At 37.4% G+C, this 64,312-nt stretch overlaps 3 protein-coding genes across 23 annotated transcripts in view; 1 reads left to right on the forward strand and 2 right to left on the reverse strand.

The window, feature by feature from the left end:
• The window catches only part of mapre2 (microtubule-associated protein, RP/EB family, member 2), an 11,999-nt gene extending 10,622 nt beyond the window's left edge, over positions 1-1,377 (reverse strand). Inside the window, exon 1 of the mRNA XM_007548681.2 lies at positions 1,292-1,377. The gene's annotated coding sequence lies outside the window, so the exon portion shown is untranslated. The remainder of the gene's footprint in view (positions 1-1,291) is intronic.
• Positions 1,378-3,086: 1,709 nt separating this feature from the next.
• On the reverse strand, positions 3,087-28,490 carry dtna (dystrobrevin, alpha). 20 transcript variants are annotated; one of them, XM_016669750.1, is made up of 24 exons: positions 28,232-28,490; positions 21,925-21,992; positions 20,746-20,826; positions 20,441-20,654; positions 20,193-20,278; positions 19,559-19,719; positions 18,897-19,002; positions 18,254-18,420; positions 17,970-18,094; positions 17,133-17,141; positions 16,757-16,840; positions 16,481-16,549; positions 12,925-13,020; positions 11,137-11,218; positions 10,735-10,829; positions 9,547-9,660; positions 9,277-9,373; positions 8,177-8,203; positions 6,651-6,810; positions 6,480-6,569; positions 6,311-6,407; positions 6,068-6,185; positions 5,950-5,988; positions 3,087-5,591 (listed from the first exon to the last, which is right to left on the reverse strand). In XM_016669750.1, the coding sequence occupies exons 2-23, from the start codon at positions 21,989-21,991 to the stop codon at positions 5,971-5,973; spliced, it is 2,163 nt and encodes a 720-aa protein (XP_016525236.1). In that variant the 5' UTR covers position 21,992; positions 28,232-28,490; the 3' UTR covers positions 3,087-5,591; positions 5,950-5,970. The 20 variants fall into 20 exon arrangements, with proteins under 20 accessions (XP_016525236.1, XP_016525233.1, XP_016525235.1 ...); XM_016669747.1 differs by having other exon boundaries at positions 6,311-6,410; positions 28,232-28,489; XM_016669749.1 differs by lacking the exon at positions 28,232-28,490 and adding an exon at positions 28,078-28,208 and having other exon boundaries at positions 6,311-6,410.
• Positions 28,491-29,872: 1,382 nt separating this feature from the next.
• ccdc178 (coiled-coil domain containing 178) lies at positions 29,873-54,210 on the forward strand. 2 transcript variants are annotated; one of them, XM_016669649.1, is made up of 20 exons: positions 29,873-30,225; positions 30,388-30,511; positions 33,972-34,108; positions 34,223-34,281; positions 34,364-34,443; positions 34,620-34,820; positions 34,945-35,165; positions 36,497-36,639; positions 38,071-38,224; positions 38,322-38,417; positions 39,092-39,228; positions 39,356-39,539; positions 39,638-39,700; positions 39,862-39,990; positions 41,226-41,339; positions 41,472-41,617; positions 41,800-41,959; positions 44,683-44,832; positions 48,417-48,551; positions 53,535-54,210. In XM_016669649.1, the coding sequence occupies exons 2-20, from the start codon at positions 30,454-30,456 to the stop codon at positions 53,661-53,663; spliced, it is 2,496 nt and encodes an 831-aa protein (XP_016525135.1). In that variant the 5' UTR covers positions 29,873-30,225; positions 30,388-30,453; the 3' UTR covers positions 53,664-54,210. The 2 variants fall into 2 exon arrangements, with proteins under 2 accessions (XP_016525135.1, XP_016525136.1); XM_016669650.1 differs by lacking the exons at positions 36,497-36,639; positions 38,071-38,224; positions 38,322-38,417.
• The last annotated feature ends 10,102 nt before the right edge of the window (positions 54,211-64,312 follow it).

Here is a 64,312-nt window from a genome sequence, read left to right on the forward strand (position 1 = left end):
ACCAAACCCTGCTTTAAATCTCTCTACATCTTGATTTCTGGCTTCTCTGGTGTGTTATTTAATTTTCATTGTGATGTTTGTCTTCTAATGTGAAGTAACTACAATAACCTATAAAGCCTTTGCAGAGCAGCTCTATATCCTGTTTAAATTGCACACAGTTGGACTCATTTTAATTAATAGGTCATTTCTGAAACTAATTTGCAACACTGGCTTTCTTTCAGATGTGTCAGATTAAAGAGGGCCGAAAACTACAGTCTAAAAAACTACTTTTCATTCCATTTCATTTGTTATGTTCTACTTTGTGGCGGTCCATCACATGAAATCTCAATGAAAGTCGCTGCAGTTTGTGGCTGAAACTTAACTAAGTGTGAAAAGCTTCAAAGGACATAAATACTTCTGCAAGCAACGCAATATAGTTCTCCAGAAGCTCAGATAGCAAACAATGCTAAGAGCCTGGCTAATGCTTTTCTGTTTATGTTGCAAGCTGTCAATTTAGATTTAGATCGTAACAGATTGGTGGTTCTCAGTTCAAGGCTGATGCTTTACAGTAACCATTAGGGTTGTATGTTATGCTGATGCAATCAATCATCACTGAGATCTGTATTGCATGAGCTAACTTCAGTCTGAGCTTTATCTTACACAGTAAAATCATAGGCAAATATGCCTCCTACTCGGAGTGGATTTGAGTGTAAGGCACTCTTCAAGCAACAGAGTAGGAGGGGGGTGCAGATGTGTTGGCTAGTGAGTTAACACTGTAGACACATCTGGGGAATTTAAAAAAAATCAAAGTAAAGCTAAGGAGGATTCCAAAACTTCTCAAACCCGTTAAATCTCCCCATTTCTGCTAATAACATACATTCCGCTATTGTTATTTATCAAGGGAAAAGCAGGATAACCCTGCTAATTTGCAGATTTTAAAGCAAACGTGTCACCGAACAGCTAAAGTCAGTCTGTTGAATGAAGCTAACTCAATTTACTGAAACAAAATAGCGATGTATGGAAAAGCCAAAACAATTCAAGTGGAAGAGCGATGGTTTACACTTACGCCAAAGATAATTTCAAGAGATAGCGGGACATTTTGTCCAACTAACAACCAAGTTACTGTATGCTAATGTTGCCTTCACTGTCAAACCAGTGACAGTCGACATATGCTCTGACCCTCTCTAACATCACCACAAGCATCAGCTACTACCGCGTATAACCACGTTGCGGATACAAAAAATCCGTCTCACTTTGCGAATCAAAACGAACCACAGATTTGAAAAAATTCAACATAGCAAATCTTACTCACCTCTTAACTCCGATCCACAGATTACAATGTGTTAAAAAAGAAAGCAGTTTTCCGGCTGAGCAGCCCCACCCTCAAACGCTCGTAAAACGAAGAACGTAGAACTGGAAACTGATTGGATAGTGCTTCATCGGCGTCACAGCTGATTGGTCCGTAGATAACATCTGTTGTTAAAACGGCCAATGGCGTCCTCATGCGTTGGTCATTCACAACGTACGGCATGTCCGTCTTCTCGCTTTCTCACATATTGAAAAATATTTTTATATAAATATTTTCTAAAAAGAAAACAGTTTACAAAAAACACTTTAAAATAAATACTTTTTAATTTATAAAGCAAAGCAAAGGTCTAACCTAATTAAAGAAAGCGTTAAACAACGACCGATAAATAATGTTCTAAGTTATGACTTAAATATTATGAAGAATTTTAATTAGATTTTTTTTTCAAATGCGTAATATTTAAAAATGTTTAAATTAACAAAGTTTGATTATTTGTTCAAAGCCAAATATGAACGCAACACCTTCATATAAAACTACTAAAAGACAATCTGCGAGGACACATCACAAACAAAATAAATAAAATTAGAAGTATATCTAGCTAATAGAAAGTTATATCTAAATTATATTATTATTATTATTATTATTATTATTATTATTACATCACATAATAGCAATAGATTTTATATTATTCAGAGAAGAAATATGAAGCGTTCAGTAAAGTTATCTAAAAAATTATTAATATCCATTTGAGGAAAAGTGGCCGGATCATGAAGGTAATTTAATCAAAGAAATATGCACAAAACATATATTTTTAAAAGTATATCTGCGAGTTTAGACCTTACCATGACCAGTGAAAAACACTGAAATAGGTCCCAACCAGGTTTGGTGTTTTTATTTATCATTTTTATTATTGCATTTTTTTTTATTAACTTTTGATGATTGAAATTGAAATCTTGGTCATGAAAAATAAACTTTATAAAAAAAGTGCAACTGCTTTTCTACAGTGCAGGGCCCAGTGTAGTGCATTATAACTCTATTTTAAGGAAATCATTGCAACGCATAAAAGTTATACTTTGAGTTAAAAAGAGAGAGAAAAATACTGTAAAAGAATCGGCCATTGAAACAACTGCACTTCTCCTATGTCAGCATTGGATGGCAGTATTGCACTTGAACGTGGAAAGGAACTGTTATGCCTGATTTACAACTGGCAAAGTGGAGACTACGTGGAAAGGTTAAACAATGATCACACAATGAGAAAGATAATGAAGTAATAGGGATAAGTATTTGTTGAGGGCAAAAAAAATATATATATAAACTGTATTCACTTCTGTAAAAGCTGCAAATGGGAAATATGATAAGGCCAAAAATGTTAATTGTACATTTTATTACTGCCCAAGTCATGAAGATAACAACTCGGTATATTCACAGAGCTATGAGATTCTGTTTCAGATGACTGCATTTATGTTTCCTCACATGGTGAGTCTTGGTGATGAATTATAGACAATAGGCTGAGGGTAGCCAACGGTGCATTTATGACAGATAATAAATGTGCAGAGTCAAACCGAGCCAATTGAAGTGTGCCATTCTGAAATGGAAAAGAAGAAAGGAGAGTTCATAGGCAAAAATTTTGATATTGTGTCAACACTTTATTATGCATCACCACCATGCAAAAATCACTGCTATGAACTTGCTTGAAAGTTAAAAGAAAAAAGAAAAAAAATCAAGCTAGCTATATTTCACACATTTATGGTTTTAAATGGGCTTGCCATTTTTCCTAAGGTGGCAGGGCAAAGTTTTTTTTACATGCACACTCACAAAGACTGTGTTGGTGTGCAAGCCACGTGGAGGTTTGTGGGAGTAATGACATTGACTCAGAGAGAGGGAGTAATCTATGATTAGTACTTGGTTAAATTTGTTGACCTAATAGTGCTGCATTAATTTGTCTGCCTCTTGTAGTATCTCCATCTACAGTGCAATTCTCTGTGAAAACACTAACTTTTCTAAGATTTTTTTACAAACTGGTTTGGATTGCTTCATTGATTTGTGCTGGTACAACTGACACCTTTAAGTGTTTGTTTTGACAAGGTACTATGTCAGCTTGAGAGCTGTGCAAGTGCAGCTCTCAGTCAGCTGACTGAGCTTTCTAAAGCTTCCGAAACCCAACTAATACCAACCATAAGACCTTAAATCTCTAGCAAGTTGAAGGGGAGAAAATGTGGATGAAGGACAGCAGACGATTTGGTAAACAAATGGCTTGGGATTTTTCAGATCCCATGCTGGGAACTGTTATCCCTTTGAAGTTAACCTGAAAATCAATCAACACATGAACAATGTAAAAAATATTAGGTCTCCAGGACTCTAACCTGGCTGAAAATAGATTCCATTTTTTTACAGAGTTCAAATTATTTCGAACAGTATAGTAAAATAAAGACTCTATAGAGCGGCAGGCGTAAAGCAAGAATGACTACACTACTAAAAGGAATGTGCAGTCCTGGACACATGACTTGCGTTATTAGACAGGTTTCTGTCTTGATCAAATACACAAAGTTAATTTGTGTTATCTTGGAAGCTTCCTGTGAGATAATCATCTGTGTTTGTTACCAAACTGCAAACACAATAAAATTTCAACCACATCTGAACTATGTTCAACCTTCCAACAGTAGCTGGTTTTTAAGCTTTCACTCATTTAAATTCTGGTTTGTACGTCACTAAAAATAATTTGAGTTTATAGTGAATAAAGTACAATTCAATTTCCTTGGCTGCAAAAGAAAACTTAACATAAATATTTGATTCGATTCTAACCAGTTTGAAGATACTTAAGGGCACCCAAAGAATTCTCTTGTAATTTCCATTTCTACCATTTGAACAAGTGTTTGCCATTTGCTAAAAAAAACTTTAACTGTGACCTTGTGCTCTGGTAATTTCGCACTGATAATAATCTGGGTCTGGATTGACAACAGATAATGAATACAAGGTAAAGCACATCATGCCCCATATGTTGCTGTGGGATCTATTATGTTGTAAGTATCCAAGTCCCTGGAGTACAATCCTAAACTCTTTGAAATACCAGGACAGTTCGAATAAAACTTTGCTAGCTTTTGCTAAATGGGTCACCATTGGGTCTTCCGGTAGTGAGACGATCCAAAACACAAGGCTAAGTCCACACAGAAATGGTTCACCAGAACCAAACTCAACCTTGTTCAAACGTCCATCTCCTTACAAGACCTCATTCTTTCAGAGAAACGGTTGGTAAGAAAAACAGAGGAGTGAAAGATAAGGCCACAGATGCTCGATAAATGAGACATTGTGCAAAGAGGAATGGTAATAGATGCATTAGAGGCCAAAATTATGTAACAAGTGATTTTGTTCAAAACGATTACTTCCTAACTTGGAATTTCTTTTCCATAGAATAAATATATCCAAATTAACAATCTGTTGTTGTTTTATTTTCAATTGTTTTAATGTGAGAATATATATATATATTTTAAATAAAATCCAGATTTATTAGAATACATGTTAACATCTTCACCAGCGATTAAATGTAAAGGGGACTGTATTTGCAGAACCACACTGGGGTTTCTTTGAGGTTAAGCTCAACCAGCATCAGTGTAGTTATGCTTTGGCATATAGGCTAGATGCTGCATTGTCAAGTACTGTAGAAGAACTGCAATGGGAGGTCAAACAAGACAGCTAAGGCAGTGTGCATCATTGTTACTGATTCACCATCTAAAACATTTACATAATCCACCTGTTTAAAAAAAAAAAAAAAAACTAAACACACAAAAAGAACAGAAATAAATTTACAAGTAGCAACAGTAAGAAATGTATGAAATAGTGCTAAATTTGTTCACATGTCTCGACCAGAATAATAGATAAAAAATATTTCAGATGTTAGCAGTTTATACCATTATGCACTCTTGTGTTATGACTTAAAAATCAGGTGAGAAATTTACATGTAGGCTTGGCTCTTTGTGTCCAAAAACATGAGATTTTGAAAGAAAGAGGTTCACCACCTTGTACTTACAGTGTACGGTTTCTAAACAACTAAAGAAGAAAACTAAACAAAAGTTTGGAAATAACCGTGTTTTTATGGCACCTGTGGTGTAATAGAAAGCTCAGCAGTTAATCTCTTCACACCAGCTCACAGTATTACCTTAAATATGTGCTTGGATAAAAAATATATCTTTACATAAATGTAGCATTTCTATGGTTGGATTTAGCGCAGATTTAATTCTTCATGTCTTCAATGCTGCATGTCTTCAGCCCAGTGTTGCTTCTTCCAGTGTCTTCTACTATTGTTGCTTACCTGTAGAGAAATGAAAACATGTCGCAAAAGCATGTTGATGGTGTTTAAGATAACTTAGATGCATCTAAATAGAAAGTATTCCTAATCTCTTGGAGGAAATGGTTGCTATGCAACAAGAGTAGTGGAAAAATCAGAATTTTTTTTTTTTTTTTCTCCCACTTCTGTCTTCTGTGGTCCTCAGACGGAAACAAAATTTAAGCTTAGTATATAAAAACATGGCCACTTTCAAATGTACCACTCACTGCAGTGGAAACGGTCCTTTTTTGGGTAGAAAGATTAAACATTCTTTTAAGTTCCAGACCTCTGACAACATAAAGTTTAGCACTTCAATCTGATGAAGTCTTTCCACACAACTTACCAGTCATCTGGGCTTCCCCAATCACTGCTCCATTGTCACCTGGACAACCGAAAAACAAAGAGCCGGTTAAAACAAACTTAGCAATCCAAAGCCAAAATTATCTAAAGCCTGAACTTACCAAGCACGTTTTGTCCGTCTCTTGTCTGTGCTTTACCAGCTCCTCCAACTTGAGCTCCTCCTCTAGTTGCTGGTCAAGACTGTTTTCAAAACTTTCTTCTTCTGCAGCTCTAGCAGGTCTGATACAAGAGCAACAAAAAATAAGTCTCACCTTGAGCAACTTCAACAATGAACAATGAACTCATGCATGGACACTTGATATAAAGATTCTTCAGCCGGTATAGCTACTGTATCTGATAAATACCTTGGTTTATAAGTGAAGTAAAAATCTGAGGAAGTTGGAGCCATTAGGTCACACTGTCCAAAGTCGGAATCCAAGAGGCTCTCTGTCTCACTACCACCTTCTGTGGAACGAAGCAGATTTTAAAAACTGCTGTTTGGAAATCAATCGTTTCTATCCCATTTACTTCTACCTGAATTAAGCTCCTTCACAAGTGATGACATAGTGTTGGTTATGGAGTCGGCAGCAATGAGAAGGTCGTTCCTCAAATTTCTCCTTGGACCTTTAAAAAAAATTCCAAAATTGTTTTAAAAGTGACAGCACAGAGCATTCAAGGGACAAAATGAAGGCTGTGCCGTGTTACCCTGAGCGAAGGCCTCCTGAACATCCCCTCCCACGCCCATGAGTGAGTCCTGAGGTGTGTGAGTCGGAGTGGTGCCAGCAGAGTCCGAGTGGATCGGCGTGGGGATCGGCCGGCTGATGGTGTGGCTGGGAGAAGAGCGTGGAGAGCCGGGACCCTGAGTCTGCAGAGCATACAGGGTGTTTCAAAGCTGTGGCACGGAGCTTAAAGAAAACTGGTTTAATCGCAACATAGTCACAGGAAGACCTTTAATAATAATAATAATAAAAAAAAAAGCAACACAAAGTATTGTTCAACAATTCTCCTTGTGGTTTTATTCATTTAAGGTTTTTGAAAAGCAAGAACCAAAGCAAATATCACACATGCAAGATATGTGAAGCAGTAAAGATGCATTTACTATTAGGTCAGACCAAAAATATTTACATCTGATTATTTATTTATTTATTTATTTTTGCTAGGATTAGCACAAAACCATAATTGTGAAGTGGAAGGAGAATTATGAAGATTTTTTTTTTCTTTTGCAAAAAGCCTGAAAAGCGAGACATTCATATGAGATCACTCCATTTTTCTCTGATATGCTCATATAAATGTCAGTGCAAACAAGGTGCCTTCAAAGTTACCTAATCATTAAATAGAATCCACCTTTACATTATCCCATCTCAAGCAGCTGTACCACGAAGGCCACTGAAGTTTGTTAGAAAATATTATTGAACGAGCTGCATCATCAGTACCAAGGAACCAGCAGACAGGTGAGAAATAAAGTTTAGGAGAAATGAATAGCAGGGTTAGGTTATAAAACAATATGTCAAGCTCCCAGCATCTCAGAAAATGTGTTAATCCATTACTTGAAGGTGCTTACTCTGGAGGAGCTGCAGAGAAACCCCAGCTCAGATGGGAAAATATAATAGGTCATTTGTCAAGCCATCCACAAATGTAGAAAAAAAAACAAACAAAACAAAAAAAACTTAAAAAGTAGTTTGTAAAGTATTCCACAATGCATATAGGGGGTCACAGCAAACCTATGGAAGAAAGTGCCCTGGTCATGAGTACAAAGTTGAACACTTTAGCTTACATGCATTAAGCAAAGTGGTGAAAAACTAACACCCTGAGCACCATCATCCCATGTGCGTAACTGCGGGAACGCTGTAGCAGCTACAGTAGAACCATTTACATATGAAAGGTATTCCTGTGTTAGAATGGCTCAATCAGAGATCTGACTCAAATGCGTTTGAGAGTTTGTGGCAAGAGTCAACGTTCATGTTCACAGATGCTCTTCAAAGTACGGGCTCTCTGGGGATTTACTTTATAGGGTTTTTTTTTCCCCCCTTCTGCTTTACAAATTGGTCTATCACATAGCATCAACTTAAATACACTGAAGTTAGCAACATAAAAAGATAAAAACCTTTTATGCCTAGACTCAGATAAATTACGGAACTACTTTGCGTGAAGCAAAACTAAACCAATCAAAACATCAGGGCAGAAATGTATCCATCACATACAGGCATCCAGGCAATACTTTTTCCACTTACACTTGCTTGTTTTCGTTCTTCTTCTAGCTAAAAAAAAAAGAAGAAAGAAACAACAATAATTGAAAGTTTATAAAACACTAATTAGATCTTAAAAAAATAATTTGATCTGTTTTTCCACAAAGTTGTGGCCAGCATGTGGCTTCCTCATGCAAGTTTAATGAATTAACATTGATCCGTTAAGGCTAATTAGATTGATATCCTCTCCACTGAAGCCAGAGCAGGGAGCGGTTTATGTGGGCTCCTTGAAGAGCTCCAGCACTCTTGCGGGAAGAAACCAAACCACGGATTGTTAGAACGAAGGTTGTTATATATTGTCATGCAAAGTTTGACGGTTTGTAACACGCAACTCATTATCAAATGTTACGCTTTCGAGAAAATTCTGTCTTGGTGCAGAGAGTTAACATAATATGGCTCAATGTGAGCATATGAATTGTATTTGTTGAAGGTATCTGTTGGAGATTTTTTTTTTTTTTTACATCACATTGATTTTTTGGGATGCTGGAAGTTCAACTAATATCCAAAGTTTGGGGAAATTGTAATAAAAGGCAACATGATCATTCGTGACAGTTCTCAAAACCTACTTCACTAGAGTAAATAAATAAATAAAGCTAACACCCACACACACACAATATCAGCATCTAGATTCAATCTGCAATAAACTTTACTGTGAAATTACAATAGGTATTTCCGCAGTGGTCAGGCTTTAACAAATACAAATACAAATGTGAAAAACAAATACTGTGATGGTACAAAAAAAAAAAAGAAAAACAATAACTGGCCCATACTTGTACAGTGCTTTAGCTTGTCCAGAGGACTCCAAAGCACTTTACACTACATTCAGTCATTCACAAATACATTTTGGATGGGAGAGCCTATATATTCTGGGAATATTTCTTTTTTTCTTAAAAGGTTGTCCATGCTTTTCCAGACATGGAAGATCCTCTTACCACAACTTGCACAGGAACTCAGCACTTGAGTTAAAAAAAAGACACAGGATACAGTTTGTACTCCTCCAGTGAACACAAAGTCACCTAAACTGCATTCTGTTTTTGGCCACACTGCAGTGCTCTCAAATAGATGACAGGCAACATCTGTAGTACCTTGAGAAGCATCATTAGCTGCTCCAGCTGCACCATGAGCTCCCTGCGACTCTCCTGCAGAGTAGACATTCTTTGTTCGAGCTCATCTTTGCGTTGCCTAACAAAAGACACGAGTTGTGAGAAAACATGATGTTCGATCAATAGGAGTGAAAAGACGACATCTGCAGATGCCGACGCATCCTCTTAATTTACATTCTGTACATGGTTTCTTTAGCGTCCTCAGCAGAACTGTGCCTCTCTTGCAAGCGCTGGTTTGACTGAAAAAGTTACCTGAGAAGTCGCAGCTCAGCGAGCAGGGTGGGGTTCTGTTGGCCCCTGTCTGGTGGCGGCTGGGAAGCCTCCTCATGCTGAAGACGCAGCCTCTGGATTTCCTGCAGGATTTCTCTGCGGTCGGCACAAACGCAACGCTTTTTTATTTTCTGTTCTGAAGGAGCACAATGTGCATTTTGTCTCTGTGCTGAACACTTTTTAAAAGCTCTACAATGTGACTGAACAAGTGTGTTTTACTTTTCATCACTAGGGGGCAGCAGAAACATTTGGTAACAATGTAATCTTTTAGCTGTTTGGAGATATCCAAAAGCTGCACAGAGCTGCTTAACAATGTTCATATTCTACTTGCTTTGGATCTGGATGCAGGGGAGGTTGATCAAGAAAGTTTTTCTTTTTTTTTCGCCAGATGAAAGATTTAGTTATGTCTGTAAATATTTTAAACACAGACTAAAACAGCAACATTCCAGGTTTATGACCTGCAAACACCATCTAACATCATCACAAAGATTGGCTAAGAATAAAGTGTTCCAGACAGCCTTGTTGGCCAAGTATTAGTCTCCTAAATATACAGCAGCAGAAAATGTTTCATTATTTATACCTGACCTTTTTCCCATATTCTCGTTTAAAAGCATCACACAGCTCATATACGTCATTCATTTGTAATGTGAAAACCCTATACATATTGTAAGTGATTAGCTTAATATAGCATAAAAATCATTTCCATTGTTTTTCAAAGAGGATACATAATAATAATAATAAAAAAAACCCCACTCAACCTTTAAGTTAAAACAGCAATCTATGTTGATCTGCAGCAGCTGAAGCAATATGGATGTGTAAATGTGACAATGTCCTTCTGACAGAATGTTTTTTTTTATTAGAAACAAAGAAAAACAAAAAAATAATAATTTTGCTATAAAGATCATCTATGCAAAAAGCATAAGTGAATTCCATGGAAGTCGACATGAAAGGTTGAAATTGCTCAAATTTATTACAAACAATAACATTCTTCGATGAAAGAGAAGGAGATTATTATCTAAGGAGAAAAATAATTTAAGGGTACTGAAGGTACTGTATGTACCACAGGGAAATATATATATATATATATATATATATATACACACATACACATCATTCAAATGATGTTTTGTAAGTATACTGACCAATTTGATAAACACAGTCATTTCTAACCTGTTTTTGCTCTCCAACTCTGCAATGAGCTGCCTCTGTTGTTTGTTGGCATCCAGAGAGTAGGGGAGGTCTATGGGGACCCTCTGCTGTTGAACCTGCAGGTCAAATCAAGCAAGAGACGCCACAGGAGGCACCTTTTACACGGGTGATGTCATCTTTTGACTCATGTCATATTTTAGACAAGACTGTAAAGCGTTAAGTCATCAGCAATACATCAAATCTACTCCGGTTTACTATAAAACGACCACCATGTCAGAAGAAAAGACTGAAAAACGGAGTAGCAGTGTACGTTAGCCCCTTTGAGTCATCAAGGCTATTTTTTTTTTTTTTTTGCGCCAGACAACATTTAAACAAGCTCTAATATTTGCGTGCAATAAACATCATATGTACGGTATATCTCACCACAGCATCAGCAGCCAGTCTAGCAGCATAGCGAGCAATGAGACTGTGCTCCTCATCTTGATGGTTACTGCTTTCCAGTAAACTGCTCAAGAGGAAAATAGAGAATCACAACATGACACAATTAATACTGCGGAGCTCTGCGCAGAAAAACGTGCAGAAGAAACAGGGAAGAGGATTGCTTTGCTTTACAGAGTCTGATTAGCTTGTTAGGCCAGCTCCACACAGTCCACAAAATGATTTTAGGGCATTCAAAAGACATGAAAAAGTAAGCATTTGAAGTATTATTTGAAAGTGCAGATGAGAACAAAGATTGCTTTGTGTTAGAAATTCCCCAGAGCAGAAAATGTGGTTTAACATTCACACGTACACATAGAAATACTTACGTACTTGCAGAAGTATTAATAGTTTTACGCATCTTGTCACGTTACAACCACAAACTGTAAAATGTGTTTCATTATATGAGGTAGTCGCTCATAACTGTTGAATGACGGGAAGAAAATGATACATGCTCTTCAGCATTATTTTCCAAATACAAATCTGAGAAGTGTGGAGCGCATTTATACTCATTCCCTCCAATATATTACTTTGTAAAACCACCTCTTGCTGCAATAACAGTTACAAATCTTTTAGAGTACATCTTTGCAGTTCAGAAATATTGCTTTTCTCCTGTTGAAGAGAAACATAATCGCAGTATGATCCTGCCACCAATATCTGCATGCTGTACTATAGAGTGATAAGTTTCATTATTAAAGAGAATTATGGATGTAGGAGAAAAAAGTAAATATTTCTCTAAGCAGCAATTTCCTTCCACATATTTGTGATACTCAAAAAGATTAAGTGGCAGATTTTAAATGTGATTTTTTTATAGTTTTCTTCCAGCAGCAGCTTTTGTTGCCCCTCTCCAACACAGGACGGGGGATTTGTAAATCTGGGCTAGCATTTGTCATGTCAACATATTCCTCCACCTAAGCTGTTTCTGCACTTCTTAACAGTTACCATGGGCCTCTTGAATGCTTCCTTGACTAATGTTCTGCTTGTGCAGCCTGCTGCTATAGCTAGAAGACAATGTCTTGGTAGCCTGCAGTTGTGCCACCTATCAAAACTCTACTTTATGTCTCCAAAACGTCAGTATGTTACATGCTGGGACATGTAACATATTTGGACTCCATACTTTCAGATTTTTATTTGAAAAATTAAAAATAAACAAATAAATAAATAAAAATTTGAAAATCATGGATGCTTACCCTGTCACTTCACAGGTGTGCCCTACTTTCTGTTAATTTATCACAACAGCTTTGTGTTTTATTTGACTAAATGTGCTATGGATTCTTTGGAAGGCACTGTACAGGCGCCATATATAAAACACTATGACACAAATAGGGCATCATACCAGAGAGAATATTTACAGTGTTATAATAAAAAACAGCGTGCACATAACTATTATTTAACAAATGCTTCAGTGACATGACGTTTTCCAGCCCAAACTCAAACTCACCAAAATTATTTACATGCTTTCTTGATCAATTGTCTTTCTTAGGCAATTGAATATGTAGTTAATTTAATGCGTTTTTTTTTTTTTTTTTTCTTTTTCCCTTTTCACAAACTTAATTCGGCAACAACTAATGAACCAGAAAGTTTGTTTGGCTCACTGATGACAGATAACAGAGATTTCAAACTGCTTGACATCATGCGTTGTTAGGAGTGTGACACGCTCAGAAGCACTTCAGGTTAAAAGCAAAGGCCGTGAGGTGAGAGGTCAGCAGAACAACACTTTGCCCACCGACTAACCATGATCTGGGGCTGTTTTGGAGCAGATTCACATAGAGGCCAATGAGAACATGCTCGTCAGCAAGTCTATCGGCAACGTCGAGGTTGTACTTTAACCTAGAACAGTGCAGGGTTTCACAAAACATAAAACATTATGTTACACAGGTGACAACAAGAGGGTGAGTGTGGGGAGGGGTGCAGAGTGGGGGGCTGGAGGAAACTTAGGCAGAAAAGCACACAACAAAGGAGGGGAGGAGAGTGGCTGAAAAACAACTATTCATGGATGACTAGAGATAAACAAGGCCATATTATATTTGGGAGAGCCACTCCTAATGGAGGCTAGGAGCACAATTAAAGACATGCCCGGTAACAGCAACAAAAAAAACGTCTAAAAGCTGAACTGCTATAGTCAAAAAAAATAAAAATAAAAACTAGACAATATATTGGTGAAATATGTCAAACATGCAGCCTTTTGATTTAGCTACTGAAGCTAACTGATTTTTTTTTTTAACAACTGCTTTATGAGCTACTACATGCAAGCTCCATTAGGTTGTCATTAGGAAGTTAGTCTTTTCAGATAACTATTGTTTTTAGTAAATATTTTCCTAAGCTCTTTTTCTATATTATTACTGTACAGTGATTAGAAATACATAATACAGGAGGTATTTGAAGCAAAAACCTGACTCTCTCCTCTAACCACCACGAAAAATCTCCTTGTTGGAAACTTTTACATTGGCCAAACAGCAGCTAATGTAACATCAGTAGAATCACACACACATGTCATGATGATCCCTAACTCTTAATGACTGCAAAAGTACTGTAGCTCAAAGTATCTCTTATGTAGATGATTTTATTTCAACAGCCAACATTAGAAATTCAAGAAAGTTTGTAAAATGCTCACATATGCATACATAGATAGGTACACTATGACCAACGCTTGGGGTAAAGGTCTTCAACATTACATTAGACTGAGCTAAAATAATATTTTCCCCTGATGATTTTTAGATTGTTAAACCACATAACAATGACCCTAAAGCCATGAAGTCAATGAGTTTTGGAAATGAATGCCTTCTGGTCTGTTCCAGCTTATAATACATCAGTGCGTGTGTCAGACCTTAACATCAGCTCCCAGACAGCAGTCTTTATCTAGAACAGCTTGAAACAGTCTCTTTAACAAAAACAAAAACCCAAGGATATATAAAAACAAGGTTCTATAACCTTTTCTTGTTAAGAAAATGTTGAACACTTTCCTCAATTGTACGACCCTAATGCTGATTCAGAAGAAAGGCAAACATGAGTCCAGACAGAACAAACCAGATACATCAAGCCAGGGTCGCAACTACATATTATTCAGGTGGATGCGAACACATAAATCGAGAGCAGCTGGTGGAGCTGAGGCTGACAATCTTTATTGTCAACCTTTATTCAGCTGACAATACTCTAAATCACGGGTCTTCAAATTCAGATCTCCAGGGCCTGTGTCCTGCAACTTTTAGATGCGTCTCTGTGTCAACACACCAGAGTCAAATAATGAGATCATTAACAGACTCTGGAGATAATTCAGCCATTTGACTCAGATGTGTTAGCCCAGGGACACATTTAAAAGTTGCAGAACACCAACACTTGAGACCTGGAGTTGAGAACCCCTACTCTAATTGTTCATCGTCAGGTCCCTTCAGAATTTCCTGTTAAGTAAATTAAGACATGTTTGTCTGTCTACGTTATATCGTCTGCATTAGGTATATAAAAAAACACTTGTCTTATTGGTTGTGTAATGTGATGTGGCTAAATGTTTCCCAAAGTCTGCATCTGGCTGCTTAATCAGCTTTTGATGTGTCCTGAAAGCCGTTATCTCCAGTAGGCATGTGTGCTGACTCAGACAAAGAACAGAAACATACAGAGAGAAAGGCAAAACCTGGAAGGAAAGCTTGGGCTTAACCTGAAAGGATTCAGTTCTATCCCATTGATCATTTGCTTCTGAATCAAATGAAAGGAAGCTCCAAGACATCCAAAAAGCATGGGCCACCAACTCCTTCAACAAGCCACCACAGACAGAACAGCCGTTCTGAGCAGAAAAGCCGATTTCTGTCCAGCGAAGAGGAAGATGGAGATTGAAACAAATAACGTCTTCTGAGCCAATATTTGAACCTAACTTTTCTTATTCCGTGTATACAATATTATACAATACTTTCCCTTCACATTTGGAAAACTCTTCCATTACAGTAGTATTTGTGGCTTTGCTTTTCTTTCTTTCTTTTTTTTTTTATTTTAAATCACTGATGAAAATGAGTGTTGGTATAATCAATTACGTTTAATGAATGAAGGCTTGTGTTATATTGAATGATGCGGTGCTGCCGCTTGTCCTAGTTGTTGCTGCACCCTATTGGTCAGCTGGCCAAAAGTAGGACATTTTTCCTCGTAGTAATAAAAACGACCAAACAGGCAGTCAGGAATTATTTATAGTTGGGGAAAACAGATAATCACGCATTTTAAGATCACTCAGTTTTAAAATTACAGTTGGCAAGCTGGTTGTCCTGCTGTTATAAACCTGAAGAAGTTAAGTAATTTATTAAATAGATACTTTAAACTTTTGCGCATTGTGAAATTATGTGATTTGGAAACCCTAATATTGCTTTGTTCTTTCACTTAATCGTCTGTTATTGTTTATCTTTAACTGGACCTAAACAAAATTGAAAATCAGTTTTACTTTAAGATAAAAAATAAAAATAAAAACTGGTCTTCATCTACAGAATGCCTTTAGTGGATGTTGAACATGTAATAGTAACATCATGTCTCAATATCCACAACATGTCACTCCTGTTAAGAGTTGAAACTCTGCCAAAGTACCAGAATTCCCTCACTGGGGAGTCACTGAACTCACTTCCTTTGGCTCAGTGTTAAGAAGCAAAGGCTTAAATTATAAGCAGCATTGTTAAAAGTCCTAGCTGGTTACTCGCTTTTACAAAATCAAGCAAATGCGCCAACTATCCTAATTTTTAAAATATTATTCATATTATTTGTCTTTCGTAAAGGTGTCTATAAGTTTGACTATTCTTCTTCTTCTCTCACACACAACAGGTGCAGTATCTTGGCGTTAACTATCAAAATGTCTGCACATTATAATCTATGCAGTCAAATGTTCTGCTCTGCTAATAGCCCAAGCAAAACAACACTTTACTCAACACTTTATCTTTGTGTTTTTTAGGGGTGAGCTATGGAAGGTAAAATAATCCCAGTCTTTTACATGCAGTTGCAGAGGAGCTCAAACGGTTTATAATTTAAAAATAAACTGTATTTTTTTTTTTTTTTTAATCTTTCAAAGCAACTGACAATGCAATTTGCAACGTCAACATATTAAGAGATAGTACTTAGTATTTCTTATTCCTGTGTGAATGTGCAGGGGGCTGATGGAAAATGATTTTCACGAAACACCCTCTTGAGAACAATTGAGTAAACCCCTCTGTGTTAAATGAACTGACGCCGTTTTGCTGACAGAGACGCTTTAGACTATGTCCTACATTTATGCTCTACATTAGTTTGCACATGCATCTGCAGCAGTAAGGCCTACGTCACTTACCCTTTCCCTTTTAACAGCTGTGGAGCAACCCCAAACCGAGACTTTTTTTGGCCAGCATCATTATTCTGGCTGTAAGGCAAGCCATTTACATTCAGCTTTAGGACCCACAACAAATAGAAATACACAAGTGTTTGCACACACAAACACACACAGTGTGGCAAATAAAGGAATGGACACAAAAGATTGTGTGGGTCACAGGGCCTTTAGGGAACGGGGCACACTGAAAAGATCTGTTGTAAAATCCAGGACAACCATTGTTGGCAGGATCATACTCACTTTTTGGTGGAGTAAGGGTTCCCTGATGTAGGCATGGAGTGGGACAGCGAGTAGTCGTTGGTTATATTTACTGGTCTTGGTGGCCTGCGTGAGAAATTAAAGTTATTTCTAATCCAGTCACAAGAAAGCAAACAGCAAACGATTGTTGGATCTTTAAAAGAATCCCGTTTTAAGTCTTGTAGATTTCCTTTTGACTATGTTTCTCTGATTTCCATTTCTATGCATGTACTGCGATATGACAACAAATATGGTTAGTTATGTGTCATGCATGAAAGGCATCAGCTGGCACAAGGTTGTGACTGTGAATGTCAGTAAATGATCTGACAGATAATGAGTGTGACGGGACAAAGTGAAAATGGAATTAACACAAACTCACCACGTGTCTCTAGTGTGAAGGAAGTAAAGAACAGAGAGAAGAACAATTTATTACAATCTGACCAGGTCAACAAAACAAGATTGAAGTTTTTGTCGTGGTTCAATACAGAAACGTTTGCGTTAAAGTTTTGACACCAGATTTTACATTATCTGGTAAGAATTGGAACCAGTTTGGTGACGAACACCGGATACCTGCCCCCAGCTTACAGCAGATTGAAACTGTTTGTCGAAGAAAATTTAATTTGAGGCATTGTACTTTGGACATAGTTTACATATAAATGAATAAATCCGGGTGGATTTTTCCCAAAATGTTGCGAAACACTTAATTTAATTGTGGGCAAAATGCATCAACTGACAGAGCAACTACTTGATCAGTAACACTACTATAGATGTGACCTTTGTCTGAAAGTTAAGAATTAGGAAGATACGAGCAAAACATGTAAAGGTAAATCAAAGAGCCTTGAATGCTTAGAATCGTTGTGTCTGTTTTCTACTTTTCAGAGGTTGCGCAACATTTTGATGAGAAAAATCTTAAGGTTTCTGACTGTGCTGAGGCCTTTTACTATCTGCCATTAGGTCGACTAATCAGATAAAAAGGTGGAAACAGTGTTACAGACTAGAACAATTAAACCGTATCGATCAAATGACCTTGGAGATTGTCTAGATTCATGATAGACTTTAAGGCACCTAAAGGATCATTATCAGTTAAGGGATAAAAATCAAACTGAAGTTAAAGACTGGGGAGCTCTCTGGCGTTGATCCAGTTTTAGAATTACTGTACAAGCGAATATTACTTAAAAAAAAACAAACAAAAAAAAAAACTAGGAATTGAACTTACACAACATGAGCGAGGTTGAGAGGTTTCTCTGGCATATCGGGGAACATGGGGTGCAGGGGCTCTCTGCTAGAGGCACAGCTCAGTGACTTACTGAGGACATGGGTTAACTTCTTAGCTGGGGATTTCTAGTAGAAAAACAGGTATCTTTTCAAAAAAACATGACATGAGCAGGGTGATATTGTCAAAAGAAGTGAAGCAGAACAAAAATAGCCTCACTGAATGGTTCAATGCAGACACACCTTCCTTAGCTAGCTCCTTCCCCTCCTCCCCTTTCCTTTCCTTACCCATGACGTATACTCCTTCATTTGGTGCTGGTTGCTATGGGAACCGCTGGCATGCCCCCTCCAGAAGCAGTCCTGACAGAGCTGGTAATTATGACATTGCTGGCAGCGGTAGCGGAAGCCCATCATACTCTCAGTATGGCAGTAGGAGCACTCGACCGGGTGAAACACTGCAGGGAGGAGAGGAGGAGCCAGACGCATGCACACACACGCACACAACCATGACAAAACACACAGACACACGCACACACAAAAATACAAAAAAAGATGAGACAATAATTGTGATATTTTGCACACCGCACAGAAAATAGGATTAATTTTTATTAATTTCAACAGAGATGCATGAAGACGCCGAGCGAGCTTTGTTGAATCCGTTCGGTTTAAGCAATTACACACATGGCACGGTGTGCATATGTGTGTGCCCATGACAAAGTGTCTCTACTGTTCACACGGAGGTTGCTTGTGATGATGACTCCATCGCAGATAAACACAAACATTCTTACTCATACAGTGCATGTAATGTCCCTGCAGTGTGTGCTTCACGGCGTGTTTGCTTGACTAATCATGCGACTGTGATGCAAAGCCGAACTTTAAATCTTCCTCAGGCCTGAGAGCTTCCCAGCTACGTTGCCGGAACGTTTCTTACCGTTCTCAACGTTGGCAAGCCGATGCATGAGAGGTAGCCACACCAAACACTGAGGGGGCGGGTCTGACATCAGCGTATCAAGGAATGTGTTGAGGGAGACCTTTTTCTGTTGACGTTCAGTGCAAAGGAGAGCAAAGGAATTATCTACAGCGTGTCAATGCTGACACAGCGCCTCGCAGGAGTATTCACAAGTAGTGAACTTTTCAAATTTCAAACATTGCAACTAAATGTCTTCCTGCAGGGGTTTAATGTGACGGACCAACATAGATTAGACCATAATTATGAAGTTCAACAAAAAGGATAAATGTCTATTTTTTATTCTCTTTTCCTATTAGAACTCTGACAGAGTTGTGTGCATTAGAATACATCCCTTTTTACTTTGATAGCACAAAATGAAATATAACACAAAACGCTAAACTGACAGGAGAACTATAATCAGAGAAGCAAACAAGAGGTCCATGGCTGATTACAAATGCATGCACCAAACTCCAGACAGTTCCTGTGTAAAAGTATTTGAAAGGCACATGCCAATTTCCTTCTTCTGATAAATTCTCCTCTAATCTGTTGGTTACATAAAATCGCAAATACACTGACAAAATGTGAAAACATTCAGTGGGTATGAATATGTTTGCAAGAAACAGTACATTAAGTGGTGAACGAACCCTTACCTGCTGAGTGAAGCATGCTCGTGCAGCTTGCTCAGTGTAGCCAAAAGAAGGTCCCTCAAACACGGCCATGGGCAATTTGAGAACCTCTCGCAGAAATTGGTCAAACTGCGAGTGCACCATTATTCCAGCAGAATCCGATATCTGCGAAAATATATCTGGAAACAATGAGGGGGAAACAGAATATTAATTAATTCAACTAATTGTCAGTTGCCGCTGCAGTTGGCTAATTACAGAATCATACAATACAATTATCCCACTTGGGTCTGTAAACAAATCAAAGTAAAGCAGTTATAATGATACACCCACCCCTCTCATTTTCTCTTACAAGCTGCAACTCCCACAGATTTTGTGCATTATGTAATAAAGCCTAAGACATGACAAAATGAATAATGACTTCTGTTGAACACACGGAGAAGGAAAGTAACGCAAAAACTGCACACTAAACAGACAGAGATGTGGAAAGTGCAACTAGAAAAAAACAAAATAAACAAACTTGTGTTAATAATTCTAAAACAGCACATTACTGACACCATGAACTCTTTATAAATTCATTATGTTAATTTATTACTGGAAAAATGGATGATTATAATATCATTTTTCACAATTACAAGTACTATGATTTTCTTACATCTTAATTTATCCAGAATTTTCCCTCCGCAGATCGAGGCAAGCGCCATCTTCACAACAAAGACAGATATCTTGCCATGGCCTTCCCTAAAATAAACATAAAATACAAAAATTGAATCATAATAATTTCGTCATATGAAGTGACAAAACAGAGTGAAATTTGGAGAACAGTTTCTGATGCACTTCCTTTGCTGAAGGAATTTGAAATTGGACTTTGACAGCTGGACTGTCACGTGACTTTTTACTCACGGGTCGTAGGCGGCCAGCAGGAAGTTGAGTAGCAGGCCGACGGACTGCTCCACGTTGATCTGGTGAGTGGTTGGCATTCGCTTGTTAAGTTGGAAGAACAAGGTGGAAAGTACCACTTCCAGACGAGCCACAGCCAGCTCACAATTGAGATCCATGGTGTTCAGACCATTTTCTCGGAAAGCCTCAATGACGTTCCAAATATCAACCAAATGCACTGGAAACAGAACCGTGAGGAAAGAGCCGTATTTGTTGGCAGCTAGCATGGGATAAGGTTAAATGTTAAATGTGTTCTACGTCAGACTCACGGTTGCATTTCTTCTGCACAAATCGGAGTTTGCAGGCTGTTCTGTATGTTGATAATCGTATTGAGTCCAAATCCTGTGCCCCTGAAAAGGAGATGGTTTTATTTTTACAATGAAATTATAACTGAACTCATAATTCAGTGAGTTGAAGCTTCTCTGTGTGTAAATCATAGTCAGACCTAAAGCTGCTTAGCAAACAGTTCAATTAATTGAACTGTTGCATTAGACAAAGATAAAAAAAAATCCTTTCAAGCTCACTTCAGTTAAAGTCCTGCAAGCTGCTATTCTGCTTTTTTCTGCACCACATTAACTAAACATGCAGTTGAAAACTGAAATCCAGTAGATGTGAGCAATATCAAGCATCAGGTCATAAACTTCCTCTCCTCACTTACAAACCCAGGTGGGATCTGTACATGTAGTTTAAGACAAGGAGGAGGAGTAAATTCTGGTTTGCATGGCATGCCTTTAGCTTTAGGTATATGTTAGCATATCTAAGCTAATATGTAATAATTTCCTAAAACTTTTTTAAGTTGTAGTATGTGTATTTAATAAAATTGTTGTCATGTAGTTTGAGAATTAGAAGAAGGAACAACCTGTGGTTTGTACACATTTAGCATGTTTTGTAAATTTGCTCCCAGTTTTTACTTTGGAATAGATAAACTAGTAATTTCATGTTCTGAGGAATATTAATGTGCAAAACATAAAATAATTAATATGTGTGTTATTGGGCTCATCTTACAAACACTTTTTCAAACAATGCAATAGCTTTTGTAAGGACCACTATTATAATGTAGACATGCTTGGCATCTTGTTAGCGTAGAAACGAGCTTTCAATGCCTCTATTGAGTGAAATGACCTGATTAGGTTGTACCAGAGCCCCAGTACACTGAAATGATGAGCAAGTATAATTAATGGATGCATGCGATGCTACAATGACCCTTTAAAAAATGTCAAAAACACATACCCTACAATAACGAGCTATTTCACTCGGTACACACCATAATTATCTACATTACAATTTCAGAATTGGATCAAGACTGGTTGACATCAGCAAACACTTTTGATCTTCGTGATATTTGCCTTACTCAAAACATACAAAGAAAAAAAAAATTGCAGTTTTTACGGTCAGAGCATAAAACAGTCCACCATCCATCACAATGAACTGTGGCCCTGAGCACTTACTCATCTCGACATACAGCTGCCTTCTGTCTGCCATGTTGTCACCCCTCCACCCGCAATCTTCAATCATTCTGCTCAAAGGAAGAGAAAGTAATGCCAGAGTCATTACACTTTCAGCTTTACAGCATATGACTAAACAGTTGAACACTGAATAACCGTGATAATTTATTCACCATGGCACCTGTCTATGGGCGGGATATATTAGGCAACAAGTGAATATTGTGTCCTCAAGGCTGACGTGTTAAAGGGTCTAAATGTGGGCAAGCATAAGGACTTAAAAAGGAGCAAGCATGGGCTAAATTGTGATAGCAGGCTGACCGAGTCATTGCGTCTTCAAAATTGCTACTTTTGTGAGGCGTTCAGAGCGTGCAGTGAACATTATTAGCTACAACTGATCAAAGGAAGAAACGGTCGTGAAAGGACAACAGACAACAGGGTCACGGCGGTCAATGCTCATTCGCGGCCTAAGGGAGTGAAGGCCTGAACATGTGATCTGATCAAACAGATTAACCCATGTAAATCAAACTGCTCAAATAGTTAATGATGCTTTAGAAAGGTAGGTGTCAGAATAAACAGTGCTCTGCAGTTTGTTGCATATGCGGGGCTGCACACTAGTCAGGGTGCCCATGTTGGTCAAAATGTTATTCCTGCTTGAGTGACTGAGGGATATTGTTGACTGAGAGATATTGTTATTCACAACAGCAGATTCAATACTTACTCACCAAATAATAAATAAGATGGTGGCAATTCACTGTCCAAAATGTCAAGTGGAGATACATGACATTAATCTTCTTTAATTTTAGACAAAGAAAAGTAGCGTTTTACTCTTAACCGTCTACTGGTGGATTTCGATACAGATTCAGCAAAACATTGTGAAAAGCCTGGGTCCTGTTTCTAAATGCTGTAATGCACAAGGTATTCTGAGACCTTTCTCTTATAACCAGCATTAGGTTGAGCTACAGTAGCTCATTTATTGGACAGTGCCACATGGCCAAGCCTTCAATCCCCACATGCATCAGTGAACTTTAGCCACCACCAAGACTGTCTGTTCGCCATTGTCTACTGACACTGCAGACTGGGGATTCTGCACTGTAGTTGCGTTTGTGAAGATACTCCGACCTAGTATTCATGCCAATACAACCTGACCTTTGTTAAATGGTTTCAAATTCTTACCTTTCCTTAATTTCTTGTTATTCTAACACATAAACTTCAAGAACAAAATATTCGCTTGCTGTCTAAAATGTACAACTTAACAGTTGCCATGAGAGGTCAGGTCATTGATATTTTGCTCATTAAGCTGTGCTTGATTAATGTTCTATCACAGAGTCGAATCAACTGAACTAAAAATCAGCACAGTAAGCAAATCTCCAAGATCTTCTGATATATACAGAAGATCCATATCTGGCAAGTTGCATATAACATCAATCCCAGACCTTTAGGAGTTTAGTTTAGTCTTTGACTCAACAGCAAGCTGGAGTGCCAACTCCTTATTGACTTGACAAGCATTAAAGCAATATAAAACTTTTTCAAGGGTATATACTGACAGATACATTATGTTTTTATTTTTCCTAAAGGCTCCACAGTCACTCTGTCTAATGCCTCCCTGAGCTTCTGCCCATATAGCTAATATCAAAACCCACCAGGTAAAAGCCCATAAAACACCATTTTCTAAAAGTTTTTTTTTTTTTTTTTTTTGCAATATTCATCTGTTAAAATTAACAGTTTTGGATGCTTAACTTTGGATGCGCTTAACTCTTTTTTTTTTTCTTTTTTTTTTTAATACAATTAAACTACACAAATGCTCTTGATGCATTGACTTTTTAGTTTTGCCAGGAGTTGTGGCATACATGGCAGGATAAAGTTGTTCCATTCAAAGGGGCTGAAATAGTTCGACAGCTCCATCTGCTCCACAGACCTACAGTAAGTAAACAGATCTTACAATCTGACCCTCACAAGCATTTTAAGGAAATCTGCTCCTGAAATAAGTCTCACAACAATGCCCATCAGAAATGATTAAAAGTTAGACAGGAACATGACTTTGAAACGGAGCAGAGCTGCAGAGAGAGTGCTCCCACCAAGGCTCATTGCACACTGTCCGAGGCAATCTAATACACCTAGTCATGTGGTTTGTTGCCATGGCAGCAAAGATCCCAGTTGCTCTGTACATAAACACACACGCATAACACCTCCCACAGCACACCAAAAAAAAAAAAAAAGTTTTGCAGAAAAAAGTTTTTAAACGTCTTTTGTATAAAATCGTTAGACAAGCTGAGAGCACAGTTGCTCTAGTAAGTTGAAGAAACACTTTTTTTTCTGCAAGACAATCTGTCAGCTTTGCTGCTTTAAATTTCTTTAACAGACTCGGGTAAGCTTAAATATTGTACTGTGAAGACTCACAGAAATCAGAAAATGGTTTCACCCATTAATAACTTTCAGTAAAAATAGCATTACTTCAAGGTGACGTGGTATTGAAGCAAAAGATTTAATCATGATCCAATGGCAATATGCAGACAATGGCAATACTGTTTTCAAAAATATTACAAGCTTTTAATACAATGACAGGATCGAATAAATAAAAAACATTCATTATGTAGTTTTAAGCTGCTTAATGTACAGAATACTACAACCTTTGATAATGTTGCCATTTATACATTACCAGGGGGGAGTATGGCAAACTATTGATGTGTTAGTTACAGTTACTCCAAGACGAACATTATCAGCCCTTGACACCACAGGAGGGTATGTCAGAAAACCATTAGCTAACTTGGAACAAATCATATGTTCATATCAAATACTCTAATTTAGCAAGGGCATTGTTTGGAGACATTACTCTTCCTTCTCCTATAAGGGGTGAGTGTAGTAGGCATTTTCTCAGGCTACCGACCAACATTGAGCAGCAACAGGTGGAGAATGAGCCATTTATTCTTAAGTTATGCTTGATAAAGCGAGAAACTCTGGTTACTTCAGTGCTGTATTAACCAGTGAACTGCACTGTACCAGTGAACTGTATTGAAAGGACTTTAAACAGCAGGAATGGTAAAATTGTTTTCTGTTTTCTTTTTTTTTCTTTGGATAAAATGGAGCTCTATGCAGGACTAAGTAGTTTAGACACATTTCTAAAAGTGTACTTCATAGCCCTGGTAAAATGCCATGTTTCTGTGATGTAAGCTAAATTATTTTGACACTTTCTACTGTCTGTAATGTGACATTTATCTTGTACAATCTTACAGATGAACATTAATATCCTTTCCCCCCCATCATATATTGAGCGCCAGTTATGGGACCTTCTGTCATTTGCTTTCAGCCTTGGAAATATCTGAGATAGATACAATCTATTGGTAGAGACGATATAAAAACCAGCACAGAAAATACAATTTGTTTATCAGTGAGAGGGAAGATAGCCAGCATAGCTTTCACAAGCCACTGTAGCCATTTTTCTTTATCTTTGCAAAGTGAGATTATTACAAAGCCAAGTCTTCCTCCTTCCAACAGTTGTCCATAATATGAGCAAGTGGCACAACAAAACCTTGACCATGTGGATGGGCCTAGCTGAAGATATCTGAATTTAGAAGCTGTAAGCATACAGCATGTGCCGTCTCTATCTTTAAATACAAATGAGAAGACCTCGCATTCTTGAACAGCTTTTCTGGCTCTCTAGTTGCACAGCCCAATCCTCATTCCTGGCATCTGCCCAGCAAACATTACTCTTTTGCCGTGGCACTGTCATTCTGTCACTATTTGAAAATAAGTGCCTTTAAAAATGAGTTGTCTCATGCCATTATGAAAGCAGGGATGGGCATATAGGGTTGCACTGCCAGGCAGTCTCAGGGGAATGACCTGTGCTATTTTTTAATGGTGTACAGTATTAGTGATGGGCAAATGTCAAGGCAACAACAAAAATAAAGACTTTTTTTTTTAATGTTTTTATGTTTTAATCTGTCTCTGCTGCCATTTAGTAAAACACTGCAGACAGGACCAATGAGTTGTGTCCTCTTTGGTGAACTTTGGAACCTCCAGCAATGGAGCATTTTTAAAAGACATTTATCATTGTATTTTGGTAAAAAATAAAATAAAAAAATAATAAAATAAACATCCTAAAAATAAGTTCTGAAACATAAATAAATTGCAACAGGCATTTCCATTGGCTTTCAAAGCAGATGACTAACCGAAATAGCAAAAAGATTCCTTTGAATAATGCGGTGTGGAACAGAAAACCCCACCATATATGGATCACACAGATTGGTGGCATAAGTCAAATGCATTTGTGACAGCTTAAAGGTTAACAATGATGCCACTGTGGCATCACTGTAACAGTGGCATCATTGTGGCAATGATGCCACTGTCACAGTGGCATCAGCATTTTGATATCTGTGCATGAAAATGCTGAGCATTTTTGATGCACAGATATTTTATGCAGGAAACATGGGTGAGCTGCATGGAAGTGTATAAGTATGGATCATAAACAATCATTGTTGAAACCACATTTTGAAACCACACTTCCATAGTTAAGCAACCAGAATCTCAGTACGTAGCTTTGGGACACGGACAGAGATGAATCTCTGATTACACAATGCCAGGAAAGATAGTAGAAGCAGGCAGTAAATAGCCAAACCACAAGGTGCCTGCAAAAGCACTGATGCCTTTAAGATTGTTGGTTAAGAGCATACATTTTATTGGTAACGAAAAACTTTCTTTTACAGATAATTAGCTGTAGCAGCATTTTTCTTCTCTCTGTGTATGTGAGCCAAATAAAAGAGAAATCACCTGACTGTAGATGCCTATTGAATATTTAAGCTTCCATTTAAACCAGCATTAACCTGAAGTTACATTTTAGTGCCCAGCAACATCTTGATCTGTGGAAACTAACTGCGGTGGGAGTTATGGTGATTTAATTAGGACGCTGCAGTTAAATGCTCATGAATAAAGCATAGACTGGTTATGTGGAGAAAGGTGAGAAATGCACAACCATGGCTAGATAAGACAAAAAAATAAATAAATAAATAAAAACTATGGAGACATACAACTCGAGCATAAATTCCAATGTCTACCTTAATGTTGCTCTAATTTTAGCATTTGAATTAAAATTTTTGTCACTAGAGACCAATACTAAGACTGTCTGGGCTCACCACAAAGCGCTTATAAATCTCTCTGTAAGATACCGGTTTGATAAGTCCCCAAAACACTGCACTTAGACAACATTTCTAAAGTCGTCATCATCCTCACTGGATACATTTGAGCATAGATCATCAGTATAGGAACTAAAATTTGAATTGAAGATCATCATTCTTTTGCCACTTTTAGCTACAGTCTCAACTAAAGTGTCCTCACTTCTTTCCTTTAGTTTTTTTTTAACATATATCTTGATTTTAGACAAGGAAATCAATACAAGCATTGTGAACTACAATTCTGGGCCAACTTGTAAAAAAAAATGATGCAAGGCCTTTGAACACAAACACTAAAGTTTCAATCCAGTCTGTCGGTCTCCAGACACTATGGCAGCTGTTACCACTGAGTGAGCAGAGTTATTTTTACATCACGAGACTGTAAACTATTCCAGCATCCAAATCCTACCCCCCTGACAGGAATAAAAAAGCTGCAATGGGGACTTAAGGTTAATTAGCTCTTGTGCTCTGGTGCTGTAGAAAAAGGCTGTTTAGCTGAAGATACAAGCTTTCTCTGCAGGCTGCGTACCAGGCAGTGATGGAGCCGTGATGGAGGTGTCGTCTCCCCATAATCACCATGGTTTCAGTTGCAAAAGGGCAAAAACTTTAGGACTCAGAGGGCAGATACAAATTTATGGCTGCTGAGGCTGTAATTCAGTTCACGAGAGTTTTTTGCTTGAATAAAAAGCAGAATGGTTAAACATGTGTATTCTTGCCCAGCTATGTGATATGATACATATTAATTTGCATTTCAATCACAAGCTTCAAAGGAGAGTCACTCCTGTGAATACACTGAGGCATGTTGTGTTTCGCTTTGTAAAATTACGACTAAAATCCATTACAAACAATACATGCAACATGTACCTGGACAGGGGGAATGGCAACAGGCACCTTAAAGAACATGCTCTACTCAAGCATCACCTGTCCCTGCTTTAGAGTAATCTGTGTGGTCTTGATGCTGACAGAAAAATGAACAAGTAAATAAAAATCTCACCTCTTTTGATCCGGTCAATCTCGTTTTTACTGCTCAAACTTGACAAACTAATTTCACCAAGAGTAACAAAGTAGGTTAAGGTCGCTTCTCTGTTTTGCAGCCTGCCTCCACCAGGAGAAGCAGCTGCAGCAGCGCACTTTGCACAGAGACTTACCAGAATTTATTTCGAGGCATGTCCTGCACCGTGACTGCCGTCCACCCGGGGAATCCGTCGCGCCCTGCGGAGTAATCACGACTTCTTTGGCGTGGGGTGCTGCATCACGGCGCAAAGTAGCCGTTGTTATCGCGCCGCTCTCCTGCAACGCTTGTGTTGTTGTGGAAATTTTCGTGCAGCAGCGCTCTGGCTGAGCTGAGCAGAACAAGGCAGCCTCCGGTATGACGTAATGCGGAATCTCTTCACATGCGCCAGTGTGGCGGCACAGGGGTTAAAGACTGATGCAAACACAGAAAATAAAATAAAATAAAAATAATAATAATCTAAAAAAAAAAAAAAAAAAAAAAAAAAAAAAAAAAAAACTGGCGACACAAGAGAAGAATTACACCATCGAACTGGATAGTTACACGAGTCCAGATGAAATGAGTTTACAGATTAAGCTTTTTGTCTTCAGTAGATGACGTAATTTAGACAAGTAGAACTGGGATATTGATTGAAGTCAATTAAGGGAAGTGTGAATATAAATGCAATTACAAAATGTTTTCTACTGAAAATATCCATGTTAAAATTAATAAACATTTAATTTCTCGCAAACAATGTGAACATTAAGGTTTTCTATTTAAATTCTATTTAAATTAAGCATTTTCCCATTGGGGATCAATAAAGTATATTATATTCTATTTCAGTTGTTCTGACACATTATTTTTTGACCTACAAAACAAGACTGAAATTTAGAAGTGAAAAAAAAATGCAGTCCTACCTCTTAAACTTTTTTACATTTTTTGAAACGACAGACAAATATTTTATTGGAATTAATTGTGCCCGATCAACACAACAGTGGGACGAGTATGATGGTGAAGCAAAACAGATACATGTTTTAGGATGGTTGGATTTTGCTCCATCCATCTCTACATCTAACTTTCCTCCCTGTCCCTACTAGAACAACATATCACCTCAGCATGATGCTGCTACCGTTTATTTCAAAAGTTGGAATGGGGGTGGGGGACGTTGCCATTGGGGGTTGATGGATGAGGGAATTGGGGGCTTGGAGAGACTATAGACTTGCTAATAAAGGAAACCATAAAAATAAAAAAATAAAGTCTTAGGTAACAAACTAACTAACTAACTAACTAACTAACTAACTAACTAACTAACTAACTAACTAACTAGAATTTTTTAAAAAAAACATGTTCTCTCATATCTTAAATAATACTATTAAATAACAGTACAGCTAGAAGTGTGGTTGGGGGAGGGGGAAAAAGGGTGAGGGGATATTGTACCAAGCAAATTTGTGTAGGGGTGGCCATTACACCCCCTCACCCCTCTCCCCATCCTCCGACCCGCCTTTGGTGGCGTCACTCATTTTTGTATACAACCCCATTGTGAAGGACCTAAAGAGCCACATGGGGGCTCTGGAGCCACAGGTTGTAGAGTCTACAATTCCTGCCATAAAGATACATGTGAAATGCATCAAAAACTGATATGCAATTAGGATCTTTAGTCAAGTTTGCATGTTATATTTCTATTTTAAACACACACATGCATTTATTGTTTTATTGTCTCCTTTTTCTGCGCATATTTTACCTTGTCAGCTATTAATATTCACAAAATACTCCTGTTCATCTCTTTGTAAAATACACCTGTGACGTTTCTCAACGGCTCTTGAACGCAACTTATCCCCAAACGAGCACATGCCCCGCCGTTGTTACTGGCAAACCGCTCAGAAGATTGACAGCAACTTGATTCATTCGGAGCAAACCTTGTTGCATGGAAACACGAAGCATTTCTAAACTTTTAAGCATACAGGTGAGCGACAATAACACAACAGGCAGAGGTGGCAGCCAAAAGTTTGGGTAAGTTGATAGCTAGCATTTTTCGCTTTCGCTTTCTCCCATGACAACGACCCCCCTCAGCTCATTAATTTCTCATTAGCTTGGTTAATTAAACGTCAAGTTAATGTTAGCTGACAGAGCGACATCCGGAGATGAGTGAAGGTATGTTTACCTCCCGTTTACCAACTTTGTTATAAAATGTAACCATGGGAGTTTAAACCCCTATGATTTATTGCGAAAGAAGATCAGTTTCGATGTATTTTAAGTTTTTTAAACTCCAATTACGCTAGTTTTGACGATAGAAATGCCTTTGCTTTCCCTCAGGACCTTTAAGGACGTCTCGATAGTTCGTTATTGTACAGCAAATATCCCACTTGGAAGAGTTGCGACATGCCAAAAGTTAAACCCCTCGCATTACCATCCAGGGAAGGACGAGCTAGTCAACAAGGTAATCAGGGATGTTGGCGCCTAGTAGGATAGAATAGAAATACTTTATTGTCCCACAGCGGGGTCATTCAGGTGTCACAGCAGCAAGTTTAGGTAAGTGGGTAAATGCCTATTCAGAGACAAAACATAAAAATAAGAATAAACGTGTACAGTAAGGGCAAAATTTAAATGTGAGAAAAATATACTGTGCAGTCAAAGAATATGCAGATAATCATTTGGAGAGAAAAATGCACAGAATGTGCACGTAATGGAAGTCCATAACAACAACAACAACAAATAAGCAAAACAAGCAAGAAAGAATGACACATGTACTGATTAAACCTAGGCTTAATTATTTGACACTGAGGATAAAACAATGATTTGTGGAACACATTTTTGAAAACAAAAAAAATCTAAATTATACTTGATAAAGTTAAATAGTCTCATTTTGTTTTGGTGAGTCCAACACTGTTTTGTACATTTGGATCTGGCCAGGATGACATTTATCACAGAACTACCACTGAGAAACGGGCATTAAGTTATTTATTTAGTTAATCTTTGGTTAAAAATATTTACTTGCAGTAGCATAATCTGACGATTATTTCTTTCATTTAGCTTTTTGCTTGAATACTTTCAATATCTTTAGAACATTGACAGGATGAAGATTATTGTTGTAATTAAAATATAGTTTTAAGAAATGCTCTTCATTTCTCCTCTATAGGTGTGATCTTGTGTTAACCAATAGCCTGTTAATTTCTTCACTGAATAAATCGTGTCAAAATAAAAGTTTATTTGTGTAGCGGAATTGTTGCTGCATAAAAGATTAATTAATTCAAGCCTTTTAGCACGTCTTTGTTATGGGTGCTTATAAGTGTGGTTGACTTTGTATTTCATTACACTGCCCACCATAACTGTGGGCTTAATCAGACACTAATAAGAATTAGATTTAACCATATCTATTTAGTGTGGGAAAACAACCAAACGGAGAAATAATCTGATTTGACTATTATAGCTATTCATAATTACTCCATAATGTAACTGAAACACCTTTGTTATTTATACTTTACATTTTTAAGCTGATCAAAATGTCTAAGAAACTTTGGTCAATAATTGATGTTTTCCTTTCCTGTTAATTTAAATTTATTCCAACACTCACTTTTCAAAATAGGAAAGACAAGAAAAAAAAATGCTTGTCAAATGAGGTAGCTGTGTGCTAATCTTTGTAAGTCTGGACATGACTGCAAGAAACTTTCTATTGGCCTTGTTTGTCACTAGAACTGAACAAGTGTGGGCGGTGACCCCAACGTGGCACTGTGTATATTAAGTCAGGATTTGACTATTAAAAACAATCTCCAAAGTGTCGTGTTAGATGACGGCATCAAAGACAGACTTCATGGAGGGCCGTGTCTCCATTTCAACATTTTTGAAAAAAGTTTTTTATACATGGGCACCAATAACTGTGTTAATAACTCTGTTAATTGCAGTTACCTGCAGTATCCATAAATAGAAGGTAACACAATATTTAGATAGTTGTTTCTTTTAAATGAACTATTATTTTTTTGTCCATTTGCAGTTTAAGGAGGTCTAAATAAACCTCCTTAAACTTGTTAGGGTCCCTGTGTGGTGCTGTTGGCTGTGGACAAAGATATTTTAAACGTATAACTAAATATATTACTGTAGTTTACCTCGTTTCAGTTTGGCTATCAGACTTAGAAGGAGTTTCTTTTTGTGTGCATTATAACCCTGCCAGCATGATTTAGAGCAAACCTTGCCACGTTCCTGGTCCACTTGGTTATTTCAGTGTTTATTTTTCACAAAAGCTATCCAGCAGGAAATGAGCTTTATTCTTGGTTTCCCTTTAACTCGTGCTACACTGTGTTTTGTCAGAAGCTACTCACAAATTAAACACTTGGTCAGTTAAATGATCGTCCTTGCTAAAAAGCTGTCAAGTATGAAATGGTGCTGATCTTACCTTTTTTTTCCCCCCCAAACACTATGAGCCCAGACACTTCTTGTGAGGTATCCTGTTGGCATGACAATGAACCTGTTTTTCTCCCTCATGCAACAATTACATCCCTATTAAACAATTACAAAATTTGAAATAAAATTTGACATACTCATGGTCATGGATCCACTCCACCTGAGCTTGAGGTATTTAAGCAAAGACGAATCTGTAAATGCATTCAGTCTGTGATTTAAAGTATTGTTTCAAGTGGCACCAAGTTCAACACTTTAAATTTGAAAACCATTTTGTATTTTTCTTTCCACTTGACAGTTATGCATTACTCTGTGTAGGTCTGATCCATAAACTTCCAATAAAATACATTAAGGTTTGAAGGTGCCATATGGTCGCATGTGGAAAGATTTGTATTATAAGTACTTTTGGAAGGCACTAGAATTTAAGTTTCTATAGAATTCAATGCTGCTGAAAAGTTTGTATTATTATGGAAATAATATGTAAACAATATTTTAAATACAGTGTTGTGTCCACTTTCATCTAACAGTCATAAATGTAACTTCGCAGATGCAATTAGACTTTTCTTGTAATTAACTTCCCAGAGAATCTGTAGTATGTTCGCTGAGGAGTTTGGCATCCTTCATCTTTGCATTTGTACTATAAATCGTTGCAACCAAACTTTCTCCTCTAAAAGAAGGCCAAGTATCACGAGAGATCCTTGTACCACACTTTGCGAACCATAGCAGTAGAGTAATTTTTGGTTCTGTGAAAAAATTCAGGGTTGTTGAGTTGATTTTCAAAGGAAGGAGGGATTGATGGAAACTTAATATCACAATACATACAATGGTCAAAATAACACTATATTTTGCCATTCTTGCAAAAACAGACATCAGCATCGATATCATTAAACCAACAAAGTAGTTAAAATGACAAAAAACAACTTTTCTGACCTATTTGAAATATTTATTTTAATTTTAAATTTGAAACGTACACAAAGAAAATCTTTTTCATCTGTGACAAATGGTTCAAAATAGCAACATGTTTAACAACATTTTTTAAGGCTCCTCTTTAAAGCATTGTGTACTTTTAAATTCAGGTTTGTGATCTCCAGTATCTGTGTCTTTCACCATTTTCCCACCAGATGGCGCCCTTTTACCATGAAGAAATAGGAAACGTGCCCTTGGGTTTGTCTTGAGACAGATTCTTTTTTTTTTCTTCCCTTTTTCAGTTTAAAGGCTGTACCACTGGAATCAGCTGGCGAATAGAAAAACAAAATATCTTTCACAGCCAAATACATTTCATTAATTACTTTGCACAGTATCATTATGACAATTGTGTGCGTGTTTGCTCCAACTAAGGCCTGCTTGTTTCTATTTTTATTTCCATTAAAAGATTATTGCTTGTAATAGCTGTGAGTTCTGCTGCTATGTAAAGATAAGTGCTTCTTATTTTGTAGTGACTATTTAAGGTGCACGAGAAACAGAACTGATGGAATTAAATATCCTTACGTTTTGTCTTTCATTAGATCAAGCAGACCTTCAGGTTGTCTGCACTGGTAGACGTCGGATTTGTGCTTTACTGAACACTCCCTCACCATGTGCCAGCACGGCTATTTGCCATATCCAAGACATGAGGAGTCGATTAAACAACTGGTTTCAGAAGGTAAAAAAATACTCCATGATAAAGTGTGTATCACGTTGAATTGAGAAAAAAAAAAATCATTATTATGATAAAATCAGTACAAAACACATTTTTTGCTGCTTTAATTTTTGCCAGCCTAGAATAAGTCAACCAGAGATTGATCCCGATAATCTCCAAAACATCGAAACTTTAAGGTGAATTATTTGCTTGTTTTTAATTAGCTTTTTTTTTTCCCCTACTGCATAAATTATTACATGGTTTTGATGGTTTTCACAGACTTCAGAGGCTCTCTTTCAAAGACTTAGATTCTGATCCTACAGGCTTGTATGTTGAAGGGATAGCGATTACTGCAAGAGGTAAAACAGGACACATGAATAACATTTCTGACTTACTTTCTTTCTGTAATGCTCCAATACATCTAAACCTAAGCACTATGCACTTGTGTTAAGTCGACTTGATCATTTCACAAAAGTTTTGCCAAATTTAAACTGGAGGAATGTGTCATCATCATAACTTTTTTCCCCACTGGAAGGTTATCAAAAATCACCTCTAAAGGAGAAAATAGAAGATGTCCTCTCTGAAGTCGTGAATCTGGTTGAGCGTTTGGAGGCTGATCGTCAGTTTGCAGAGGAAGCTCTGCAGAAAGAGAAGAGAAGACGAAAAGTCTTGGTGAACAAAATTGACGCTATTGCACTGTGGAAGCTAAACGAGCATCCCGCAATTATTCAGAGAGGTCAGTGATTGTGAGCTATCACATAATCTGAGATCTGTTCATCTCCTGCGAAGAAGTACTGTTCTGTTGCTCTCAAACCCAGTTAATACGCTTGCTATTCATCATTGGTTTTTGCCTCCACTAGAGCACGATGCTTGCAGTAGAGACATCGCTGAGTTGCAGTGGCAGCTTAAACGGGAAAATCAGAAAGTTGACGAGGTCCAGGAGAAACTGTTGCAGTCTGAACTGCTCAACCGGAAATTACAAGAAGATACTGAGTTTGCCAGAAACCAAATCCCCATTGTGAAAGAAAACAATGAGCGCCAGGAAGACTTTTTACGTTTGCTTGAAATTGCCCAAGCCGAGGTATGCCTCAGTTGAATGTATTTTAGCCTCTGTCCAGCTATTATCCATACATGTCTATTCTTGCAGGGCTGTGGGTGGGAGGGATTGTTATTTCAAACAAGTATCATAAAAAAAACAAAAAACTCTTGCTAGTATTTAACAGCTTCTTATTGAAGGGTTAACATTGTGGTAGGAAATGCCTCTATTTAGTGTCATGTAAAAGTAAATAGTGAATCTATTTGGGTTCTGATTGGGATATATTTTCTAATGGTATAACTTTTTTATAGACTCAAAGTTAAATCACGTGGGTTTTCTTAAAATTTCTTACTTAAACCATAAGTAAGAAATGGTTTAAGTAGAATGCAAGTCATTCGTGCATTCTAGTCTAATTCTACTGTCCAAGACACACTGGAGATAAAACTCAGGAGTTTTAGGTTTGCCTTCTGAGCCTTCAAAACTTTAGCAAACTGCAAACCTTTGCTTAAGCATACGATGTTTTTGCTCCAATTTGTCACATTACAGCTTCCTAATTGGAATTTTAGGTGATAAACCGCCTATCTGTTGCTTGCAGCTCCAAAGGGCCTTTAGGCCCCCCAAAGTGGCTCTTTATAACTTTTGCTAAAACATATAATTTAAGAAAATTATATTTTGTCTTTTCATGAAAGTTTTTCTTTGTTCTAAAACCTACAATTTTATATAAATTCTTAGTTCTTTATTTAAGCTATAAGGTATAAATAAGTTATTAGGGATGCACAGTTTATTGTTATTGCTGTCCTTTCTATTGGTAAAACCTGCCACTACTAATAACCAATGTTTCAATTCCATCTTGTTGCTATTTGTGTATTTGTACCTGGAAGGGAGTTGATAATGTGATATTTTATTGCACATGAGCAAGTGATAGTTATTTAGCTCAGGATTTGTTGGGTTTTTAACTGAAGCAAATAAGCAATGTTGTTTTTTTCACGATAGAGAAATTTTGTACATTATACAAGTACAGGCCATTTACCATTTCCCTTTACATTTATGTGGTATATTACATTGGTTTATCACTTAAAGCCCAATAAAATACAACAAAGCATGTGATTATGACATAACAAAATGTGAAAAGATACTTTGCAGGCACTGTAACTAGATCGTCATAAAAACATCTCCGCAAGAACAAATCTTGATATTTAAGTATCTAACAGGTAAAGTTTTACTCCTTTTTAAACAGTGACCTGGGGACCTTTTAAGATTGTGCCTTAGTTTCTGGATGGTACCAGAATAATGTCTTTTTTCATTATTATTTATATCATTAACTGCATAAAACTGTTTTGAAATAAACTTGGAAAACATCACACCGCCTTGTTTAGGCTGACAACGTTCAAGCAAGCACAAAAAAAGATCTCCTCCAGATTGAGATGGAGCTTGAAAAGGAGGAAACTGCAGCCACCAAAGAAAGGGTGGCACATCAGCAGAGACATGAGGAAATATTAGATGAGCTAGATGACAGATTGTGAGTATTTACATATATTTGAATATTTTTTTGAATAATGCAAAATTGTACACACAGATGACCCAAAAGCAGTTTCTACACTACAGTAGCAATTAGAAGTAACTAATTCCATTCTGATAAACATGCTCTTTTACAGGTCAGTTTAAAGAAAAAACAAAAAAAAACAAAACATGTAGATTATTACGTCTTTGCTTAAAAAAGCCATTGTATAAGAACTTTTATTGTTGGTTCAATTGAAAAAAAAATTAACATCATTAAAAACAGTTGGTTCAAATAGTGATATACTCATATTTATGATAATATATTTCAAGCTTTTTGGTGATTATGCCTCACAGCAAATGAAAACCCACTTTTTTGTATTCAGAAAATTAGAACATTGCACGAGACTAATAAAAAGTAATATAGAAACGGTAATAGAAATATTATGTTTTGGCCAATATATGGAAGACTACTGACTCGACCATGGTCCAGCAGACAGTGATTGGCACGCAAGGAGGGCAAACCACAAATTGGCATTCCCAAAGATGTTTGGTGTTCACAGAGTGTTTTAGCCAAGCATATTAAATGGAAAGTTGAGTGGAAGGAAAAAATCGTGATAGAGAAATATGCACAAGCAACAGGGATAATGTTAACCCTTAGAGGATTATGAAGCAAAGTCCAAAAAGAGTTTTGGGAAGATTCACAAGGTGCAGACTGTGGCTGGAGTCAGGGCTTCAAGAACTACACACAGATGTATTTGGTACATGGACCACAGCTTGTCCATTCTTTATGTCAAGTTGCTCTGAGGTCTATCCTCTTTTTAGATTAAATCTGACTTTACCTCTCAATTAGTGATCATGGTCCTATATTGAGTACATTAGGTGGGACAGTCCATGAACACACATCTCAGCAGGTCCACATTTTAGGATTAAAATGTTAGATTTTTTTTTTATTATTTGTCTATTATTAAGATTTTCTGGAAAAACTGAAGGTTAGTTTTAATGAGGTGAAAGTTTTAATTATAAAACTGACAGAAATATTTGCTGGGAATGTATCAATAATATTATGTATGAATCTATATAATACAAATATCACCTTTTGAATAGACTTTCTAATGATTTTTCTCATTAAATATAGCTGTTGTAGGAAGAAATACAGTTCTTACTACAACATAACATAGGCATTGACATCTTTTATTATTTGGATTTTTGTTTCCATAGTATAACACATGTTTAAAGTCAAAGGTAAAGATAGGATAATGGCAAAAATATTTCTAGTTGATTCATACCAGTTAATGTATGAATAAGATCTGAAAATGTATTGCAAAAAGCAAACTTTGAAAGTGATTAGAAATCAACTGTTTAATAATACTGTTGTCTACAAGGAGTGTTTTTTTTATATATCAAACAGTGCTTAGAATAACTACAAATTTAATATGTTTTTGTCTTGTAGGAAAGAATTAAATAGGTTGAAGGTGCTTAAGAAAAATATGCTTATTGGGATTGAGAAAACAAAAGAAGCTGTCATTTTTAAAGAAAAGAAGCAGACAGAGTTTCTTGACCGGCTCCCTGAAATTGCTAATGTTGAGAAAGTTGAAGAGGACAAAGTAACTACTAATTTCTTTCTCTTTCTTTCTATAAAATGTTTAACAATGTCAAAAAGCTGTTTCCCACCATTATGGTATGTGTGTTTATCTATCACAGATTTCACATCTCAATCTTGAACTTGAGAAAGAAGTAAAAAAAAATGAACAACTTAGAGAAAAACGAAATTCAATTCAAAGAGAGTCAGAAATAAAGGTAAGTATTGTTATTGTCTTATGGAAAAGAAAACATTAATTTACATTTGAAAAATCACAAGGGAGTATACGTACATATGAAACTTCTCATTAAAATCATGTTTTGCACATTGAAAGATGTGTTGTTTTTTTTAACTGTGTAAACCACATGTATTTTCCCTTGTGTAACACTAAAGGTCAGATGTAATATCCATGGAAATCATCTGTGACCCTTAAGATTATATGTGATTTCCATGTTTAACAAAAGCACTTCAAATGTGGAAATTATATTGTAAATTATAAGGACAGCAAAATGTGAAAAATGTCAATACATGAAATATTTTCCACAGGTTTTATATATGGAAATTGTATTGCATGGCAGGATGTGAAACACATGTAGGAAAACCTTCCACATGTATCTCACAATTCACTAAAAACTAGTTTTTCAGATGTGTTCCGTTTTTGGTAGTTATTTTCCCCTATATGTTTATTATTGTAATCCCATGAGGAACTTGTGGCCATATTTTTTTCATGTGAAAACACAGGTAAAATCTGTGTTTTGTTTGTTTGTTTGTTTTTTTCCCAGTAAGGGTACTTAATCCTCTATATGCCGGAACACACGGTAACTGTAAAACAATAATGTCCTCAATATATTTGTGATCCGTTTTTCTATACTATGTTGAATCTAAACCACAGATATCTACATGGGAAGCAGAACTTGTCATTACAAAGGCACATCTTTATTTAAGAAATGAAGCTCTTGAAGCCTTATTGAAAGAAAATAAGGAGTATGAACAGAAGATTGATGACTGCCAGACGAAAATTTGTAAGAGGTACAGCACCAAAGCCAAATTAGTGCTAAAATATGTATAGTTCCCTATTAAATTCTACCATGCACTACATGGTGAGTCACTTGTTTGTGTTCATACCATATGTATACTTTACTGTGTGCTTTGTTAGCGAAAAAGAAGTGAAGCAGCTGCATGAGGAGAGGAAGCAGATGCTCCAGAAAACCAATGACAATGACGAGCATTGGGAAAAGGCCAAGCAGGAATTGACCGAGGTTACAGAGCAGCATAGGATCATAAAGGCTGAACTGGACAAGCAGGAGAATCTCGTCATCAAGGAGGACCAGGAAGCCACGGTCAGAGAAACCATATGTCTATTTTCTATCTATAATTCCCAGGTAACGCCATTATTGTTTCTTCCAGTGATATTCAGTGTTCCTACTCTGCTTTGCAGATAATTATTGAGGGACTGAGAAAAGAACTTGCTCACCTCATGAGTACTGTAGAGAAGCTAAAGGTAAATTTGTGGGATTTCTTTGAATGTTTCAACATGATTGAATATATTTATTTACTTATGCTTAAAAACACTTAACGTTTTGTAAATGTTACATATACCTGTTGTATGTAAATTAAAAGTATAAGGCTAAACGGCTATTTTATAACTTCCTCTTCAATCAGGGGAAGCTTGCAGAAATCACTTTGGAATTAAAAAAATATGACGACTGTTCAGAACTCGCCAATCAAGGACTGCAGAAAGAATTTGATGAATCGTACTCTGCAACACAAGCTCTGGAGGCTATTGTGAAGGTACACTTGAATAAATTCCATAGCTAAACACAACAATTAATTTAAAAAAAACTGTTATGTATGTTATCAAATAAAACGCCAACACATTTAATTACACCTGCGTAAAAAAAGTGTAAACAATAATAAATTTATGCTATTGCAGATAAATGATTTCACTCTTAAGAAATTCTGAAAAAAAAGAAAACACAAAAACAACAACCTTTAAGTTATTGGCACCCTCGTAAAATAAATATAACTGAATCTTTTTAAACAACTATTTAAACTTCACCTTTTTACTTGATCACAATTCAGACATTCCGTGTCGTATAGCTTTCCTGGAGTACAACAGTTAAACAGCACAGAGGCCTCTGCATCTTGCTCATCTAAAAAATGGGAAAGACAAGAATACATGGTATTCACACACTATTGATGGAAAAAAAATCTTTAAATATTGAACACATCATATTCTATGTATTCAGAATAAATAACCGAATCTAGTTTTTTATTTGTTAAAAATTTGTGATAATAAAAAAAAACTTGTTCTCTTAAAGGACCATCCACATTTGATGGCATCTCTGGGAAAGATGCGTGGAAAGCCTTAGAATAAACATATTTTCATTCCATAATGTTGCTTTAAAAATACAGTATTAGGAATATCCAACCTTTATAGCATTATGCAAAAATTAAATGAAAGAAATGTAATAAAAAGAAAATCTTCCTTTAAGAAATCCCTGTTTTAAAGAAAATCACTGACAAAAGAACTCTAAAAAATATTTTTTAATACTGTACTAATCTTAATTTTTTTAAGTTGTAAAACACATATAGAATACAAAAATGATGTTATACAGATAATTTATATAGGCCAGATTCAAAATAGGAAAGACAAGGGAACATGGGATTAAAATAATGCACGCATCTGTTCATTTTCATAGCAAATCTGAAGATGAACAGATGTGTGCTTGGCAAATAAAAAATGCAAAACAAATATGAGTAATTAGTCAGATATGATTTGGAAGATGAAAACAACAAAAAAAAAATTGCAAAACTACATGTAAAGGGATTTGAGATTATTCTGCTACCACCTGCAGTGATGAAGCTTGTGAGGGAAGTACAACAAAATCTTATTGTTTTGGAACTGCGGCCATATTGGGTTCATCTTTACAACTATTTAATCTAATGCTTTTACAAACATTCTTACTAGTCGTGATGTAAGAATGGTAGTATCTTTAACACATTTGATTGTTTTTATTGTACAGAGAATGAAGGAACTGATAGAAAACCTCGAAAAGACTCAACGTGAACATGAAGACGCATTAGCCGACCTAGAGAAGGACATCAAGTTGAATAGGGACCAGCTTAAAGTTGCTAGGGTAAGAACAAGTTTATTTTTTTTAAAGTGCAATTGTTGCAACTATTCAGCAGTATAGTTTATTAGACAAAATAATTTCAACAAAATATGATTCACACTCATCTTTAAATTACTTTACTCTCTTTACTTACAGGTTTTGCATGGTGCCATCTTATGGAAAATTAAAAACGGTATCAATAGGTATAATGTTCTTATGAATAAAACTAAAGAATACCAAGGGTCTTCTCGTGAAATGGAAAAAGATATTGAAGCCATCCCAAAAGTCATAGCAGAGCTTGAGTAAGTTCCAAGAAAATATCAGCATCATGAGCACTATTATATTTAAAAGGTTCCCATTTTTTTTTTCCTACTGGTACATTACTGCCCACCTCCAAGAGATATAAAGGCTGTTCACAGCTTGTTTGCTCTCCAACCATACCTTTAACTGTAGAAGTTCTACTAATTCAGTCGTCTCCTTGCAGAAAAGATTTAGATGTGGTGGACTTTAAAAACAAATCAGCTGCTCGCACCATGAGCACCTTGCAGTCTGATATTAATAACTGGCAGCTCCGAACAGACCTACTCAAGAGGAGAAGCTTGGCTCATCTCAGAGACAGAAGACAACTAATGGAAGAGACAGAGGTATGAGAAAACAAAACGATGTCACAATAACCGTCTGTAAATACATGAATTTGTGTGTCAAATGCTGTGAAGTCAGAGATGAGCTGTGAACCCCCCACCCCCCTAAAAAAAAATAAAACACCACTTTGTTTATTTGTTTCTGGATTAGTGTCAGCACATAGCTTGTTACAATACGTCCCTTAAGATACAGAGAAAACAGAGCAGTCTGCAATTAAAATTACAAGCCATGGTCAATCTCGTTTAAGTGCTTTTGCCACAAATGACAAGTCGCTGCTGTTGTAGTCTTTTTGTCTGGACGAATCTGATGATGCATGTCGTGGTGTGATGCTGTGTCTGCTTTTGGTACCTGTAGGCCAACATCCGTAATAGCAATTTTAATACAAGACACTATATGATTTGTAAAAGGGATCACATCCTCTTGACTTGTGTTTATTCGTAACATGAAACAGGCTTCAAAAACATGAATCTGCTCTGCAAGAAATAGCATTCATTTGAACAGTCTTTTTGTAAGAGAAGCTCCTATTTATTGTAAGGTTTTCATCTGCAGGATTATCAGCCCCAGCCAGAGCCTCTTTGCTGATGGGGGTTTCACATGGCTTATCTAATGTGAAATCGCCATGTGGTATATAGTTTCATTAAACGGTGATCAAGAATGCATTAGTTCAAAACAAGAAAAGGCAATGGAGCTTAAGCCGCCATGCATCCAAGTGCAGCAACTTTAAAGAAGTTGTTGGCGTGAGACAATTTAAGAATTAAAAGTCTTCCTCATAGACACAACTCCCATTAGCCGGATAAAAGTTAGCCATGCAAAAAGGAGTTTAGTCTTTTTCACTTGAAGAAATAAGATGATACAACAACAACACTCCCCGCTAAATAAAAAGATCAGGCAGAGTTTCAGGTTCTAAGGAAATGGGTCACTTTAATCACTGAGACCAATATAAACCACACATAATGTCTGTATTAGCATAACATAATAAGCAGAGTGTGCATCCGGAAATCATGGTGCATGAAGCAGAATGATTAGACACCTTCGAATGTGAAAATCCTAATAAATATGCTGACCACAGCTTGTCTGTTCTTCGCACTCTGTTACAGGAAGTTTATGTGGGGTCATCTTTGGTAATATCGAAAATGCACAAAAATACACACATCCAGGTTGAATGTGTTTATTTTAAGAGGAGCCACACTTCCTCTCTATTAAATCCATAAGTAGGTGAACGAATTTCAATTTTCAAGCACGCACCTATGTTTTGATTTGATCAGGCCTTGACGTTTGGGCGAGGACAGGGTAAACAATGCAAACTGCCGACGCTATCAGTTTCTTATGGGCAATGAAGTGTAATTTGTTCCATTTACACTTCACAACAGCATCAGATGGGCTTTGTCAGTGCTGCATGGAGTAATTAAACCTGAAATCAATAGCAGGCATTTGTCATGTTTACAGCCCCTCTTTCTGCTGGGTTAAACTCATCACTTTAGTGCTGTTCTGTTTTACTGCAGAGACACACTTCATTATGTCTGCAGGTACAGTTGAGATATTCTCACGTCCCCTTATCCAGCACTCAGGAAACATTGAAAAGGCGACGTACACCGAGAGGCATCGTTGCTGTGAATCCTTTGCTTTATTTCACAGAAAAGGTGTCCATTGCTGTATTCCTATTATTTATTCTGGCTTATTGAGGAGACCAAGGATAGAATGTGTGCATCTGAAAAGAGATTGTAGATGTCCGTACCACTACATAGTGATGTTACTTCCCTATTTTTACAGTATGTTAAATGTGTGTTTTATCTGTTATATCCAGTTTTTGTCATTTTGGAAGCATTGATCATTTTGATCATGTAAAGCTCGATCACTGCTCTGATATTAGCTGCATGCTCTCCCACAGTGGCCTCTTATGCTTGTTCCCCACATCATACAATGCAGTTTTTTTTCTGTGTGCTGGGAGTTTTAGTTTTCTGTTTTTGATGAAGATTAGGGTAACATGCAACAATGCGTACAAGATAACACTTTACCTGTTGTGGAGGAAAAAACTGCCTATTAAATTGTTTAGCAGGTATTGTAGCTGATGGAGATGAAAGTGGGAAGATGGACAAAATGTGGTGTGCTTGGAGACGAAGGCTGGGCGTCACTATTGTTCAAGTATGACATAGAGATGATCTGCAGGAAATGACTACACCACATTATTTTTCGTGCTAGTGACAGCAGGATGTACACTTCCAAATAAGACACTGCTGTGTTTTTGTTTTTGACTGTCCATATCAATATCCTTGAATCCTGTTGGATATACCAAAGGAACTTTTCTAGCCCATTCTAACATATTAATAACACAATATAATGCTTTGATCTAAACCCATCATTGTAGTTCTGGCTGCATATTTGGAGTCATTATCCATTTAGAAGATGAACCCTGACCTCAAGTCTTTTTCAGCCTCTTACAGGTTTTCCAGCAAGTTTCCATTCAGGGCTTGCTGAAAAACAAGCCCTGAATGGAAACTTCAGGAAGCTCTGACTAGCTTCCTATGACTAGTCTCCTATTGTCTCCTATGACAGGGAAGCTCTGACTAGCTTCCCTGTCCCTGCATGAGGAATTTAGCCATATGCCATGATGCTGCCATGGCATGGGGCATCATGCAGGAGTCAGTAAGATCATGGCAGCCGAGAGGCTTCGTCAGTGTAAGACATATGTAGTTCACATAATGCTATTTTCTTCACCTGTGTGTAGGGATTCCTGGAGGTTGCACGTGCTGAGAACGAACGACTAGCAATCGAGTATCAAGATCTGAAGAAGATGCTTTTGGAAGCCAGGCAGGAGTCAGTATCTGCACTGAGAGTGAAAAACCGTGTACATAAAAAGTGTAGCTATTACACAGAGGTACAGTGAAACTTTTAAACATATTGCCTCTTTTCAATTATGTTTTATTATTTTTTACTGTTGTCTCTTTTCCTCTTGTTGTGCTTTCTGTGCTTGGACCGAAATTTTAAGGTGACTTAGTTTTGCATTTATTCTGAAGGTTACCGCTGCAATTTAATAATGATTAGATAATTTAAGTGGAGGAGGATGATGGATGTGGCATATTGTAATGATCACTGTGTATTTTTGGTACTAAAAGGAGTAAAGCACGAGGTTGATGGTACATGCAAAAACTTCAACATTTTTATAATTATAGCTCTGCAATATTCTCACAGGTAAAACATTTCATTATTGTTGGGTTACAAATTTCCTCACTGCATCAGTTGGTAAGAGATCAACAGCAACCACAGGTTACGATCAGACAATGGATGTGCTTTCAGCAGTAAAATAGCTCAAGTCCACACTTGACTAGTTAAGGGAGACACCTCTGCAGCATTTTACTTTTTAATCTTTATAGTTTTCGACACTTTTTAACTGGAATGGAATTACATATGACAACCATAACACCAGGAAGAAGACACACTGCTCTTGCAATGAAAAACACATATTATTTGTTCCAAAAATGACTAATACCTTTACTTGAGCAATTCCTCATCTAACTGCATGAATGTTATCAAGTGAAAAATGCATGCAAAAATAAAATCCTGTGGACAGGATTTTCCACGCTCATGATCAAAGCCTGATTTTCTTTTACTCTGGATTCAGCCTTCACCGTTTTTGTTTGTTTCAGCCCCACACTTCTTCTACTGCAGCCTCTCGGCTTCTGCTTTATGCCTAATTTTAGTTTTATAACAAGCTTATGATCAACGGCATATCAGACATGTAGATGGGGCATTATTTTTAATCTGATTTCAACGTGAACATTTAAAACCGCTTCTTTCCTGTTTTATATATCCAATTATCCTCATAATGTTTTCATCATGCAAAGCAGTTAATACAAATCTTAGTAAATTAGATCATGTTTTATCGATTTGTTTATCACAAACTCACAAGGTAAATGCAATGCACAACTTCGGGGTCATTTGAGAGATGAAGCATCAGCACACATGAGTTACTTATAGTTGTTTGAATAATCATTAACTCCTTTTTTCATTTAAACCCATCTTTTAGATGAGCTTTACCAGGCTTTACAACCTTCACGTTACTCATTTTCCCATCACACTGTTGTGAATTTGCCTTGTGAAGAAATGAAGTTACATGGCTTTAAGTACCAGGTTCCACTTTCTTTCTGACACCGAAGCACACATGGTGTCTCTCCATCTAAGCCAGACTGCCACAGAATTTCTTTGACATGCGGTTCCACTCAGAGTTGTCACATACAGTGCCCTCCACATTTATTACCAACCCTGTCTGGTTAAGATGTGCAATAAGCATTAAAATAGATTTAGCTTTTGTTGCATTGACACAAAATTACTCTAAAATAATTCTGCAGTTCTCTTACAGTGAGTTTGGAGATTTATTGTTAATCTTCTTTGCCTTCCCCCTCCTTGTGTGTGTTCACAAGATAAACTTTGGTACTTGTCCCGCCTTGTTGGTCACAATTTTATTGCTCTAAATGTTGGTTAAGTTTTGGTGAGCAGCTACTTTTTTGTAGCTGTGTCCTGACTTGAGAAGATCATAGCACATCATTTTTGAAGGGTATGTTCTCTTTTGTTTCCTATTTTTAAGAGAATGGTTAACATGATGTCCTATGTTTTTTTTTTTAGTTAAAATCCAATATTTTTTGTGCTGTAATAGCAAAAATATAACATAACACAGAAAACACCAAAAAAGATGCTTTTGCTTGAAATATTATGTTGACATAGCCTATATGCCACACAGGGTCTACATGCACAACTACCCCGACTAATTAACCAGCCAGTATCAGCTAATTATATTCTCAACATTAGTCTATCAACATAGAACAAACAAAAAGGTATATATTCTGTTCAATAAGCACTTAAAAACTACTTCTACATTTTGCTAAATACCTCTAAGACTAAAAATAAAATGAAAAATACATTAAAAATTAAATGTTATAGTTAATATTATCATGACATCTTTCCATCTGCATAAATAATTGTTGCTGTCTTTAATAAAAGCATCTGAGTCGTGTTTACCATTGTGTTTGTAATTTTTGTGTTAATACTGTGAAACTGTTGCATTTTTACTCAAGATCATGACATGGTGAGACGTCATACTAGCCTGTGAGTAGACATCAACTTTGACATGTAAAATTGTTACAATTAACTCCTTGCTACCAAGCGGAACATGAAAGCTGTCGTTTACACATTAATAAAAAAACAATTGGCATAAAATCCTAGCATAAAAATAGATTCCCCATTACAGTTGCTACTTACTGCAATTAAGGTAAGTTACTGGACTTTCTGTCAGTATTTCCAAGGATGTCTACTTCTAAAAAAAAAAAAAAAAGTAGTCTCTCACTTTTTTGTCTACTGCAAATTGACTTCATCTGTGAACATGCAAAACAAAATGAACGATGAACCGATAACATGCTCAATTTGTTTTATTCGACACCATGATTAGCAGAACTAAATGCAACTCAACAAGTATCCTGCAGATTTTCAGATGCAGAAATGTAGGACCATAACAGTTTTAAAGAAGAACACGGCACAGGATTTTGTTTAAATATAAATGCACGTTTGATGAATATTAGAGACAGGTTACCTGAAAATTTAATTTCAATCACAGAAGATAAAGAAACAATAAGAAATACTTCATTTCTGATAAACGTCCAAATGACAAAGGCATTTTTCTGATATTAGTCAGTAATTTTTCTCTTTTTTTTTTTCTTTAAACATAAAGGACTTGAATATCTTTGCAGGAACATATTTTTAAAACAATTTAGAATTGAGTGTAGATGTTAGCACTGCTCTGTTTATGTGAAGGCTTTCAGCTCTTAGGTTTTAACAGGGTACACCATAAAGACCATTCTTGTTATTGTCTTTCCTTCAGGAGCTGATGACTGAGCTAATTCGCTTTAGTTTTCAATGCACTGGGGAACACATTGCCAAGCAATGATAAGCTTTGTAGGGAGAGTGCAGAGATGGAGGAGGGAAGAAAAGCAACGGCATCTATCAGAATTTAAACCTCTTTGCTTGAAACTGTGTTCAAATAATAAAGCAAGCAGCATGTCTTTCCAAGAGACTGGGAATAATTTCTGGTTTCTGTGGGGGGTTCATCACTTTGTGTGTATGTGTAAAATATGTCTTGAGGGGATTGGTATAAAGTTAAACTGGGTGAAGTAGAAATATTTTACTCATCAGCTTTGCAGTCACAGAGTTTGCCTCGGCTAGAACAAAACTGCTGAAGCATTTAGAGAAAATTAACCCCCCATCCTGGCAGCCAGATGTGACTGGATTCTGATGAGTGCACACGAGTGGGCAGAGAAACCAAGAGACTGTGAAATTCCTGTCAGGCCCGTGTACTGCAGAATGGGCTATTGACTGCTTTCTCTATTCCCCTCCATCATTCTTCTTGAACACTGCCATTAATTTCCTCTCCTGCCTTACCAATTCCTTTTTTCTGCCTTCTCTCCCCCCCAGCTCTCTTTGTTGCAGAAGAGGATGCACAAGGTTTTGGTAAAATACTTAGAACAACGCAGCCTCCGCTTCTTGGTTGACCTGGAAGAGTGCCAGACTGTTGCCCGAAAAACTTCCCAGAAAATATCAATTGCCCAGGTATTTGCACATATATGCAGAAAACAGGCTGGAAAATTGCACCAACTGCACTATGCTTTTACATAGCAAATCCCTTTCATTCAACATTCATCCCAGCGTAGGTATGCTAACAGATGGTAGCATATTCTTTTGCATACTACAGTAACTCCATGTTATGCGTTGCATTGTTTGAGCCTGATCCAGCTAGTCAGTTGCCTTGTGTCGTCTTTGCCAAGCAAGAGCAGCCAGGCAAATATCTACCAAAGTGACTTGCCTCAGTGCTGCAGTGGAGTTAAAGACACTGCTCTTATATTACAGTCTATACATTCACTCATCAGACTGATGTGGTGAATTATCTGTGTGACTGGGGAGATTTATTCAATTACTCTGTGTCTGTCTGCCTTTCTGAATAAGTATACATAGTGCTTTCAAAAAGTATTCACACTTCTTGATATTTTTTTTAAATTTTGTCACATTACATTCTTAATTGTGTTTTGGTAGGCTTTTATTGGACAGACGCAAACATTAACGTGGACTGTAATGAAAAACTGTTCTAAATTTTAAAAAAGCATACTCTAATACCCTTAAAAATAAAATCTGGTGCAAACATGTCCTCAGAAGTTGCCTAAGTAATCCATATATTTATAATTTCACTTCATTACAAAGCTGCAAATTATTTATATATAAAGAAAAATATCAGACCACTTAAAGTTAACAAGACATGGCCATCAACAAAATGCTAAGCAAGAACAGCATGAATCAGAGACTCAGCCTCCGTTGAAGGTAGCTCTGGAGGAGCTACAGAGATCCAGGCAGGGAATCTGGTGACTCTACAACTATTTGTTATGTACTCCAAAAATCTGTACTCCAGAATCTTGAAAGCATCAAAATTCTGTACTGGCCAGAAACTAGTAACAATAAACTAGTACAGAAGTAATTATTAGTAACTTTTTCCTTTAAGTTTTATTGGCTCTGGTGGCCTTTATTTGAGAGAGATCAGGCAGGAAAGTGGGCAATGAGAGAAGGGGAAGACATGTGGCAAAGGTCATCAGGCTGGGACTCGAACCTGTGATGGCCGCATCGAGGACTAAGGATATACATACGAGGACATACAGCGGTTGTGCTTTACCCCTGTGCCACCACAAAACCCCAACTAGTAACTTAAGTAGTACTAGAGTTTTTGTTCTGTCTTCCATCAGAACAAAAACTCTTAACATGAAGATAGTGCTACAGTAGAATGGTGTAGATCTATGTTCCTTGATCTACAGCTCAATATGTGACATGCCTGATGCCCATGGAAATAAAAATCAATAAAGAAAAGAAGACTATAAGTTTTTAGTGGGACTTCTAAATTTATGTTTAATGACAAAGAATGCACACTCCATCCTAGCTCACTGAAAGTGAAATATTCTGCAAAGTACAAAAAATATCTAATTTCCCAAAGTTGGTGCAGACAAACCCCCTAAACACTTGCAACTTTAACCACAGTTAAAGGTGGTTAGCAGTATTTTATCACGGGGGCTAAATACAGATGCATGCCGCACATTTCAGATATTCATGTGTAAAATTTTATGGAAACTATGTATTTCTTTTTCTTCAGTTCACAATTGTGCACTGCTTTGTGTTTGTCCGTCATATGAAATCCTAATGAAGTTTGTTTTTGTAACGTACAAAAGTTAAAGGGGTGTGAATACTTTTGCATGTCTCTGAGTCTGTACCTGAACCATCTGATCGCTAACAGCAAATGAACTGTTGGAGCCTATTTTCTGCTTTGTTTTCATGTTAGTTAAACAAAGCATGGGGGATATCCATGTGTTCCAACTTTCTCTTCTTTGTGAATATGATAACCTTCTGTCTGTCTTGCACAAGAGTAGGAGCATATTCTGCAAGGTTGAAAAGTAGGGATCTTCAATTAGAGGATAATCGGTGTCTAATCTGTTCTGTGATGTGCGATGAGGTCGAAGCGGACAGCGGGACAGTGATGAATCTTTATAAAAATGTCCTGTCCAGCATTTCCACAGAGCCAGGTGGTGTGCCACCCTGTTATGATCTATATCCTCGTTTTTACTTCATCTTTATCTTAACAATGGCACCCTCCAAATCTAAAAGTGGCCATGTTTGCCAAATGCATTAAGTTATTTTAATGTAGCACACCTAATTTAACGTGTTCGGCGAAAAAAACTATTAAGAGGTCTCCTCCTCCGTCTCCTCTCCTCCGGCTACTGACATGTTCTTTGACGGGTCCGGTCTAGACATTACAGGGAGCAGCTATTTCTCAACAGCCCAGCCTCAAAAGGCCCCAGCAGATCACTGTTCAAGGCAGGGAGTAGTGGGGCACAAGGGGAGGAGCTATCAGGGAGCTGCAGAGTGTGAAGGACAAAAGAGCTGGTGTATTCAAGCGCACCGCACCGTCACCCGTCACAGCTCAGCACAGGTTCCATCAGAGCAGGCAGCACTCACTTTAAACTGGCTCCTAAAGAAGAGTGCAGGAGAAGGACTATCCTCCATAACGTACACAAGGAGAAATAACCCTTAGGAGCCAAAGAAATGCGCCTTGAGAGTTTAAGAACAGGCGTAAATTTACACTATGTGCTACTGCGTAAATTTTAAGACCTTGATGATGAGGTCTTGAGATGCTGCACTATAAATTGATGCGATTCTAAATATTATTTGGCTGTTTAGAACTAAGGAAATGCAGAAATCAGTGGAAGTGATACTGGTTGTTGCTGGAGTTAAACCAGGCTGAGTCCTGATGAGGCCTACACTAATCCATCATGTCCACTTAACCCCACAAGCAGAACATAAGAAAGGTCAGGTTTGCTCTTTCAGACGCCAAATGGCAGTTTTCTCATAACTAGCTTCAGGGAAGGAAGGCTGAGGAACCCTGGGGTGTGTGGGGGTGGGATCGGAGGGGCGGTGGGCTGTCATCCTGTTACACTCCTGCCAGAACTGGCAGTTCAGCTTTGTGTTCTGCTAGTTTACACTAGGGATGGCATAATTGACAATGGCTAACAGCAGAGAGCAGTGCAGAGCTTTGTTGAATGGCCAGTAATGATTGGAGCAGACGCCCACTGCCCCAGTCCCAGGGGACAGTAATCCAAGATCCTGTTTCTGATATAATTGTTAGTCAGAGAATTTCTGCATGGCCAGGCTGGTTCACATTCCCAAGCTAGTTGACACTGCCAGGCAGTTTAATAGAAAATCTGGATGCCGAGGTTTTTAAAGCAGAGGAGCACTGAACCTGGACACGGTTCACCAGGAGCGTTATTCTGCCTCCCTACAAAAATAAGAGCGAGCCGGTAACTTTACTCTCATACTTGTAGCCACTTTCAGTGACTTTAAAGTCCATTACTCAACCAGCCTCATAAACATCAGGTCAGTCTCTCATGACTCGTCAGTAAAATTAATTTAATCTGAAGCATCACACCTTCTCTTCAAATTCTTAACTACTCTCATAAAGAAAAATAAGACATTCCTTTTATCTCCATGGTTAAAATCAGTTTACAAATATACCACCTAATACTAATCACAGTCTGCTTGTACTCTACAAGACAGGTCTACTATTAAGTTGGGAACAGTTGTTTATTTTTTTTTTAGTAGTTTCTATAAGAATTAACCTGATTAAACCTATCAAGAGCCTAAACGGCCCTCACATATCAAAAGGAATATGATTTTGACAGTCAAATGAGGGATTTTATGACCTTATTGTAATTCTGAGGGGAAGTGTGGAAAGAGCAAAAAATATTGCAATGCTAAAAACTCTGCCAGCATTTCAAATAATACTACATATCCATGTAAAAAAAAAGTCTGACACATTCTGTAGTATTTGTTGCTAATGAAGCTGGCTGTATACCCAGATATGCGGCTTCCCTATGATGGTCTTTTTGGCTTCCAGACACATCTGGTAATAGTGTGCAGCACTGCTTCTGTCAGTTTTTAAACATGACAACACTGTTGCTCTCCTTTTACACCAGATTTGGTTGTGTGTTGGTTCTTTGCTCTGGACTTGACATACCTTTAAAAATCACTGAACACAGCTGCAGACAAAACTGCCTGCAGAGAATCGGCTGAACTTAGCGAGGTGTTTGGATGCAAAACAAACACTCAACACAGCCAAAGCTCCAAAATCCTTTTGGTTCTCGACGACTCGGTTGAATCTGGTTTCTTTGAAGGATGAAACAGATCATTTTAAGATACATACACAGAAGCAAACTTGCCAAAATGAAACAAACCCCACATGGAGAGACAGTCAATTAGGAATGGAGTTCTAGGCAGTCGGCGAGTTAGATGACAGGTAATATGACATGATGTCTAAACTTTTTGCCTTGACATGCACAGGCCACAAAAAGGTTAGATTTTTCTTTTTTAATAAAAAATTAATAATTATGTTTTTTTTTTTCATTATTAGCAGCTCAACAAAATAAATAAATAAATAAAAAAAACTCCAACAGCAAAACACATAGGGAATTTACTTTTGCCTAATTTAAAGTCAGTCATGTAATTTCCAGCATATTTGTGTCATTCTTTTTCCTTCATATTAGAAAACAAATTATTTGTCTGAGTTCAGTGACAAGAATGGGATGAGTTTGTTTGTCTTGAAAAAAATGCTTGCTCTATATATTTTAACAAATTGCTGTGCTCAAGCCTCCTTTAGAGAAAAAGATACAGGATGTTTGTGGTCTTACTCACTAGTAAGTTGAAATAAAAGCAAAACTAATGGCAAAACACGCTTCATTGTGAGAGACTAGCTAACTGTTTTGAGAAATATTCTTTATTTTGAGTAAACTAGGAGAAACTGACTAAATAATAAAATCCAGGTGGTCAGCTGAGGTGAACAAGAGAGCAGAGGGTATCTGGAGTGGAAAGGTCAAAGTCTGATGGTTGGTTCACGTCAAACACATCAACTGTGTCTGGGGGAATGCACAAACCATGAACTTAGCATAGTAGTGCTTCTATACAAATTGGTCTGTTTGTTATTTATTCTTTCTTTTCTTGTTTAAACAGGGAAAGTTTTCGGAAGAAATTCAGCTCATCTCGGTGTTTCTACAGTCCATCAGAGAGAGCTCTACCACCACCAAAAACGCTGAGAAGAACAAGCAAACCAGTCCAGATGCCACTGAAGTGAAGGAGTAGATACCTCCAGTTCAAGTAGCAGTGTAATTGGACATTCACCTGTACGAGACAACTTACTTACCCTAGCATGCTTCACTATCTCCCCCCCTCTTCACTTGCAGCAAATCCATAACAATGAAACAGGTGACTTTCATGCTGCTGTCAGGACTGATCTAATTTTAGCTGGGTGAATGATTGCAATTGGCTTTGCCTCATCAGATAATTAATCTATGTCACCATTAATTGGAAAAGAGAATAATTACAGGCAGTGTTGACAGAAATTCTACGCTTCTCCAGATTTCAAGATCTAATTACAACCAGGGAAACCTCGTGACCTTAAGTAGCACTTAATGCACTTTGGCCACTTTGACCACGTCCATGCGACCACCGTCTTGAGGAAAGCACCCTGTTTTTGTTACGGTACCCCGCTCTCCTCCGATGTCTTCACCCACTGAAAGCTGTCTCCCTCAATCACTTTTCAATATTCAATCTTAATTTTGTGGAAGTTTAGCATTTTCAATGAGCTGGAGATGAATGATTAATGAATAAATTTAAATGCTTCATTTTGTCCATGGATCATTAGTTAAGTCCTTTGTGGGAAGGACCTGAGAAAGGAGTGAAAATTATTGAGACATTAGCCTGGAGCAATCCAGGGGTAAATAGTGTGCACAAAGGGATGTTGTGTGCGCACTATCCACTGGCTTTCTAAAGAACCCTGGGGAAACGCTGTTTTCAATTTGGAATCTTAACTGAATCACATTTAGTTCTTGTAGAAAATTGATTTTTGTTTCATAGTGTTTAAACAGTCATATCAGTGCTACACATCATATTAACTGCTTCATATAGACTTGAAAAGTTAAGCATAAACTGTGGCTTTTAAAAAGACGCAAATGGGAAAACATGTTAAATGTCGTAACACTGTAAAATGAACAACTAAATAATTGATGTTTAACATTAATCATGGTCTTACTTTAAAATTTGGGGCTATCATTGTGACACCACCTTAACTTCTTAAAAGTACGGTTTTTCATCCCGTCTATCTGTGCTGACAGATCATTGGGGGGTTTGTTGTTGTTTTATCAGACCTCTCCTACTAGTCAGGACAGAAGGGGGCAGTGTGAACACAACAACACTGGAAAGAGAACTGTCTGAAGCATGATCTACTTCTCAAACTTCATATTCAGGAGTCCAAATCTGGTATAGGTCAAAAGTTTTAGATAGCTTTTTTCTTCCGTTTTTTTCCACTTAACCGGCAGGGGAATTTTTCTTTTCTTTTCAAGTTGTTTTTTTTTTGTTTTTAACTGTTTTTTTTTTTTTTTTTTTTTACAGTACAACACAAATTCAACGTAAACTGAAACAAGACAATAACAGCAATATAAAAGCTGATATAAAGCTTTTAAACTCAGACATGGAGATAATTACAGTACACAGCAACCTATTAAACTATGTATATGTATATATATATATATATATATATATATATATATATATATATATATATATATATATATATATATATATATATTTAAATAACTTTTATTTATTCCCCAAAACAGTAAGTTTTCACATTAATAGAAAATAACTGTTATGTATTGGACTGAATAAAATATCTAGGCATGCTCTTAAAAATCTAATTATCAGCTATATATGAGTATTTTGTTAAAAGAAAGAAAGAAAAAAATAGAACAAACCATACCCATTTTGTAAAATAAATTGGCATTTCATTAGTTACTTTCCCAAGAGCTTTGGGAATGTATTGTAAGTCATACACACACGCTCACCCATATATGTTTTGTTTTTACCCAACACTTGGTTAACTGGATTTTAGAAAACTCCTTTAATATCCTAACACCCACTTCTGCTAAAACATTCACAGTTTTATCCTACCTGACTCATCAAACTGCTACAAAAAATCTTCTGTACAGGGCATCTTGTTCTTCTGAGAATCTTTGCAGACTGATGACTGTGCAAAGACATCAGACTGACCCTTGTTTTAACATGCCCTGTTGATAATTTGACTCATTGCATGTTCTTTTGCACTTATGATGCATTTCTGTTTTACAAAGAACATGAGAGTTCCACTTCACACAGCAGTTTGCTTTGAAGGCCATAATTAATAACGACTTGTGTTATTGTAGCATTCGGTATTGTTTCTACCAGACGGCTGTCGGTCTGAGAGACAGCTGAGCAGGTCACACCACACAGTCAGGCGGGATAGAGAGGAGCAGCAATCATGGCAGATACTCTATTTCTCTTTCGCTGTGAAAAGAAGTGGAAACTGCACAACCGACACTTAAGATTATTGGAAACTCTCAGATTTGTTAGGTCTAATCCACAAATTACCAAAATGTAACACACTTCAGATTCTCATCTGCGTTTTCTGAGCGATGGACTGAATCTGGATTGATTTCATTGGACCACAGCACAGACATTTTCAGAAAGACTGACCTATTCGATAATTTCATGTAGACCTGTCGTCTCAGGTCTATTGGCGTAGAATGGTTATAATTGTATTAAAAATTTCAGCATTTAGGATTCATTTTCAGAATTTTAGGGACTTTTCTCAAGGCTTGTGAGCCTAAACTGTTGTGCATTCACACATGCACAAAAGCTACAGCAAATAATGCGGCGCAGAGTCAAGGTACCACCACCTCATCAAAAACAGCTCAAAAAGAAAAATGCTCAGTCCATCTTATATTCTTCCTATCCTTCACTGACTATACAGCAATATCTTACATGAAAGTGCCTCTACAACACATTTATCTGCTCCCCATGCATCTAATCAATCCCCTAAATAAATGAAAGTGAGCCACGACTGGATGTCATCACATTTATCTGCAGGCGTGCCTCGAGGTGCACACGCCTAAAAGCTGCTACTCTAAACAGGGTAGACTGTGAAAGTACTAATGAGGAGTGCCTGACAGCTGAGACATATTTTCTTCCATATTTGATGCTTGTTTCACTATGTTGAGGATAAAATTTATAGCACATTCCTTGTCGTGCTGTTGCGCTGTGTGATGGATCAAAGCTAGGATAGCAGATTTTTGTAGTTTAGTCTAAAGGTAGATTCTGCAAGAAGCATGTTTGGTGGGAGGGGGGGATCTGATTTACTGGCAGCGTGATTCTCAATTTCAGCCCGGCTCCACCATGCAGACGATGGGTCCGTTTCGTTTGGATTCACTTCAGTAATCAGTTTTGATCGCCGAGGTGAAGCCGAGCGAATCAGAGCAACGTTCTGTCTTCTCTGGCTAAACAAAATTCTGCTCTGAGGTCTTTTTAAAACCGGGGGAAATGGAGGTGTCCTCTGAAACGTCTCGTTTTTTGTTCATGAGAAAGTAGAGGCTTGAGCCTTGGAGCTGAAGAAGTCAAGAAAAGAATTTGAGTTGAGAGGGGGTGCCACTGTGTCTAAAATATCAATGAGGGGAGACGCTGCCAAGTTTGCGGGGCACACAAAAGGGAAAAGATGACCCAGCGCATAAGCTTCTCTTTGTTATTTTAATTTGATTAGATTTAAAAAAAACAAACACTTTTAATCCCACTGCTCTGAGTTAAAGTAGGTTTTAAATTTCAACAAACTTTAACAAACTAAAGCATCCATCAGTCAGTCATACTACACTACTTAACCATACTCTGGAACTGTGTGTTTGCCCAGGTGAGTCCTTCATGTTGAGCTCAGCAGAAAACATGACAAACAAATTCATCAGTATAACAATACGTTCTCCTGGTGCTTCCACACTCATTTGATTTCAAAGATATTTATCTTAAGAGGATAATAATTTGTGAAAGTCTCTGACATTTGTGGCTAGCTAGCATGATAATAAATCCGTGGCTTGGAACATTTTTTAGTTAATTAGAGTCAATCAATCCAAACTTTGCTCACTTACCGGTGTGAAACCGGAGTATAATGAGCAGAAATCAGCATGGTGATTGGAAAACACAAATTACAGCTGTTAAAGAGAAACTCATCCACTTTTCTTCTGTTGGTGCCAAAATGCCTGCTGTGAGGGTTTAAAATTAGCAAGGCATTCCTTTAATGGATGTTGTGGGGATGTGTGGCTCTATAATTAAAAAAAAACAACAAAAAAAAACCTGTTAATATTCTCATAGGCAAAATTCACAAGGGTTAGTATAACTGCATGGCAGGTCTTAGAGAAACACACTGGTCAGCTGATTGTTTTAATACAACTTCCAGTTCCTTGCAAAAATATTCATACACTTTGAACCTCTTTCCACATTAGAATTGGGATTTATGTAAAAGAGCAGCACAAGATAGTACATTATTATGAAATGGATGTCAAATAATGTGTTGAAAAGTGTGTCATGCATTTCTCTCAATTCTTATATAATCTGATGCACCCAACTGCCTTCACAAGTAACCTAATTTCTAAATAATAGATCAATTTATATGTAATTCTGTGTCAATCCAGCTGTATTAAAACTGAAAAGTATTATAAATACGTCAGAGGTTTGCTAGAAAACATTAGTCAACAAACATCATCACAAAGACCAAGGAGCACAAAAGGCAGCGCAGCAATATATTTGACATAAATTTTGAAATTGGTTTAGCAGCAGGTATAAAGAAGCTGGTCAAAGTTGATGAAAAGATGGACCAAGCTTAGAAGAGGACAATCCTAGAAGTAAATCTGTTAGAGGGTGTAAAAGACTAGAGACTCCTGTAGAGGTCCACCTCCCAGAAGTACAACTAACCTACAAATAATGCAAGAGTTACACTAGAAAACGGTTTGAATGGCCCAGTCAAAGTTCAGACCTCAATTCAATTGAGAATCTGTGACAGAGTATTTTAGCCTCTAGGCAAACTGGAAGATATACACCAAAAAAAAGACCTGCAGACATAACTGAAGTGGGCAGTGATTCTACCAAATAGACACTTTTATGAAAACTTATTTTTATAAACTTATTTTATATTTTTATTTTAATTCATAAGCTGTTAATCACTACAGTCACCACAGTGTGTCATATCTTTCACATCTAGCCTCAATTACATCGCAGTTTGTAGCTGTAGCATGACGGCATGGGAAAAGGTTTTGGAGGGTGTGAATACTTTCTTGAGGCACTGCGGGAATTGTTTTTGTTTAGTCTTACCAGTTGTTTCTCACAAAATAAGATAAACACATAATGGTGTGTGACCAGCGAGGTGGTCAGCACAACGCATCAGTAAAATCATGTGGCATGTTAATGAACTTCACTGATATATGAGGCAGCCTTTGCTGTTAAAAGCGGCGTGTATCCCAACGGTGAGGGCTACATTCATATATTCTTGACATATACCTTGCACCTTACATCCATGGAGTAATGATGTGAATAATGACCTTGCGACGTTAACAGCGCCATGCAGTGGGATCTTCATCTGAGGCTTGATCTGAGCTCCCAGACAGCAGCCGAATGACGCCGCCAGGCTGCCGGGGTGACCACGACATATACGACCTCGCTGCTGGATGTAATTTGCTCTCAAGAGCTCTTGGAAAAGGGAGAGCTTATGTTGTCGAGCCCATGTCGTCAGGGCTGGTAACAGCAGCTTGCTATTGTATTAATTATTGTCAGGGAATCCAAGGGGTGTAGATAATACAGAATGCACTGGTTGGTCCCATTTGTTTCACTTGTCACTGGAGTGAATAATTGGGAGTGCTGACCATATTAGACACAGAGAATTTCTAAAAGATATGACTCGAACAGTTGCAACACAAAAGTATGGCTCAGAAATTAAAAAAAGCTTAATGTGTGCAAATTTTAAATCACTATGCAATGATTTGCAGGGGGTTTTATTGCCAAAAGCATTTGCAGAAGTTTTACTCTGACAGTACCAATAATTCTGATTCCCAGTAAAAACCCTCAATATGTTAGAGAGAAACTGTATGTTTTATTAAAAGTATTATTACTCAAGAGATCAGGAAAAAAATAAATAAACAAAGGAGCGGTGTATCAGATATTCTTGATTCTTTAAAGGCTTGAGAACATTGATAGTGCTTCAGTAGAAAGGGGTTTGCTAATACAATGGGGCTCATCTTGCAATCCTCTCAAGGAATAACTATCAGTCCTGCTACAGCGGCTTCAGCGTCCCTTGGTGACCGCGCCACTGAGCCCGTGCTCGCTCCATCGCACCCCACTCCACGCCTGCTGCCACCCTGAAGGTAGATGCATCACACTGGGGAGACTGTGCAACAGCAGCCCCCTCTTCTCCCTCAAGCCCCCCAAGCCTTCTCCACGGCCTTCTCTGCAGCTCCGGGTGTCCTCTGCAGCCCCCGGTCCCAAAAGTCAAGGTTCTCCCTCAGGTGACTCCTCCACACCACCTCCATGAGTCCTCCCACCTGAACTGCACAACTGGTATTCTTTTGTCATCTGAGAATGCCACACACACACACACACGCACACACACACTCCTGTGCTCACTCTGGAGGGGACACCGCCTGTTCCTTTCTGCTCACCTCCCGGCTGCTGGCTGACTCTGTGAGCCGTGTCTGTGGTGGCGACGCCATGTGTGGGGGATCTAGGGGTTTAAAACAGCAGGCCTCCCATTTTCCCTGAATGACAAATATAAGTGCCTTCAGTTTATTGCACAAAGGAGATTTTATAAATCATCTTTGACAAAGTTTGATCTGAAATGACAAGCAAAAGCTAATGGGTCTCCACATCCAAATTACTTATGGGTTAAACAAGTGGTACACTATGGCTAAATCCCATTTTCATGGGTTGTCCCGATCCCTACCACTCCCCCTTCCCCTTAGCACTTCAATCAAGCACTGGTTAGAGATATTCCACGGAGAAATCGTGCATTCCTTAAAAAAACTGAAACGTCACCAGTTCTCAGGGAATGTCTTATGTTGTGTGTCAAACCAAGAATTATGTCATGCAAATAATCATTAAATCTGCAAACATTTTTATGACTGTAAAGGAAGAACAAAGGCAGAATGTTAAATGTGCACTATTAGCAAATAAAGCTACCATACTTTGACACATTTCAAATTTGCTTTCATTTTTTTCAAATGTTCAAACATTCTTTAAGAAGGCATGTGACTCCTCTAACTGAAGCATGTAAATGTTGACGTCCTTGGTAACTTATTACTTAATGGGCTACATCATAACTCCTCCAACTAGATATTATATCTGCATGTACCCAGCAAACACATTCCAGTGGTTCTTGACATGGTAAAAAAAAAAAAAAGACTTAAATGACAAATAGGTCTTTCATTTTTCTTTAATGGTTAACAGTTATACATAATACAAAACATTTCACAGCACTTGAAAGTACACTTTAGTGGTTGTTGTGCCAATAAGAAAATAACTGAGAAAGCATTTACATGTATGAGCGGATTAGCAAGTGCAGCTCATATGCCTGGAAAATTTAAGGGCTGCAAACCTTTTCTTTTGTCACATGTGGAAACAGGACAGTTTGCATGTGGGGTTAAAGGTGTAAAACTGTAATATTCAGTCAATATCATTGATGTCAATTTTAACATTCTTCAATTAGAAGTCTTGCTTCAACTCATTAAATATTTTTGGTCATCATGTCAGTGAACAAATTTGAGATCAGTGCGACTCTTAGGCTGAATCCCAATACCAGGTTTATCCGCATGAATAACTAAAAGTAGACTTTAGTAATTATACTACTCTTGGAAAAATCCTTGGAGTATAATGATGAAGTATATCTAAACGTTACACACAAAATTTTTCATTATGTTAATAACGCATCAGAACGTATATTTGTTTTTCCTGTTTATTTTAAATATATGACATTTATATAAATGTGAATAACATTGGTTCAGCTATATATGCCATTAGTAGTATGGTATAATATTTAAAATGTGGAATTATTTGACCTTCCCGTTGATAAATAACTACAATTAATAATAATAATATCAAACATGATATATATTAGAAAAATATATAACTAAAATGTATTAGCTGGGACAATAATAACATTTTGTCTCCCTTTTTAAAGGTCATGTACCTTTGCTCTCCCACCGTTCCACAAACAGTGGGTCACCCTTTAGAAACATGAGGCTAAGAGAGATGGTGCAAGGGGTAAAGTGGGGGTCATGTAGGGATTCATGTAGCCTTATTAAAAACACTTACAGTCAAAAATGGTAAATGTCCTGCTTTTGTTTTGCACTTTATTTAGTATATTGTTGCCACTGACACATTGCTGCCCTGACGCAGAAGCTAGGCTGCCATTCCCCACCACCGAGCCCTCTGACCACCACTCTGTCCAATGACACAATAACTGAGATGGACGGAGCAGGGGTTCAAACCGGCAACCCACAAGTTACAGGACAAACCCCTAACCCCTAAGGAAGTAAAGGCATAACCTTCCAATTAAACCCCTTTTATAGTTCTGTTTTTATTTTAGGAGCCAAAAAAATCAAGTGCATTCTTACTGATAAATTGATTTGCAATTGACTTGGCTGGAATACATAGGAAGATGTTGGCAAAAGGGAGAATGTCCACCTCAGACAGATGCCATAGGTGGATGATAGACAGCTCAGTGTACGGTTAGGCAAACATGCTGTGATTTTATTTTTTTATTTTTTACCTCATTCGGGTCTTTCCTAGGGAGCAGAAACATTTTCTACTTTCTCCCTTTAATTCTTTCCTTCTTTGAAAAAAAAACAACCTTTTAACGGTCCTCACCTCCACTAAACCCCTCACCCCCCCACAAATTACAACTTTCACTTTATAGGTTGCCATACCACACCACACTTAGTTAACAAAATATTTTACAAACAAGATGATATCACCCCCTCCCCTGCCCCCATCACCCGTACCCCACCCTCCATGATATTAATATGATATGTTCTCTGATCTGTAAACAGCTGGTTATCTTGCTTTTCCACGATAAGAGAAAGTGCTGAGGATTTACGCTCGGTGAGCACATTTGGGCTGAATCTTTCACACGTCACAAATTGCAGATGGGAAGCAGTGATCTTGAACAGCCGATCACATTTCCGTGACCATCTGACACCTTCCATTTAGGAAAATAATACTTTCTATCTTAGCATACCCCTCTGCAGGAGCCAGCCAAAAGGAATTATGCCTGGTAGACTTTGCTATTCACAACTTTGCTTTTCTTTGTTTCATTGCACTGATTGGATTAAATGCTCGCTCTTTATTCAGTAACCCAAGGATATGGTGATACTGACATGATTATGCTGTTTATTTTGCTGTTGTAGGAGCTCAATGTTGTACCATCTTAAACAATGAAAATGCTTAATATAGGGTAAGTATTATGCAAAGAGTTGTGTGCTTATTACTATTTCATTGGACACACTGGATGCCCTTTAAAGCTCTCATTATGAGTGAGAAACTGTTTTTAAAACTCACTTGATGTTTATTCTATTATCTCCCCTTCTTGTTTCCATAATCTTGCAGACAAAAAAAAAAAAAGACTTTTAAGCAATAGATATGGTATCTGAGTAATATGACAGATAAAAATGAGTCGGGTTAACTGGTACAGAGAGTTGTAAATCACTGTAGTGTGATTCTCAAAGGGTTTAATTAGTCTAGAAATTCCTCTCTTATCTGATGACCCCTCCCTCCTCCTCCTGCATACTGCAACAACCTACAACCATAAACGCCCTGCAATCTGAAGACCAGTGGCCTCAGGAGACTGAGTTGCTACAAAGAGCTGAAAGAGTTGGAAATGGTCATTTTATTGCATTAGAATAGCTCGCCCGAGACTCGGGTAATGTACTGCTAACTGAGAGCTAGTAAAGACAACAGTATGTGGCTGCAAAACTGAAGTACGGTGAATTACTGTAATGCCAGTGAGGAGACCTCTTAGAATGAGGCAACCCAATATCGGCTGTGTAAACAACAATACAAACTGACTCCATACTTGCCTTAAACTTCCAATTAATATTACAGTGCTACAGTTTTCCTTTAGTGATAGTGATTTTTCTTTTTATTAATTTTTGAGATGGAGCGCACACAGTCTAATCAGTCATCTCTTAGAGTTCAACCAGAGTGAATTGAAGGGGCGGGGTTGGAGGGGGGGGGTATGCTGGTGGCTGCGTGCTTGTCAAGCACTCAAACATCAAACAATAGTATGGCTCCATCGCTTATAAATGCTACCTGTATATATGGCCCGTTACTGCTTGACGATAGCGTTGTGCTTCTCTATTTCATAGTACATGAACAAACCCATTTATCCCTATCTGTCATTTTCAGAACTTGTGAGGCAACTGTCTCTACGGGTCCCATGGGAGTCCCGCATGTAAGTTTATTTACTCTAATTGAGCTCTGGGTGTAATTGACAGTTTGCGGTCCTAATAAGTGATACCTGATTTTTCACGTTTGTGAGCTTAAAGACGGAATCCTAATTTATATATGAAGAATAGGCGTCTTTGTGGTAGTGACACGGCGACCTCGAGCTGGAGGAAGCTTCCGTCGCCGTCTGGAGTCACATTTAGGTGATTTTTCACGCTACTGGAACTTCTCTCACAATAGATGCACATGCAAACAACGAAGACCTATTATTATTCATCTTCTGAAGTTTTGTCTTTTAGATTTAGACAAAAATATTTATGCTGTTTTTTCTTTTCTTTTTTTTTCCATTTGTATTATGGTACAACAATTTGTTTGGATTTTATGTCTTCTAGCAAAACAATGCTGTACATAATGAAGCAGCTAAGTAATAAGAATGTTTAACTATATAT

The sequence above is a fragment of the Poecilia formosa genome, unplaced genomic scaffold (assembly GCF_000485575.1).
Source record: "Poecilia formosa unplaced genomic scaffold, Poecilia_formosa-5.1.2 Scaffold27, whole genome shotgun sequence".
Classification (NCBI taxonomy): Eukaryota; Metazoa; Chordata; class Actinopteri; order Cyprinodontiformes; family Poeciliidae; genus Poecilia; species Poecilia formosa.

What these genes read in the sequence shown, in the direction of transcription:
- dtna (XM_016669747.1), bottom strand. Translation starts at nt 21,991, where the DNA reads ATGATTGAAGATTGCGGGTGGAGGGGTGACAACATGGCAGACAGAAGG. An exon ending in AACCCTTACTCCACCAAAAA is followed by an intron (nt 16,550 to 16,756) that starts GTGAGTATGATC and finishes CTTGCCTTACAG; the next exon opens with CCAGAATAATGATGCTGGCC. An exon ending in TACTTCACTTATAAACCAAG is followed by an intron (nt 6,186 to 6,310) that starts GTATTTATCAGA and finishes CTCTTGTATCAG; the next exon opens with ACCTGCTAGAGCTGCAGAAG.
- ccdc178 (XM_016669649.1), top strand. Translation starts at nt 30,454, where the DNA reads ATGCCAAAAGTTAAACCCCTCGCATTACCATCCAGGGAAGGACGAGCT. An exon ending in CTCTGGAGGCTATTGTGAAG is followed by an intron (nt 39,991 to 41,225) that starts GTACACTTGAAT and finishes TTTATTGTACAG; the next exon opens with AGAATGAAGGAACTGATAGA. An exon ending in ACCAGCTTAAAGTTGCTAGG is followed by an intron (nt 41,340 to 41,471) that starts GTAAGAACAAGT and finishes CTTTACTTACAG; the next exon opens with GTTTTGCATGGTGCCATCTT.